The following is a 72089-nucleotide window of genomic DNA, read 5'->3' as shown; positions in this document are numbered from 1 at the left end:
ATTATCAGAAGATGAACTTTAAAAGATGCAAAGACAAAAATAATGCATGTCAACCAAGAATATTTGAGAAAGTATTGCATGATTTTCCAGTGATAGAAAGTACCATGTCACAGAAACCCCTGTCTATAGGGATTTAGAGGGGGTGATATAAACTGGCCAACCTATTTCTACAAATATAGCCACCTACACAAAAAAAGATATTCTTTTATTTATTTATTTATTTATTTATTTATTTATTTATTTATTTTAAAAAGGAGACATTAACAGAACCGTAGGATAGGAGGGGTACAACTCCACACAATTCCCACCACCAGAACTACCTTCCCCTCCCCTGATAGCTTTCCCATTCTTTATCCCAAGGTCATTGTGGGTTGCAGAAGGTGGAAGGTCTGGCTTCTGTAATTGCTTCCCTGCTGAACATGGGCGTTGACTGGTAGATCCATACTCCCAGACTGCCTCTCTCTTTCCCTAGTAGGGTGGGGCTTTGGGGAAGCAGAGCTCCAGGATATATTGGTGAGGTTGTCTGTCCAGGAGTCTGGTTGGCATCATGCTAGCATCTGAAACCTGGTGGCTGAGAAGAGAGTTAACATACAAAGCTGAACAAATTGTTGAACAATCATGGACCTAAAGGCTGGAATAGTGCAGATGAAGTGTTGTGGGGGTACTCACTGAAGACTGTTGTGTACTACAGAAAAGATATTCTATGCATGTTACTGCCTCATCAGTACTTATAACCTATGTATACTTAGGTCATAATTTTAGAAGTGATTTATTTTAATTTTAGTTATTTATTTAATATAAACTGCTTTTAGTACTGAAATGATATCACATTTAGTAAAGGGCCAAAAGATAAAACTATAAAGTATAGAATCGGGATTTTTTTCAGTAGATGAGCCACACTTGTATCCTATTATTTTATATGATTTGCCACTGGCTAAAACTAGTAACTTACCAACAAGACAGCTTGGAAACCAGAATTTGAAAATAATATTTATAGTGAGTAAATTCCTAACTTTCTCCACTTGAAACAACTCACACTGAATATATAGAATAGCATCCTTAACTGGTGTCACTTTATTCCTCATAAAGTACTTTCCCAAACTTTAACAAATATAACTATTTGTAAACATTAATATTTTAATCAAGCAAATATTTTAGTATTGACATTTTCCTGTTCAAAAATTATGTTTATTATTGGATAAAGAAATTAAGAGGGGAGAGACAGAGAGACACCTGCAGCTCTACTTTATCACTCATGAAGTTTTCCCCCTGCAGATGGGGACTAGGGACTTGATCCTGGGTCCTTGCACACTGCAGTGTGTGTGCTTAACCAGGAGTACCATCGCCTGTCCCCACAATTATTTTTTATTTCCTGTTGGCTTATAACACTGTAGCATTCCTGGAGTGTTGCTTCATACCATTATACCTGGTCAAGCCTCACCCACCCACTGCCAATGTTATAATGTCATTGAGCTATTAAAATGACTAGGATAGAACCCTTCCTTTCCTGGAAACTGCTCTACTGTGGGAAGATAGAAACAGGCTGTGATTATGGATCAACCTTGCAATGCCCATGTCCAGTGGAGAAACAATTACAGAATACTGACCTTCTACCTTCTGCTCCCCATAATGATCCTGGGTCCATGCTCCCAGAAGGATAAAGAATAGGAAAACTTCCAATGGAGGGAATGAGATATGGAACTCTGGTTGTAGAGACTGTGTGGAATTATACCTCTCTTACCCTATGGTCTTGTTGATCATTATTAAATCAGTTTTTAAAAATATGACCATCATACCTATACCTAATCCACTTAAATCTCCTCCATCTCTTTTCCTCAGATAACTATGACAGTTTTTAGGGTCTCATTGTTTGTTATGATACTTTTTACCAGTTGGTTTGACTCAATTATTCATATTCTACAAGAGCAAACCTATCCAGCAATTGTCTTCCTTTAAAAAAATAATTAGTATGAAGAAAGAGAGATATTGATAGAGGAAGAAAGAAAAGAATATGAGAGAGATTAGAGCACTGTCTAGCTATAGCATAAGAGAGTACAAATTGATGCTCTAATAGGTTGGGCTAGCTGGGGCCCATGTTCAGTAATCATCTTTAATTTCCTCACTTTTTTTTTTTTTTGCCTCCAGGGTTATCTCCCGGCTCGGTGCCTGCATTACAAATCCACTGCTCCAGGAGACTACTTTTTCCCTTTTGTTGCCCTTGTTGTTTATCTTTGTTACTATTATTGTTGTTATTGCTGTCATTGTTGTTGGGTAGGACAGAGAGAAATCTAAAGAGGAGGGAAAGAAAGAGAGGGGAGAGAAAGACACACCTACTGACCTGCTTTACTACTCATTAGGGACCTCCCTGCAGGTGGGGGGCCGGGTGCTCCAACCGGGATCCTTACACTGGTCCTTGGGCTTTGTGCCATGTATACTTAACCCGCTAAGCTACAGCCTGGCCCCCTAATTTCCTCACTTATTTTACTTAATATAACCACCTTACATTCCATCCATCTTGTTGCAAAAGACATGGAAAACTTAATCTTTTGTAGTTGCTGCTTAATATTACATTTTGAATATACATTACAGTTTTCTTTTTTATAAGTGATTTTTCAATTCTTGATGAAAACTGGGCTTTTTTTCCTCCAGTGTTATCACTGGGGCTCGGTGCCTGCACAATGAATCCACTGCTCCAGGAGGCTAAAACTAGCCTTTTGTTACCCTTGTTGCTTATTGTTGTTGTTATCGCTATCGCTGTTGTTGGATAGGACAGAATGAAATCCAGAGAGGAGGGGAAGACGGGAGAGAAAGACACCTGCTGACCTGCTTCATCTGTTCCAGACTCTTGGAAACAGAGTTGGCAGTCAGCTGAGGTAAAGAACAAACACCTCATCACAGACCCCTGCAAGCATCAACCTGGCTTTGACCTAGCACGTTATGATTGGGCCCTCCTCAATCACTATTGAACAGGCCACGGCCAGTGCGCCGCTATGTTCCATCGTTGGGGAGCCAGAGATGACCCGAACTGCCCCTGCGGCTACAGACAGACTATGACCCACATAGTGAACAACTGCCACCTCTCCAGATTCAAAGGAGGTCTCGAAACTTTACATCAGGCTCAACCTGACGCTGCTGACTGGCTATGGAAGAAGGGCAAACACTAGAAGAACCTGTGAAGTGACCCCTCCCCCCGCCCCCACCAGTGGGAAGCCGGATGCTTGAACTGGAATCCTTAGCTGGTCCTTGCTCTTTGAGCCGTGTATATGTGCGCTACCACCCAGCCCCCTACACCACAGTTTTCTTATCTACTCTTGTGATAAGTGGCATGGAGATTAAACAAAAAATAGGAAGATTGATTCTTAAACTTTCACATTATGTCTAATGTCGAGTTTACTGTGATTATTAGGTGTCTTTTGGCAATCTAGACCTCCAGGTTTTTCCTCCTACTGAAAGTATGTTCTCATTATTTTCCTAATATAGCAATTATGTTGCATTATGTTTTAGTTACCGTGCAGAATGTCACTATGAACATAGGGTACATACATGCTTTTCATTGCTGCTGTCATGGTTATTGCTAGGGTTCAGTGCTGGCACAATTCCACAGTTTCTAGTGAACATTTCTTTTTTTTTTTTTTTTTTTTTTTTTTTTATCTTTTATACCTTCACTTTCTTTTTTTTTTTTTTTTTTTTTTTTTTTTTTTTTTTTTTTTTTATTTATTTAAATTTTTAATTTAAGAAAGGATTAGTGAACAAAGGCATAAGGTAGGAGGGGTACAACTCCACACAATTCCCACCACCCAATCCCCATAACCCACCCTCTCCCATGATAGCCTTCCCATTCTCTAGCCCTCTGGGAGCATGGACCCAGGGTCGTTGAGGGTTGCAGAAGGTAGAAGGTCTGGCTTCTGTAATTGCTTCCCTGCTGAACATGGGTGTTGACTGGTCGGTCCATACTCCCAGTCTGCCTCTCTCTTTCCCTAGTCAGGTGTGTCTCTGGGGAAGCTGAGCTCCAGGACACATTGGTGGGGTCTTCAATCCAGGGAAGCCTAGCCAGCATCCTGGTGGCATCTGGAACCTGGTGATTGAAAAGAGAGTTAACATACAAAGCCAATCAATTTGTTGAGCAAACATGGATCCCAAGATTGGAATAGTGGAGAGGAAGTGTTGGGGAGGTACTCACTGCAAACTCTAGTGTAATGCTGCTTTCAGGTATATATTTTGCAGTAGTTTATGGATACGTGTGCACATACGCTCTCTCTCACAGAAACTGGTATATGTCTAGGTTATGGGACTTTGTTAGAAAGTGAACTACCTGAGATGAAATTAGAGTGTACTATAAAAGGAAAGGTCTCACCCGAGTAATGAAGCTGAAGGGTTGTCACTCCACACGTGAAGTCTCTGGATACACTCTGAGGTGAAGCATGTTGAGATGGCAATCGTTGCTTTGGTTAGGTTGTGATCGGCGGATGCAATATTATTTGGTATGGAATGGGAGAAGCATACGGGAAAGTGAGCCCTATCCAAGGGTGCCAGGACTGGGGGAAGTAGGGGCTCTATAGTGAAGATGTGAGGTTCCTGCTGTCTTAGGGTTCAAAAAGACAATCAATAGTTAATATTACCCACACATTATTTGTTAATTGGGTTAACTTTGAAAAGTCCCTTTGTTATGGTTTGCTGTACAGTACCCAGTATCTTGTATATAGCTGTGCTATTGGAAGCTTCTAATCTACTTGGTCTAGGCTTTTGAGAGAGTCCGCATATCAAATACGTAGCCTATCTATTAAAAAGATTCAGTTTGTCTTTTGAGAACCTTTGAGACATACAATTGATTTCCCCCTCTCATATTAATTAACTACTGATTTATATGACTACATTTTGCTAGGAGTGTACATAAACACCATTCCCATCACCAAAGGACCGTGACCCATCCCTCCCGCCCATTCCCACCCCCCACTGGCCCAGGAAGCTACATGTCTACTCCTCACCACTGGGTTTTTACTTTGGTGCCCTACTTACAATTTGATCAGGTCCTGCTTTTAGTTTCCCTTTCAAATCTTCTAAGTCAGCTTCTGTTGATGAGTGGGATCATCCCATACTCATCTTTAACTTTCTGACTTAGTCCACTTAACATAATTCCTTCTAGCTCTGTCCAAGATGGGTCAGAGAAGGTGAGTTCATTGTTCTTGATAGCTGCATAGTATTCCATTGTGTATATATACCACAGCTTTCTCAGCCATTCATCTGTTGTTGGGCACCTGGGTTGCTTCCAGGTTTTAGCTATTATGAATTGTGCTGCTATGAACATAGGAGTACACACCTCTTTTTGGTTGGGTGTTATGGAGTCCTTGGGGTATAACCCCAGGAGAGGAATTATTGGGTCATATGGAAGGTCCATGTCTAGCCTTCTGAGGGTTTTCCAGACTGCTCTCCACAGAGGCTGTACCAATTTACATTCCCACCAGCAATGTAAAAGGGTTCCTCTGTCCCCACATCCTCTCCAGCATTTGTTGCTGCTGTCCTTTTTGATGTATGCCATTCTTACAGGAGTGAGGTGGTATCTTAGTGTTGTCTTAATTTGCATTTCTCTGACAATCAGTGACCTAGAGCAGTTTTTCATATGTTTGTTAGCCTTTTGGATCTCCTCTGTGGTGAGTGTTTTGTTCATTTCCTCTGCCCATTTTTGGATGGGGTCATTTGCTTTTTTGTGGCTAAGTTTGCTGAGCTCTTTATATATTTTGGTGATTAGTTTCTTGTCTGATGTCTGGCATGTAAAGATCTTCTCCCATTCTGTGAGGGGTCTCTCTGTTTGTTTAATAGTTTCTTTGGATGTGCAGAAGCTTTTCAATTTGATGTAGTCCCATTGGTTTGTTTCTGCTTTGGTCTTCCTTGCAATTGGGTTTGATTCATCGAAGATATCCTTGAGGTGTAGATGGGAAAGTGTTTTACCAATGTTTTCCTCTAAGTATTTGATTGTTTCTGGTCTGACATCTAGGTCTTTGATCCATTTGGAGTTGATTTTTGTTTCTGGTGAGATAAAGTAGTTCAATTTCATTCTTCTGCATGTTTCAACCCAGTTTTCCCAGCACCATTTATTGAAGAGAGCCTCCTTCTTCCATTTAATCCTTTGGGCCCCCTTATCAAAGATTAGATGCCCATAGGTGTTGGGATTTACTTCTGGGCTTTCAATTCTGTTCCACTGGTCTGTGTGCCTATTTTTGTTCCAGTACCATGCTGTTTTGATGATGATGGCTTTATAATATAGTTTAAGGTCTGGGAGTGTGATGCCTCCATTTCTGTTTCTTTTCCTCAAGATGGTTTTGGCAATTCTAGGTGTTTTCAGGTTCCAGATAAATGATTGTAGTGTTTGTTCTATTCTCTTAAAGAAGCTTGGTGGAACTTTGATGGGTATTGCATTAAATTTGTATATGGCTCTGGGGAGAATGTTCATTTTGATGATATTTATTCTTCCAATCCATGAGCATGGGATATCTTTCCATTTCTTGGTATCAGTTTCTATCTCCTTGAGTAGCGACTCATAGTTTTCAGCATACAAGTCTTTCACTTCTTTGGTCAACTTTATTCCTAGGTATTTGATTGATTTTGCTGAAACAGTGAATGGGAGTGATTTCTGGATGTCTTCTTCTTCAGATTTAGTGTTTGCATAAAGAAATGCCACTGATTTTTGTACATTGATTTTGTAGCCTGATACCTTGCTATATTGCCTAACAACTTCCAGTAATTTTCTACTGGATTCTTTAGGTCTTTCTATGTATACTATCATATCATCTGCAAATAGTGAGAGCTTGACTTCTTCCCTTCCAATCTGTATCCCTTTGATTTCTTTCTCTTGCCTGATTGCTATGGCAAGAACTTCCAATACTATGTTGAAGAGTAACGGTGACAGTGGGCAGCCCTGTCTAGTCCCTGATCTGAGGGGGAATGCTTTCAGCTTCTCTCCATTGAGTATGATGTTGGCTGTAGGTTTGCTATATATAGACTCCACTATCTTGAGGAATTTCCCATCTATTCCCATTTTTTGTAGAGTTTTGAGCATGAATGGGTGTTGGATTTTGTCAAAGGCTTTCTCTGCATCTATTGAGATAATCATGTGGTTTTTGGCTTTGCTTTTATTGATGTGATGAATGACATTGATTGATTTACGGATGTTGAACCAGCCTTGCATTCCTGGAATGAATCCCACTTGGTCATGATGAACAATCTTTTTGATGTGTTGCTGTATCCGGTTGGCCAAGATCTTGTTTAATATTTTGGCATCTATGTTCATCAGAGATATTGGTCTGTAGTTTTCCTTTTTTGTTCTGTCCCTATCAGCTTTTGGTATCAGGGTGATGTTGGCTTCATAAAAGGTGGAAGGGAGTATTCCTGTTTCTTCAATCTTATGGAATAGCTTAAGAAGTATGGGTATTAACTGTTTCCTGAAAGTTTTGTAGAATTCGTTTGTGAAGCCATCAGGTCCAGGACTTTTGTTGTTGGGGAGATTCTTAATAACGGTTTCAATTTCTTTGTCTGTGATTGGTGCATTTAGATTTTGTAGTTCTTCTTGGTTCAGTTTTGGAAGTGCATAGGTTTCTAGGAATTGTTCCATTTCTTCCAGATTCTCTAGCTTGGTGGCATATAGTTCTTTATAGAAGTTTCGCAGAATTCTCTGGATTTCTGTGGTGTCAGTTGTGATATCTCCTGTATCGTTGACAATTCTATTAATTTGAGTCTTCTCTCTTTTTTGTTTGGTGAGTCTGGCTAGGGGTTTGTCAATTTTGTTTAATCTTTCAAAGAACCAACATTTGGCTTCATTGATCTTTTGTATGGTTCTTTTATTTTCGATGTTGTTTATTTCTGCTCTAACTTTAGTGATTTCTGTCCTTCTGGTTGCTTTAGGGTTCCTTTGTTCCTCTTCCTCTAAGTCCTTGAGGTGTGTAGTAAGTTCGTTCATTTGGGCTTCTTCTTGGTGTTTAATATGTGATTGTATAGCTATAAGTTTCCCTCTCAGTACTGCTTTCGCTGTGTCCCAAATATTTTGATAGGTTGTGTCTTCATTTTCATTAGTTTCCAGGAACATTTGAATTTCCTGTTTGAGTGAGTGTCTGACCCAGTGGTTCTTAAGGAGCGTGTTGTTTAGTTTCCAAATTCTATGTCTTTTAATAATTTTCCGTTTGTTGTTAAAAGTTAGTTTTACTCCACTGTGGTCTGAGAAGATACTTGGGATGATTTCAATGCTCTTGAATTTATTGATGCTGTCTTTGTGGCCTAACATGTGGTCTATCCTTGAGTATGTGTTATGTGGATTTGAAAAGAAGGTGTATTCCAGTTTTTTGGGGTGGAGGAGTCTGAAAATGTCCAAGAGGTCTAGTCTGTCAATCTCTTCATTCAATTCTCTTATATCTTTATTGGTTCTCTTCTTTGTTGATCTGTCTAAGTGTGAGAGTGGGGTATTGAAGTCTCCCACTATTATTGTATTACTATTGATGTATTTTTGAAATTGTTTCAATAGGTGTTTAATGTATTTAGATGGTCCCTCGTTGGGTGCATAGATGTTAATAATTGTTAAGTCTTCTTGGCTGATTGATCCTCTTATCATTATGTAATGTCCTTGCCTATCTTTTATTACTTTATTTAATTTAAAATCTATCGTGTCTGAGATGAGAATGGCTGTTCCTGCCCTTTTTTGTGGACCGTTAGCCTGTATGATAGTTTTCCATCCTTTCACTTTAAGTCTGTGTTTATCTTGTTGTGACAGATGTGATTCTTGCAAGCAGCATATGGTTGGGTTATGTTTTCTGATCCATCCCCCCACCCTGTGCCTTTTGATGGGTGAGTTTAAGCCATTGACATTTATTGATATTATGGATTTAATGTATTGTAGTGCCATTGTTCTAAGAAACAATTTGTTTGCTCTGATATATTACAAGTATTATAGTGATGTTCTTGTTTATAAGAGGTCTTTTAATACCTCTTTCAGGGCCGGCTTGGTGATAGTTGCCTCCTTTAACTGTTGTTTGTCTAAGAAGGTTTTGATCCCTCCATCTAGCTTGAATGAAAGTCTAGCAGGATATATAATCCTTGGTTGAAACCCTTTTTCATTCAGGGCTCGATAGATATCTTGCCACTCCCTTCTGGCTTTTAGAGTTTGAGTTGAAAAATCTGCAGAAAGTCTTATGGGTTTTCCCCTGTATGTGACTTTTTGTTTCTCTCTTGCAGCCTTTAGGATCCTTTCTTTATCCTTACTTCTTCTCATTGTGACTATGATGTGTCTTGGTGTTTTCAGGTCTGGGTTGATTCTGTTTGGTACTCTCTGGGCCTCTTGCACCTTGATATCCTTTCTGTTATTCAGGTCTGGGAAATTTTCTTGTATTATTTCCTCTAGGATGTTTGCTTCCCCTTCCTCTCTTTCTTCCTCTGGCAGGCCAATTATACGAATGTTACTTCTTTTGAGATCATCCCATATGTCTCTGTTGTTGTTTTCAGTGTCTCTCAATCTCTTTTTAAGCTCTTTCACCTCTTTCTTAGTTTTCTCTAACTCATCCTCTGTCTGACTAATTCTGTTTTCTGCTTCTGTTAGTCTGCTTTCCCTTGCCTCAGCTTCTTTCTTCATTACAGCTATTTCAGCTTTCAGTTCTCTAATTGTCTCAAGATAATCAGTATTTTCCTTGGGGGTCTCAACTGTTGTTTCCCTAATACTGCCATTTCTTTCCTCCAATGTTGTTTTCATTTCTGTGATTAATAAGTTTATTATTGCTTGCATACTTTTCTTATCTATGGTTACTTCTGACTGATTTGTGGTTTCTTCTGGGCTCTTGTCTTCATTCATTGGGGTAGCAGTTTTATTTGTTTTTAATCTACCCATTTTTTTTTTAATTTATGTGTTTCTCTCTTTTTTTTTTTTTTTAATGTTCTGTTGTTCCTCAGTTGTTGTGTTTTGAGCACAAGTAACACTGTACTAAATACCTTTATGACAATTGCACTCACCAACCTCCGGAATAACCGTAGCAACTGAAGTAAGTATTGAAGGAGTTTAATCGTTACCAGTTAGCCAAACAATTTCTCCAGTCCGTGAAAAAATAGTAACCAAATCCCAGTGAAGAAAGAGAAAAGGAAGAGAGGATAGCAAGAATAGACAGTTATGCAAATCTACTATCCAGTGTATATTCTAAGGGTAACAAGAGTGTAAAGGGAACTAGAGCAGAGATACACACATAGAGAGTCCACTCTGGGTCAGATTTCTTCCCCAAAGTAATTCAGAAATTCAGAAAGGCAAAGAAGAAAGAAGTGTATGACAAGATTAAAAAAAAAAAAAAAAAAGAAAAAAAAAGAGAGAGATTGAGAGAGATAAGAGAGAGAAAAGGGAGAAGATAGGAAGAAGAGTTGTAATTAAAGAGCAGTGCGAGGAACTTCCCAAATGTGTATCAGTGAATTAAAAAAAAAAAAAAGGAAAAAGGAAAAAAAAAAAAAAAAAAAAAAAAAAACCCTGTTTGGTGGTATGGGGTATCCTGCTAGTAGCTGGTCCCAGGCACTGCTTATGGGGGGAGGGGGGGCGGCGGGAAGGATGTATGCTTGAAAATTAAAAGGAAGAAAAAAGAATTTTTTCCCCTACTCTAATTCTTAACCCAAATTAAGTTATAGAAACATCCTTGGTATGACCGTTATGGCCCCTTATTGGATGGCCTGCTAAAGGCAGAAAATCCTATTGTTTACACGAGATGTGTCCGGAGCTCAAAGGCTAACCGCTTCTGCTTCTCCGGGCGCCATCTTCCGGGAAACCCCGCCCTCCAGACTTTTTTAAAGGATTTCTCAAAAATGAACACTAGCTCCAAGTCCTTTGATCCAATGAGAGCTATACTCAAGAAGTCTTTGGATCCACCCTCAGGGTCGCGGTGGACCCTGGCAACTCCCAAGAGGCAGCCCCCGAGCTAAAGTGCTCTCTCCGGGTCCTCTGCCCGCCGCGCTCTGCAACCGGCGGAGGAGCCGCCTTCCCGGGCGGGCGGAGGACAATGCCCGGCGCACTTGCCTTGCCTGGCGCCGCCTGGGAATTCTGGAGCCCCGCTAGTCCGTGTCACCTTTGCTCTAATTGTTAACCCAAATTAAACTGTAATAACTTCTTTGGTGCCCTCCCCCTTATTGACTGGCCTGCTAAAGGCAGAAAATCCTACCTTTGCCGGCGATGCTATCAGAGCACTCCATACCTTCCTCTAGTGAACATTTCTTATAGAAGGTGAGAGAAACAGAGATAGGAAGGGAGAGATAGAAAGGAGAGGAACCTGAAGCAATGTTCCACTGTTCATGAAGTTTATGGTAGGTAGGGACCAGGAGTCTGAGCCCTGGTCCTCATGCCAGTAACTTTGTGTGCTCTACCAATGAAGTCACTGCCTGGACCCCTATATATGCATTTGTAACAGTGGCAAAGCATTGTTTTCTTTCTTTCTTTCTTTCTTTCTTTCTTTCTTTCTTTCTTTCTTTCTTTCTTTTTTTTATTTATAAAAAGGAAACAGTGACAACAACCACAGGTTAAGAAGGGTACAAATCCACACAATTCCCACTGCCAGAACTCCCTATCTCATCCTCTCCCCTGTTAGTTTTCCTATTCTTTATCCCTATGGGAGTATAGACCCAGGGTCATTATGGGGTGCAGAAAGTGGAAGGTCTGGCTTCTGTAATTGCTTTGACAGGTTGATCCACACTCCCAGCCTGTTTCTCTCTTTCCCTAGTGGGGCAGGGCTCTGGGGAAGTGGGGCTCTAGGACACATTGGTGAGGTACTCTGCCCAGGGAAGTCTGGTTGCATCATGTTAGCATCTGGAACCTAGTGGCTGAAAAAATGGCCAGGCAGTAGTGCAGCAGGTTAAGCATTGCCTTTTATTTTCTCCTTCTGTCCTCAGTGTAAAATCCTTTAGTTAATCAATATAGATGTTAAGATTAGAAATTACAGGGTTTGGGGGTCGGGCGGTGGCGCAAGTGGGTTCGAGCCTCCGGCTCCCCACCTGCAGGGGAGTCGCTTCACAGACGGTGAAGCAGGTCTGCAGGTGTCTATCTTTCTCTCCCCCTCTCTCTGTCTTCCCCTCCTCTCTCCATTTCTCTCTGTTCTATCCAACAAAGCAACGTCAACAATGGCAATAATAACTGCAACGAGGCTGCAACAACTAGGGCAACAAAAAGGGGGAAAAAATGGCCTCCAGGAGCAGTGGATTCATGGTGCAGGCACCGAGCCCAGCAATAACCCTGGAGGAGAAAAAAAAAAAAAAAGAAATTACAGGGTTTATGAATAAACATGACCCTTAAGTCAGACTGATATGGTAAAAAGTTAATTGTATTTATGTATTTTCTTAAAGTTGGGGAGTTCCTCTCTGTCTTAATCCAGCTTTCTAGTTCTACTCTCATCTCTGACTACATCTTTCCAGATAGTGTTTTTAGCCCACCTCTATGTTCAAGCAAAAATTACTAAAGTCGTGGGCCCCTAAGATCAGACCTAAAATAGAATTCCTAATTTCTTTCCACCTTAAAATCCCCATGATTACCTGCTCTTTATCCCAACTTTCTGTTGCCTATTTATGGAATAGTTTGCCCTGCCTCATAACTTACTGCTTTTCAGACATCAAGCTGCAGATGCTAAAATGATTCCATCCTGAGCTCCATGGGCAGACAACTTCACCAATGTGTCAGGGAGTTTCACCTCTCCAGAGCCCTATAGAATGATAGAAATAGGTTGGGACTATGGATTGACATGTAGGCACAGAAGAAATTACAAAAGCCAGAGCTCCCACCTTTTGTATACTATAAAGAATTTTTGTTCTTACTCCCAGAGATAGAGAAATATCAGGGAAAAATGACCAGAGAGGACTCAGAACTCAAATTCCAAAAGATCCAGCAAAAAGGAAAAAAAAAAAAAAAGACACTAGGAAGTAGTAGGTGTGACTTAGGAAGAGAAGACAGAACCATAAAAAATAAATATTCAATAGCACAGCTATATACAAGATACTGGGTACTGTACAGCAAACCATAACAAAAGGACTTTTCAAAGTTAACCCAATTACCAAATAATGTGATGATGACATTAACTATCGATTGTCTTTTGGAACCCTAAGACAGCAGGAACCTCACATCTCCACTATAGAGCCTCTACTTCCCCCAGTCCTGGAACCCTTGGATAGGGCCCACTTTCCCATATGCCTCTCCCAATCCATATCAAATAATATTGCATCCGCCGATCACAACCTAACCAACGCAACGATTACCACCTCAACATGCTTCACTTCAGACTGTGTCCAGAGATTTCACGTGTGGAATGACAACTCTTCAGCTTCATTACTCAGGTGAGACCTTTCCTTTCATAGTATACTCTAATTCTATCTCAGGTGGTTCACTTTCTAACAAAGTCCCAAAACCTAGATATACACCAGTTTCTGTGAGAGACAGCATATGTTCACACGTATCTATAAACTACTGCAAAATATATACCTGAAAGCAGAAGCACACTAGAGTTTGCAGTGAGTAACTCCCTAATACTTCCTCTCCAGTATTCCAAGCTTTGGGTCCATGATTGCTCAACAATTTGGTTGGCTTTGTATGTTAAGTCTCTTTTCAGTCACCAGGTTCCAGATGCCATCAGGATGCTGGCCAGGCTTCCCTGGACTGAAGGCCCCACCAATGTGTCCTGGAGCTCCGCTTCCTCAGAGACACACCCTACTCGGGAAAGAGAGAGGCATACTGGGAGTATGGACCGACCAGTCAACGCCCATGTTCAGCGGGGAAGCAATTACAGAAGCCAGACCTTCTACCTTCTGCAACCCACAATGACCCTGGGTCCATGCTCCCAGAGGGATGGAGAATGGAAAAGCTATCAGGGGAGGGGGTGGGTAATGGAGATTGTGTGGTGGGAACTGTGTGGAGTTGTACCCCTCCTACCCTATGGTTTTGTTAATTAATCCTTTCTTAAATAAAAAAAAAATGAGCAACCACTAGGCATAGGTCATATAGGCTCCTAATCTGAATATGGGCCCCAGATCACATCAAATCGATGGGATATACAGTCAGCAAACAATATTTATACAGCTTTCCCATATTTGGGAGCTACTATCTTCCCTGATCCAGTTTTCTGGTCCTTTCACCAGCCATGACATCATCTCCCCAGACAATAACTTGGACCCACCTACATATCAGTTTTCAGGCTCAGGGGGAAAAAAAGAGAGAAAAAAAAAAAAACCAAAAACCAAAACAAACAACTATTATAGTCACAGACCCCTTGGAATATAACTAAAATATGCCTACTAGCTATCTACAAAACTGAGACCCCCCCCTCAACTTTTCATCTGCACTATTCCAGTCTTTAGGTTCATGATTAGTCAACAATTTGTTTGGCTTTATATGTTAATTCTCTTTTCAGCCTCCCGGTTCCAGATGCTAGCATGATGCCGACCAGACTTCTTTGGACAAACAACCCCACCAATGTGTCCTGGAGCTCTACTTCCTCAGAGACCTGCCCCATTAGGGAAAGAGAGAGACAGGCTGGGAGTATAGATGGACCTGTCAACACCCATGTTCAGTGGGGAAGCAATTACAGAAGCCAGACCTTCAACCTTCTGCATCCCACAATGATCTTGGGTCCACACTCCCAGAGGGTTAAAGAATAGGAAAGGTAGGAAAGGTATCAGGGGAGGGGATGGAGTTCTGGTGGTCGGAATTGTGTGGAGTTGTAACCCTCTTATCCTATGATTTTGTCAATTTTCCCTTTTTATAAAAAAGGGCAAGTAATATATATATACATATTTATAGTTATAGAAATAATAGTCAATATTTAGGATTTCCCATGTTTATGATTTTAATTTTTTAAATATTAATTTATTCCCTTTTGTTACCCTTGTTGTTTTATTGTTGTAGTTATTATTGTTGTCCTTGTTGGATAGGACAGAAAGAAATGTAGAGAAGAAGGGAAGACAGAGAGGGGGAGAGAAAGATAGACACCTGCAGACCTGCTTTACTACTTGTGAAACGACTTCCCTGCAAGTGGAGAGCCGGGGCTGGAAACTGGATCATTATGTTGGTCCTTTAGCTTTGTGCCAACTGCTCTTAACCTACTGTGCTACCAGCGTGCCCAACTCCCCAATCCATATTTCTGACCTTAGGAGAACGACTGCATTTTCCAATGGAAGGAATGGGAACACATAACTCTGGTGGTAGGAACTGTATGGAATTATACATCTGTTATCTCACAATTTTGTAAATAAATATTAAACCACTAATAAAACATATTTAAAAAATAAGAGAAAAAGTACCAGAGAATGAATTCCTTTTGACTTCTTAACTCTGTCTCTCCCACATCTTTATGGTGTTAAAATAACAGAAAGAAGGACCAGGGAATGGCAACAAGTGGTAATTGAGAGCTGTTTGGCTGTAGTTTACTACAAGCGGATGACTGGTTATATCTGACTTTAGCTGGAAAAAGAAAAAAAGCCTTGTGGTTGACTGATGATTATAATGTGTATTAATGTATGTTTTAAATTACTGAACTGAAGCTACATTTTCATTATAAAGTGAGAGTTGAACTTTCTATTATTTAATAGTGAACAAAGATAATGGAATCAATAAAGCCTTTTAAGTAGAGCTAAAGTGAGGGCTATCTACATTATGTAGGCTTAGAACTAATTAATTTTATGATTACATTTTATGAATATCACCTTTTCGGTAGCATGGTTCTTATGCCCATTTATTGAATGACAGTGCTGTATTTTCATTTTGTCTCTGTAAAAAAAATTGTATGACATGAATTGATTAATTAAATGTTTGAGGAATTTGTCTTCATTAGCAAAGGTAAACAATTCCTCCTGGACCACTCTGCTCACTTCCAGGGTCATTATGGGGTGCAGAAAGTGGAAGGTCTGTCCTTTAGTAATCCTATATGCCTAGAAATCATATTCTAGAAGGTTTAAAATTATTTAGATGGTTCCAAGAAATTTTATTTATTTTAAAATTATATTTTGAATTTTACTGTAGAACGGCTAGATGAACGGATACACATATGATTTGTAACTCAACATTTTGCTGAATAGACAGAAATAGACCATTGGAATGTATTTTATAGGAATCAGGTGGTAGGGCTCCTGGTTACTTGTACATATAACAGTGTACAAGGACCCGAGTTCAAGCCTCTAGTCTCCACCTGCAAGGGGGAAGCTTCATGTGTGGTGAAGCAGGATTGCAGGTGTCTCTGTCTCTTTCTCTACCTCCACTCCCTTCTCAATTTCTCCCTATCTCTGTCCAATAATACATAAGAGATTTAAAAGGGGATGTACTTTATAAATGTGATAATAATGCTTGGTATCTAAAAATATCATAAAAGACATATTTAGTCCATTAAATTGTTCTTAACTTGTTCTGTATGTAACCACAAATCAGAATTATATTCAGGATATTGAAAACCTTAACATCAGCCTAAATTTGAAAACAAATTAAATGCACATTATTAGAAACCTGGATGGTCCTTCTAATACAGATTTAATATAATTGAATTGTTTTTTTTTGTTTGTTTGTTTCATGAATCGTTTTGTTTGTGTGGATTATTCTAGTTTAATTACATGTTTTCCAAGCATCTTTGAATGCTTCATCAATTTAATCTCTAAGTACATAGAGTCAACACACCAAAGAACGGCATGGTATAGAATGCTAAATTGGATATATAGGGCAACATTTCACTAATAAATAAGAATTGATGTAAAGGTCTTATTTTGCCTTAATTTTAGAGAAAATGAAAAGTGGTGACCTCTTTGTTATTTCTAGATATGTAACTTGAAAAGGTATGATTCCCAGGGTCATTCTCACCACATTTTTATCAATGAGCCATGAGATTAATACCATATAATGTTAAGTATTAGAGTAAAGGCAAATTCATATGTAGTTTTACAACATGAATGAATTTTCCTAAAACATATATTTGAGAATAAAATTTAACAAGATTAAACTTCAAATATGCAACATAATTGCTATATTAGGAAAATAATAAGGACAGACTTTCAGTAGGAGGAAAAACCTGGAGGTCTAGATTGCCAAAAGACACCTAATAATCACAGTAAAATCAACATTAGACATAATGTGAAAGTTTAAAAAAATAATGACTTAAGCATTCATGTTTTAAGTTATCTATTCACGTATATTTGAAATATGTAAAATTTTAAATTTGACTGCTTGAACTTGTGTGGGAATAAAATCATTTTTAAAAAGTACAAATTTATAATTCACATAAGCCATTAATTTAAATACAGATATCATTCAGTTTGAGAAAACATATGGCATATTTCAGATAATGGTATACACATACACTGACTTACTTTTATAATTTGACACACAGAATTGCTTTTAAATTTATTTTATTTCCTCCAGGGTTATCGCTGGGGCTTCAAGCCTATACTACAAATCCATTGCTCCTGAAGGCCTTTTTGTTTGTTTGTTTTTTTGTTTTTTATAAGATAGAACAGAGAAATTGAGAGAGGAGGAGAAGATAGAGAAGACACCTTCATACCAGCTTCGCCATTTTTGAAGCGACCCCTTGCAGATCTGGAGCCAAGGGCGGGGGCTTGAACCTGGATCCTTGTGTGTGTTCTTGCCCTTATTACTACTATGTGTGCTTAAACCGGTCCTCTACCGCCCAGCCCTTCCAATTTTGTAGAAATAGAGAAATGTCCCCCACACAAGAAAGTCTAGGGAAGAGAGCATAAGACATGTTCAGATTAGGCTCTTCTTCAAAATGTAGAGAAGTCTCTGAGATCACATAAGGCAAGTCAGGCGCTGAATGAACAAACAGAATGACAAATGACTGCAGACATGAACTTCAAAGTGTGATTTATTATGTGAAAAAAATTAATGTTGTCTCATGTCTTCAATCTTCCTTTTTTTTTTTTTTTTTCATGACTTCAAGTGTTACCTGGTAAGCAGTGGTAACAACAGGGCCAGAAAGATAGCTCACCTGGGGAGGTGCCTGACTTGCTGTGCACATATTTAAGTAATCTCTCCACCACACTTAGGAAAACTTGGTGTATTGTGGTCTTTCTCTCTTACCTCTTTCATTCTTTCTAATTCAGTATGTTGGCCCAGTACAGTGAATGCCTGAAGACTAATAACAAACAAATAATAACAACAGGATTTATGTAAAATATGACATAAAAATCAACAAAGACCACAAATCAATAATAATATTAATGCATTTTAAAATAAGAAATGGGGGTTCGGGAGTAGTGCACTGGGTTAAGATCACATAGCCTGTAGCCCAAGGACCCCTGCAAGAGTATCAGATCTGGGAGTTGGGGGTCGTAGTGCTGTGGGTTAAGTGCACGTGGCACAAAGCACAAGGACCAGCATTAAGGATCCTAGTTGGAGCCATGGCGGCTCCCCACCTGCAGGGGAGTCCCTTCACAGACAGTGAAGCAGGTCTTCAGGTGTCTTTCTTTCCCCCTCTCTGCCTTCCCCTCCTCTCTCCATTTCTCTCTGTCCTATCCAACAACGAGGACAACAATAATAACTACAACAATGAAACAACAAGGGCAACAAAAGGGAATAAATAAATAAATATTTTAAAAAAGAGAATACCAGACCTGAGCTTTGGTTCCCCACCTGCAGGGGGTCGCATCACAAGCAGTGAAGCAGGACAGCAATTGTCTTATTTTTCTCTCCTCTGCTCTGTCTTCCCTTCCTCTTTCAATTTATCTCTGTCATATCCAACTACAACAGCAATAATAATAACAATGGGGAAAAAATGGCCACCAGAGCAATGGATTCGTACTGCAGTTACCAAGTTCCAGAGATAACCCTGGAGGAAAAAAAGAAAAAAAAAAAGTGATAACATTTTCCTATAGCTCAGTTCTGTGATTAAGAAAATGATGATTGAAAACTTTCCAGCAGAACTTGCTTCTGTTTCTATTGTCTAGAATTGAGCCATCTATCATTTCCCCTCAGAAACTTCCCTGTACTAAAGAATATGTAATTATATGCAATTATTTTAATTAATCAACTAAGACAGATACAGAAATGACCACCAGAGGGTGCAGTAAGAATGGTAAGTGACCTATATTTAAAGGATCAAGACACTAGACTGAAAGACCTGTAAAGTAGGTGAAGTGAGTTAAATAATCTCTCTTAAAAAAAATAATAAGGCAAATAAGATGTTCATGAAAAGGCAAGTGTAGGAATGTTGAAATATTTCTCTTCTAAGAGCTATGCTTTTATACTAGAAATATGTGACAATCTCAGCAAAGCTAATTTTCTAACTACATATTGCACATACCTTATGCTACCTTAATTAATAGAATTTAGAACTACGTTTATAAAACACAGTCACACTTATTTCTTGAGAATTAATTTTTATTACTTCTTTAATGAGAATACACTTGTGTTACTTTATGTTATTTCATAGGCAACTAAGATTCAAGATTAGATCTATGTTTATCAACCATGACATACTAGTCAAAATAAGAAGTGCAGTAATTTGGTTGCTCTTCAATGATCTTAACTTGATGGTTGTATTATCTCTGTAGAGAATTTCATGCCTCTTTTTCTTCCTCCATTTCCTTCCTATCTTCCTTTTTTAAATTATTTATTTATTTTTCCTTTTGTTGCCCTTGTTTTTTTATTGTTGTTGTAGTTATTATTGTTGTTGTTACTGATGTCGTCGTTGTTAGATAGGACAGAGAGAAATGGAGAGAGGAGGGGAAGACAGAGAGGGGGAGAGAATGATAGACACCTGCAGACCTGCTTCACTGCCTGTGAAGCAACTCCCCTGCAGGTGAGGAGCTGGGGGCTCAGACTGAGCTTAAGCTGGCCATTGTGCTTTGTGCCACCTGCACTTCACCCGCTATGCTACCACCAGATCCTTTTTTTTTTTCTTTTTAGCGTTCTTAAGGAGGAAGCTACCCTGAATTGTTTTGAGTTTCTGATATTCTTTATCTTCTTTGCCACATTAACAGTCAATCAATGCATGATATAACAAGGAAGAGAGTACTGAAAAAAAGTAAAGTTATGACCCAGATGGTACTTTCAAGATGGCCTTAGTGACCTCTGAAATAGAAACTTGCTAGTCATTATTTTCAAGAGTTAAACATGTGAAATGTACATTCTAGTATATAAAATATTTTGTTCATTATCATTACATATCTGACCACATTAACAATAACAAAATGGGAAAACATTTTCGGGGAGAAGCCTACTAACTTGAAATTAATATAAGTCATATCTTGAAATACATCAAATTGCATCAAATTTTATTATCACTATAATTTGGTACACTACAGAAAATAGTTTTTCTAACCCTTCCTTGCCAGGCATACCTACCTACATATATATATATATATATAATTTTTTTACAATCTAAATTAAGATGTATTTCTGATTGAACATATAAGAGACTGAGACGTGTTTTGTACTTCATAACAGATATGATGCTTCTTAACACAAAGCTATCACCTTACCTTATTATGTTTTTTTTTTTCTGTTCCATATTTCCCCTTTACTGCTATCCAAGCTATGGGATTCCTAGGGATATAAATATCACGTGAGGGAGGTAGAAGGGAGACACCAAAATTGTTCACATAGCCATTCAAATACCTAGACATTATTAAAATAGCTGCATGTCTTTGAAATAGACAATTACTGTTAGTGGCCAAGCCAAAACACTTTACTGCGAGTTAAAAATCAGAAACAAAAGTGCACATGGTGTGAAGCGCAAAAAACCAGCTTAAGCATCCTGGTTCGAGCCCCCAGCTCCCCACCTGCAGAGGAGTTGCTTCACAAGTGGTGAAGCAGGTCTGCAGTTGTCTATCTTTCTTTTTCCCTCTCTGTCTTCTCCTCCTGTCTCCATTTCTCTCTATCCTATATCTAGCAAGGTCGACATCAATAACATCAATAATAACTATAACAACAATAAAAAGGGCAACAAAAGGGAAAATAAAAATAAATAAACATTTAAAAAAATTAGAAACAAAACCAATAAACCACCTTTTTCCTTTTTTTCACTGTCCATAGTGGAGGAAGCTGTGATTTAGGGAGAAAAGAAATTTATTTATCCTGAGTTAAGAGAATTTTTATCTGTGAAAAGAGTTGCTTAGTGCACCAAGGGAAGGAAAACATAATTAAATTTATTTTTTTTTTGGTTTATGAAAGTAATTCATTAAGAAAGTAAAACATTAATACACTATCCTGAATTGTTGCTCTTTTCTTTCTCTCTCTTCTACTATCCTCCCCTGCCTTTTCCTTTCTTTTCTTTTGTCATCACCAGGTTTTCAATGCTCTGGTCTGCTATTTTGGAACTTGTTTTATTTTGTTTTTTTTCAGAGTGAAAGAGACTCAGATATGAGGGAGGAAGGGGGAGACACGACAGCACTGGAACTTTACTAGTGCAGTGGGGCTGGTGCTTGAACCCTAGTAGCATACATGGGAAAACAGTCACCTTCCCACATGACTTTTCCTCTATGCCCATCAATGGATTATCCTGCCATTTTGAGGTCACCTTAATCTTGTGGAAATGAAAGTCTCCTGGAGCCCTGGCTTCCCATCTGCAGGGGGCTCACTTCATTGGAGGTGAAGCAGTTCTGCAGGTGTCTATCTTTCTCTCACCCACTCTCTTCCCCTCCTCTCTCCATTTCTGTCTTATCCAACAACAACAACATCAATGACAATAATAACAACTACAAGGGCAACAAAATGGGAAAAATTTTTCTTTTTCTTTTTTTTTTTTCTTTTTAACCAGACCACTCCTAAACTCTGGCTTATGGTGGTGTGAAGATTGAATCTGGGACTTTGGAGCCTCAGGCACTCCAGTCTCTTTGCATAACCATTATGCTATCTATCCCCTGCCCTGAATGGAATAATTGAGAATCTAACTGGTGGAAAGCTAGGAGGTAAATTACACACAGATACAGGAGATTACAAAAAGGTATCATCACAAATAACTGTCCCTTCTTGTTTCACTTGGCATGAGTAATGAGTACTGGGCACTGCTGGAGGGAGAAAGATAGAAACTACTCCTAGGAAATTACTGTAAATCCTCGGAGGAAAAAAGAAATCACACTATATCTAGAAAGTATTCAGAATATTTTACTAAAGTATTCCACTCAAATTGAAGTTCTTTTTCCCCCACTTAAAATGAACATCAAACAATAATAATGACAACTAGATTATTATGTATATTTTATGAAGTGAAAATAAGCAGTTCGGTTCTTATTTTGTGGCTATTATTCATTTGATAACTTCATAATACTACTGCTACTTCCACAATTTTCTCTACCTCTGAAACTAAATTTCTGAAGTAGTGTGGGACAGAAGAATAGGAAGGCATAACTGGATTATGAGCTGTGGCCTGCACTGAAGGCTGGCAAGGGAATTCATTAATTCTTTCCAACTCTCACTTTCAACTTCTCATAAAGGAATGCTGAATATAATATTTATTATTATTTATAACACATCAAGTCCTTAAGTACTAAACAAAATTATAAAAATATGTTTAGCAATATGTAGCTTGTTCCAATATATGCAAAGACATATCATTCATAGATGCATAAAATTACTGGAAAAGATATGAAAATTTTGAAGCCATGTGCATTTTATTATCTGCAATTTTCCTCCCTTGAAAAGTTCCATTCAATTACCCATTTCTTTATTCTTAGCACATATGTTCTCAATTTTCACTGTATCAATTTGCATTTATTTGTAGATTGTTGTTGGTAAAACATTTCTTAATGTTGTGTGAATGTACATTTATTTTTCTATCTCTACAATTGCACTGAAATTTCATAAAGGAAAATACTTAATTTACTCTTTATGCCCCAAAGCTACAACAAATATCCAATAAAAAGTTTATTGAAAATTAAAACTCTTACCTCAAAGCTACTGTTTACCACCAAACACAGAAACAATCTAGGAAAAGGCTGACCGATTGTACCTTACAATCATTTTAACTCCCATTTATTAGCTACTGATGAATAAGCACACATATAAATTAAATAAAAATGAGCAAATATAATCAGCATTTACAGCATACAAAGCTTTAATCACTAACAAAGATGTTAAGTAAATATAAGAATAAAAATATGCAATGTATAAATGAGCAAGAGTATGATCATGGAATCTGCAATGAAAGTAAACATACTGAATCATGAAAAACAGACTGACAATATTACCAAAGAAAGTTACTGGGGTTGGCAGAAAGTTCAAGTGGTAGCATATGTGCCTTAAGAAGCACAGAGTCTCAGACTTTCATAACAATCTGCTTGTCAAATATTAGATGTCCATAGGTGTGAGAGCTTATATCTGAACCCTCTGTTCTATTCCACTCACAGTGTATTTATTTTGTCCAGTACCAGACAGTTTTGATTTCAAGAGTCCCATAATATAGTTTAAGTTCTGAGACTGTGATGCCTCCAGTTCTTTTTTTCCCCCTCAAAATTGTTTTCGTGATTCTAAGTGTTTTCTTGTTCCTGATGAAGTTTTGTAGCTTTTGTTAAATTGTTAGAGAGAATTGGTGAGATCTTGATGGGTATCACATTAAATTCGTATATAGAACTGGATAGTTTTCATTTTGATGACATTAATTCATCATATTCATGAACATGGTCTATCTTTCCATTTTTTGTAGCATTTTTTTATTTTGTTGAATAGTGACTTATAGTTTTTGTTATACAAATCTTTCACTTATTTTATTAGGTTTATTCCTAGATAATTATCTTTTCTAGCTGTAGTAAATAGGGCTGATTTCTAAATTTCCTCTTTTGACTTAGTGTTTGTATAGAGATATGCCACCAACTTTTATATATTAATTTTAAAGTCTGACATCTTAATATATTGTTTGAAAATTCTGGGAGATTCCTAATTCTTCAGGTTTTTTAATGAATATTATTATATTATCTGCAAATAGTGATAGTGACAGTTTAACTTCTCTTCCAAAGAGTATCCTTTTAATTCTCTTTTCTTACCTAATTGCTATGGCATGAACTTCAACACTACATTAAATAGTAACAGTGAGAATGAGTAGCCCTGTCTAGTATCTGATCTATATGAGAATGTTTTCGGTTTATCATCATTGAGTATGATATTGGCTATAGGCATGCCATTTATGGACAGCCAGGTTTAGGAATTTTCCACCTATTCTCATTTAAATTTTTTTTTTAATTTTCCCTTTTGTTCCCCTTGTTAATTTTTTAATGGTTGTTATAGTTATTACTATTGTTGTTATTTATGTCATCATTGGATAGGACAGAGAGAAATGGAGAGAAGAGGGTAAGACAGAAGGGGAGAGAAAGACACCTGCAGACCTGCTCCATCGCTTCTTACAGGTGGGGAGCGGGGGGCTTGAACCAGGATCCTTATGCCAGTCCTTGCACTTCGTGCCACTTGTGCTTAACCCACTGCACTACTACCCTACTCTCATCTATTCTCATTTTTTCAGTGTTTTAATCAAGAAGAGATGTTGGATTTTGTCAAAGGCTTTCTGTGTCATCTATTGAGATAATCCTTTGGTCTTTGATTTTTCTTTTTTTGAAGTGGTGGATTATATTTATTGTTTTACATATATTTAACAACCCTTGCATCCATGGGATAAATCCCACTTGGTTGTAACATACACTTTAAAAATATATACTGCTGTATCTGGTTGGATAGAATTTTTGTTCAATATCTTAGTATCTTTGTTCATCAGAGTTTTTGTTCTGTAATTTTTTTTTTATCATATCCTTGTCTGCTTTTGGTATCAGGGTGATGTTGGCTTCATAGAAAATGAAGAGAAGTATTGCTGTGTCTTTGATATTTTTCATAACTGTTTTTTCCAGCTATAGTAAATGGCAATAATTTGTGAATGCCTTCTTATTCTGACTTAGTGTTTGCATAAAGGAATACCACCAACTTTTGTATATTAGTTATGTGGTCTGACACATTAATATATTGCCTTATATATAAATGTTTTGAATCTGCCTTGAAAGTTCTGTATAATTAATTTGTAAGACCATATTGGCCTGGACTTTCCACTTTTGGGAAGGTTCTTGACAAATATTTCAATTTATTTGGCTGTAATTGGTCTGTTCATGTTTACGAGTTCCTCTTAGCTTAATTTTGGAAGGTCATATGTTTCTAAAGATGCTTTCATGTCTTCCAGGTTCTCTAGCTTGGTGGCATGTAGTTATTCATAGAAGCCTGGAATAGTTCTTTACATTCCACTGTACACAAAAGTAAGCTTCAATTGAATCAAGAACTTGGATATTAGACCAGAAACTATTAAATACTTAAAAGAAAACATTGATATGAGTCTTTTCCACCTAAGTTTTATAGGCATTTCAGTGACATCCTTGAGGAAACACTAAAGACATGTCTCTGATATCTGATTACTGTAAAAAATGGCGACTAATCCCTAGCACTGCAAAAACGGTATCATCTGTTTTCCATCTACACCATGCCTCAGTCTCGCGTGAGCTTAATGTGCAGCGTGGCGATATGAGAATCCGGCATGAAGCCCAGCCAGTCTATCTTGGCGTTACTCTCGATCACACTCTATCATTTCACAAACATCTCATAAAAACTTCAGCAAAGGTGGGCGCGAGGAATAACATCATTGCAAGACTGGCCAGCTCCTCATGGGGCGCGAGCGCTTCCACACTACGATCATCATCTTTGGCATTATGCTATTCCACTGCAGAATACTGTGCCCCAGTATGGTTCCGTAGCCCCCATGTCCACTTGGTCGATTCCAAATTATATTCCTCCATGAGGATAATTTCTGGAACCATCCATTCCACCCTGGTTCCATGGCTGCCAGTTCTTAGCAACATCGCCCTGCCAGATATTCGTCGGGATGCGGCATCATCTAAGTTCATTTCCCACGTCTACGCTCGACCGGACCTGCCAATATACGCGGATATCTTCGCCCACCCTGTCCAACGCTTGACATCTCGTCACCCAATCTGGTCCCCTATGCCTACACTGAACTTCTCTGTAACAGACTCTTGGAAACCGAGTTGGCAGTCAGCTGAGGTAAAGAACAAACACCTCATCATAGACCCCTGCAAGCGTCAACTCGGATTTGACCTAGCACGTTATGATTGGGCCCTCCTCAATTGCTATCGAACAGGCCATGGCCGGTGCGCCGCTATGTTCCATCGCTGTGGAGCCAGAGACGACCCGAACTGCCCCTGCGGCTACAGACAGACTATGACCCACATAGTGAACGACTGCCACCTCTCCAGATTCCAAGGAGGTCTCGAAACTTTACATCAGGCTCAACCTGACGCTGTTGACTGGCTATGGAAGAAGGGCAAACGCTAGAAGAAGAAGAAGTGACTCAAATCCAATAATAAGGAAGACAAAAACAAAAATCAATGAAACTATATCAAATTGAAAACTTCTGCACAGAAAAAGAAACTACCACCCAAACAGAGAGACTTATTATAGAATATGGGAATATATGTACATGTCATACATCAGACAAGAGGCTAATAACCAAAATACATAAAGAGCTCACCAAACTCAGTAACAAACAAACAAAAACCCAAAAAAATAAATGACCCCATATAAATGTGGAGAGAGGATATGGACATAATATTCATCAAAGAAGAGATCCAAAAGACCAACAGACATATGAAAAAAAAATACTCCAAGTCATTGATGGTAACAAAAATGCAAGTAAAGACAATGATGAGATGCCACTTCACTCCTGTGAGGATATTATACATCAGAAAAGATGTTAGCAACAAATATTGGAGAGTTTTCGAGGTTAGAGAAACACTCCTACAATATTGTTAGAAATGTAAATTGGTCCTACGCTTGTGGAGAGCCATCTGGACAATTTTCAGAAGGCTATAAATGGGCCTACACTATGACCTTGCATTTCTGTGTCTGGGGATATACCCTAAGGAATCAAGCATACCCATCCAAAAAGATTTGTGTACACCTATGTTCATATGAGCACAACTTATAGTAGTCAACACTCGAAAGCAACCTAAGTGTCCAACAACACATGAGTGGCTATGAAAATTGTTTTATATACACACAATGGAATACTAATCAACTATTAAGAATGATGAAGCCTCCTCATCTTGGATGGAGCCTGACAAAAGTCATGCTAAGATATATAAGCCAGAAAGAGAAGGATGAATCTGAGATGATCTCACTCATGGACAGAAGCTAAGAAATGACAGTACAGAAAAGAGAAATATAAAGTAGATCTTGAACTGAGTTTGGGATATTGCATAAAAATAAAGGGATGGAATGCAAGTTCTGGTACATGATGGTGGAGTAGGACCTAGGCTGGGAGTAAGAGTGCAGAAAACTGAGAAATTTTACACCAACAGCTATATTTACTGTAAACCATTACTCCTCCCCAAAAAAGAAAAGAAGAAGCACAGGGTCAAGGACTATTTGACAAAAGGGATATAATCATTCCAAGGTTATAGCCATGAGTTTTTTGGTAGGCTGTTTTCCAATAACTGGTATGGGTAGATATGAGGTGAGCATCTCTCAGTCTTAAAGAACATACGGGACAGTACACTTCAGTATTCACTATATTGTTAAAATATCTCAGAAGTAATATATATACATAGAAATGTGTGTATATATATATATATATATATATATCTTAGAATTGATTATGAGATGATATAGAACAATACTAGTTTATGAAAATGTCTTCTGTGAAAATCCACTTAATGAGAAAAAAGTAGAGACCCTTTATGTGTACATTAACAAAGACCTCATCTGGTACTATATAAGATTTATTTATTTATTTATTTATTTATTTATTTATTTATAAAATAAAAAATACTGAAAAGACCATAAGATAAGAGGGATACAATTCCACACAATTACCACCACCACAGTTCAGTATCCCATCCCTCTACTGGAAGCCTTCGTGTTCTTTATCCCTCTGGAAGTATGGACCCAAGATCAATATGAGATGCAGAAGGTGGAAGGTCTGGCTTCTGTAATTGCTTCTCCACTAGACATTGGAATTGTCAGGTCAATCCATACTCCCAGCCTGTTTCTCTCTTTCCCCAGTGGGGCAGGGCTCTGGAGATGTGGGGTTTCAGGGTACATAAGTGAGGCCATCTGTCCGGAGAAGTTAGGTTGGCATCATGGTAACAGCAGCATGGTGCCTGTAAAAGTGTTAAGATATGAAACAGAACAAATTGTTTAATAATCAAGAATTATGGGCTAAAACTATAGCAGATAAGATTTGGGATCTCCATTTTGGAGAAAGCTAGTAGGTCTATTTTAGGTATATTGCAAGGGCCCATGACTTTACTAATTTCTGCCTGAGCACAACAGCTAGATTTTTAAGGTTTGTAAAGCAAATTTACATACATCCAAACATTATTAAAAATGATTTTTTCTTGATAAATAATCTCCTGGAAGGAGAAAAAGAAAGTTAAGGAAAAGAAAAGAAAAGAAAAGAAAAGAATAGAATAGAATAGAATAGAATAGAATAGAATAGAATAGAATCATAGGGTCCTGTTTTTAAGTCCCATCAACTGACAACCCTTCCACAGATCTAAATGGTTTCCTAATTCCTCCACAAACTGTTATTCACCATTGTTATCTCTGGATACTATGCTGATTTAGGAGATAAGAACATTTTTCATTTTTAATGATAATTTTCATTTTTATACTCATTGATACTTCATGCACAATACTTTCATTTCATAGCCTTCCCAAACTCAATTTTCTAATTCATATATTTTAGAGAGAAAGAGGGAGTGACAGGGGAGGAAGAAATATCTAGTGGAGAGACACCACATAACTACTCTTACTTCAAAACTACTGTTTACCATCAAACACAGAAACAATCTAGGAAAAAAATATGACTTTTTAAAAATAAAATCTTCTTATTATTATCTTTTATTTATTTATTGGGTAGAAACAGCCAGACATTGAGAGAGATGGGGGTGATAAAGAGGAAGAGAGATAGACACCTATAACATCGCTTCACTTACGAAGCTTTCCTCTTGCAGTTGGGGAATAGGGGATTGAACCTGAGTCCTTGTGCATTGTAATATGTGAGCTCAACCAGGTATGCTGCCACCTGGTTCTGGAAAATATATGATTTTATAGTAAAGAGCATTAAATGTATTTAATAATATAAACTCTCAACAACTAAATCTATTATCTTGAACAGAACATGGTTTCATAACTTAGTGTTCAACATAAAAAGATAGCATAATTTTTCACAGATTGCTTGATGATGACACATTGTGTCAAAATATTCCGTATGATGGATCTGCATTTCATTTAAAGAATACAGTTTATGTTCTATCAAAATTGGCTAATTTTCATAGTTTCAACTTTTATTCAAATAATTACTTCATGTTATCTCTTTCATCAGTAATTTAGATTTTGCCCTGCTTAGACCTTAGACCTTGAGTGAAAACATGAAGTTATTGACAAAAATAGTCTAAGTGAGAAAGAGAGAAAAAAAAACTAATACACTAATACGATTAGAATTTTCAAAAGTATTTATATTATGTGGTGCTATTTCTCCTTTTTTTTTTTTTCCTTCCAGGGTTATCGCTGGGGTGCAGTGCCTGCACTACAAACCTATTGCTCCTGGAGACTATTTTTTTTCCTTTTGTTGCTGTTGTTATTATTGTTGCCATTGTTGTTGGATAGGATTGAGAGAAATTGAGAGAGGAGGGGAAGACAGAGAGGGGAGAGAAAGAAATACACCTACAGACCTGCCTCAAGCTTGTGAATTGACCCCTCTGCAGGTGGGGAGTCAGGGGCTCCAACAGGGTCCTTGAGCTTTGCGCCAAGTGAGCTTAACCCGCTGCTGCTACCTCCTGGCCCCTCCACATTTTTTTTAAAGAAAATGTAGAAATGGGATTTGTTTTTAACTTAGCTAATATCTGAATTTAAATAGTACCCATGAAAGTATATGGACTATTAAGATGAGAGAATAATATGTTACTGGTAAAACTTACAGTTCTGAATTGAATATTATTCCATATTAAGGTGTAGCAGAAACTCATACATTGATAGAAAGCTTATGCTCTTGAGGACTTCAGCATAACAAAAAAAAAAAAAAAAGAATTTTCTAGATGGTGAGTAATCAATGAACAACTGACTTAGAACATAGGAGCAGCATAAACAGGTTCCTTTAGGGTTAATCACTTTTGCCAGCTTGAAGAAAATGATGCTAATTGCATATTATGCTTATTGTTGCTTTTCTTGCTTTAGTATATTTCCAAAATGTTTTTGATATATAAATATATGTTTATTTTATTTATAGTAATAATACCAACTGAGAGAAGCTAGAGGTGTGCAATTTGTTTGGATGTAGTTTTCTAAATGCAAAGATTAAGTAATAATAACGACAGTGACTACATTTTAAAGTAACACAACAGATAAGTCCTTAAAAGGTTACACTTAGGGTGGGGGTAGATAGCATAACGGTTATGCAAACAGACTCTCATGCCTGAGGCTCCATCAAGTCCCAGCTTCAATCCCCTGCACCATCATAAACAAGAGCTGAACAGTGCTCTGGTTTAAATAAATAAATAAATAAATAAATAAATAAATAAATAGTAAACTTAGCTGAATTACTGTGCTAAATGCAGGTTTATGGTTACAAAATTCATATAGAAATGATTGAAACACCATATTTTTATAAAAATCACTGTGGTGATCATAGTATCTGACTAACATATTTATGGAAGGTGAACCTGAAAACATCATGAAGCCCTAATTTTCTTATTGCAGTGGGTTCACACTTAAGTTTTTTAAATTTTTTACTGAGAAAATGGAAACACTGACAATACCATAGAATAACTGGGGAACAATTCCACACAATTCCCACCACCAGAACTCCTGTATCCCATCCCCTCCCCTGATAGCTTTCCTATTTATAGATCCAGGGTCATTATGGGATGCAGAAGGTAGAAGGTCTGGCTTCTGTAATTGCTTCCCCACTGAAAATGGGCGTTGACAGGCCTATTCATCCTCCCACCTGTCTCTCTTTTTTCCTGGTGGGGCTGGGTTCTGGGAAATTGGTGCTCCAGGACACATTCATTGGTGATGTTTTCTGCCCAGGTAAGTCTGGTTGGCATCATGGTGGTGTCTGGAACCTGGTGGCTGAAAAAAGGGTCAGCAGATAAAGCCAAACAAATCGCTGATTAATTATGAACCTAAATCCTAGAATATTGCAGATGAAGATTTGGGGTTATGCCTAAATTTGGGGTTATGCCTAAAATTTAAATTTTGAGTAGATTGTGGTGGTGGTGGTGATGTCTGCGTGCTCTTTGGGACAAAAAGCTTAGATTGAAATGTAACTGAATATATATTTTGAAGGTAAATATAAGTATTGCACTGTAATAATTTACCACTGTTTTCAAAATACTAAATGGTTCTTTCTCCTCTTCCTCCTCCCCTTCCTCCTCTTCTCCAACCCCTCCCGCTCCTCCTACTCCTTTTTTTTCTAATTCTTTTTTGCCCCTGGGGCATCACCTGAAATTCATGCTTGCATAATTCCACCTATTATAAAATGCAACTTCCCCCAGATAGCAAGTAAAAGGAACAAAGGGAGCAGGATGAGATATAGCATAATGGTCATATAAAAAACATTTCATGTCTGAGGCCCCAGAAACCTTGGGTTTCTTGCAAAAAGATAAGCTAGAGCTGATATGTGTTCTGGTTAAAAAATAATAATAGAATGAAATAAAACTTAAAAAAATAAATTCAGGGAGGAGAGGAACCACAGTACTGCTTTAGTACTTGTGAAGCTTTCCTTTTGAGTATTGTTCTCAAGTTTGAGCCTGGGGCTTTTACATCGAAAAATATGAGCTTCACTGGATGAACTATCTCCTGGTCTCTTAAGTTTGTATCTATTAAATATGACTTATTAAGTCTAATGGAATTACCTGAATTCAGTTCATCTTCTTGAAAGAAGCACACGGTCATTATAGGAAAAAATCAAGGCAAAGATTTCATTGTAACAAGTGGAATACCCAGAGTATAGAAGTAAACACCTTTGTAAGGGATTTCAATACATCAGAGGACTATATAGCTATTACTTAAATTTAACCATTCTTTAGTAAGACACTATTAATATAAAAATAGTATTTGTAATTTGTCTTTGGAAGTCAAAGTTACTATTGTTGAAAATAGTAAAAGATTTGAGTATCTCTCCAAATCTTTTGCTCTCCATATAATGACAATCATTAAGATGAGAAATATAACCTTTGTATATTAATATAAATGTTAATGTATATGTGATGTTATTTCTTTTTAATGTTTTATTTTGATGTTCCTCCAATGTGCTATTACATTTTATATTTATAAATCATGTAAGTATCTCTAAGATTACGGATATAAATGACTTTCTAATGTGCAAACATCCACATACTGATTATTATGTATGGGATTTAGTCAGTGAGACAGTAGTAACCCTGAGTGAAAAAAACTAATTTTTCTCTAGGTGTGAACTCAAATGAGATCTTCTAAAGGATTTATATCAAAGATCTTTTGACTACCAATTATTTTCCCCATGTGATCTAATGCAATTGAAATTGACCCTCATAAATGACACTTCAGAAACAAAAAAGAGAAGAAATCCAGTCAACATGTGAGCTTTATAGCCAAACAGTTCTGTTGACTGGCTACAGAAGAAGGGCAAACCGTAGAAGAAGAAGAATAGTATTGCTAATGAACAATATTGTGTGATACCTTCCTAGAATAAAATAAAACTTGTTTTTTGGTTTAAATGAATCATAATGTAAGAAAATATGATTGAAGTTTAAGTTTTTTTAGACAAATAAGACTTCAGCTATTTATTTTTATATTTTATCCTATTATATTGTCATTTATGTACTTTTTAAAATACTACTGAATTCTTTGATATTTATCTTGTTGTGCTTTACAAATTTGAATTTGATGTCCTTTTTGCTATTTATTCCCTTGTATGGATAGCAGTGGTACAAATAGAAAGCTCTTAACTTAATCTTTGTTTTTCTATATTCTTCATTGAGATAAATATACAAATTGATAATCTCTATATTTTTCTAATATTAAATTATAAATCAGAAAAGCCAAATGATAGCTTAATTAAACTACGGAATATTTGGATTTAGTCACATTATATTTGAGATATTTTGTTTAAAGAGAATTTTTGTTTACTTTCTGACATCATTTGATCTATAAAAATATACATAAATAGACATTATGTCATTTCAGTATTCCAGAACTGTGATGATAATGGGTGCTTATTTGCTTCATTTAAAATTTTTCTACATGATTGAAAAGAAGCATATAGACTTGTGATATAATTGTATATAAAGTGAAGAAATGGAAGCTAACTTCAGCAGTAAATTGATTGTGAACAATGTTATATACGGAATCACTGCATGAAATAGCTAATAAATAACTTGTGGCAAAGCGTAAAAAATTTGGAGACTTAAAAAGTTTGTAACTTTGTACTATTATGAGTGTGATATACATATAAAATACATGTTCCACATATAGGCATATAAATATTGGAAAGATAAATATTTAGAACTAATATAAGTATGACAAGCATGCTATATTCTTTTTCTTTCTTTCTTTTTTCTTTAAAAAAGGATTAATTAACAAAACCATAGAGTAGGAGGGGTATAACTCTAACCATTGCCACCACCCAATCTCCATGTCCCACCCCCTCCCCTGATAACTTTCCCATTCTCTATCCCTCTGGGAGCATGGACCCAGGGTCATTGTGGGTTGCAGAAGGTAGAAGGTCTGGCTTCTGTAATTGCTTCCCCGCTGAACATGGGCGTTGATTGGTCGGTCCATAATCCCAGTCTGCCTCTCTCTTTCCCTAGTAGGGTGTGTCTCTGGGGAAGCTGAGCTCCAGGACAAATTGGTGGGGTGTTCAGTCCAGGGAAGCCTGGCCAGCATCCTCATGACATCTGGAACCTGGTGACTGAAAAGAGACTTAACATACAAAGCCAAACAAATTGTTGAGCAATCATGGACCCAAAGCTTGGAATAGTGGAGAGGAAGTGTTAGGGGGGTACTCACTGCAAACTCTAGTGTACTTCTGCTTTCAGGTATATATTTTGCAGTAGTTTACGGATACGTGTGAACATATGATCTCTCACAGAAACTGGTGTATATCTAGGTTTTGGGACTTTGTTAGAAAGTGAACCACCTAAGATAGAATTAGAGTATACTATGAAAGGAAAGGTCTCACCCGAGTAATGAAGCTGAAGGGTTGGCATTCCACACATGAAGTCTCTGGACACAGTCTGAAGTGAAGTATGTTGAGGTGGCAATCGTTGCGTTGGTTAGGTTGTGATCAGCAGATGCAATATTATTTGATATGGATTGGGAGAGGCATATAGGAGAGTGGGCCCTACCCAAGGGTTCCAGGACTGGGGGAAGTAGAGGCTCTATAGTGGAGATGTGAGGTTCCTGCTGTCTTAGGGTTCCAAAAGACAATCGATAGTTAATGTTATCATTATATTAATTGGTAATTGGGTTAACTTTGAAAAGTCCTTTTTTATGGTTTGCTGTACAGTACCCAGTATCTTGTATATAGCTGTGCTATTGGTTGCTTCTGATCTACTTGGTCTAGGCTTTTGAGAGAGTCTGCATATCAATTACACAGCCTATATATTAAAAAGACTCAGTCTGTGTTTTGAAAAACTTCGAGACATACAATTAATTTTCCCCCTCTCATATTAATTAACTAGTGATTTATATGATTACATTTTACTAGGAGTGTACATAAACACCATTTCCACCACCTGTGTGCCCATCCCTCCCACCCACTCCCACCCCCCACTGGTCCAGGAAGCTGCATGTCTACCCCTCACCACAGGGTTTTTACTTTGGTGCCCTACTTATAATTTGGTCAGGTCCTGCTTTTAGTTTCCCTTTCAGATCTTCTTACTCAACTTCTGTTGATGAGTGGGATCATCCCATACTCATCTTTATCTTTCTGACTTAGTTCACTTAACATAATTCCTTCTAGCTCTGTCCAAGATGGGTCAGAGAAGATGGGTTCATTGTTCTTGATAGCTGCATAGTATTCCATTGTGTATATATACCAGTTTTCTCAGCCACTTATCTGTTGTTGGGCAACTGGGTTGCTTCCAGGTTTTAGCTATTATGAATTGTGCTGCTATGAACATAGAAGTACACACCTCTTTTTGGTTGGGTGATATGGAGTCCTTGGGGTACAACCCCAGGAGAGGAGTTACTGGATCATATGGAAGGTCCATGTCTAGCCTTCTGAGAGTTTTCCAGACTGCTCTCCACAGAGGCTGTACCAATCTACATTCCCACCAGCAATGTAAAGGGGTTCTTCTGTCCCCACAACCTCTCTAGCATTTGTTGCTGCTGTCCTTTTTGATGTATGCCATTCTTACAGGAGTGAGGTGGTATCTTAGTGTTGTCTTAATTTGCATTTCTCTGACAATCAGTGATCTAGAGCAGTTTTTCATTTGTTTGTTAGCCTTTTGGATCTCCTCTGTAGTGAATGTTTTGTTCATATCCTCTGCCCATTTTTGGATAGGGTCATTTGCTTTTTTGGTGCTAAGTTTGCTGAGCTCTTTATATATTTTGGTGATTAGCTTCTCGTCTCATGTATGGCGTATGAAGAACTTCTCCCATTCTGTGAGGCGTCTCTTTGTTTGTTTAATAGTTTCTTTGGATGTGCAGAAGCTTTTCAATTTAATGTAGTCCCACTGGTTTGTTTCTGCTTTAGTCTTCCTTGCAACTGGGTTTGATTCATCAAAGATGTCCTTGAGGTATAGGTGGGAAAGTGTTCTACCAATGTTTTCCTCTAAGTATTTGATTGTTTCTGGTCTGACATCTAGGTCTTTGATCCATTTTTAGTTGATTTTTGTTTCTGATGAGATAAAGTGGTTCAATTTCATTCTTCATGTTACAACCCAGTGCTCCCAGCACCATTTATTGAAGAGAGTCTCCTTTCTCCATTTAATGCTTTGGGCCCCCTTATCAAAGATTAGATGTCCATAGGTGTGGGGATTTATTTCTGGGCTTTCGATTCTGTCCCCCTGGTCTGTGTTCCTATTTTTGTTCCAGTTCCATGATGTTTTGATGATGATGGCTTTATAATATAGTTTAAGGTCTGGGAGTGTGATGCCTCCATTTCTGTATCCTTTCCTCAAGATGTTTTTGGCAATTCTAGGTGTTTTCAGGTTCCAGATAAATGATTGTAGTGTTTGTTCTGTTCTCTTAAAGAAGCTTGGTGTAACTTTGATGGGTATTGCATTAAATTTGTATATGGCTCTGGGGAGAATATCCATTTTGATGATATTTATTCTTCCAATCCATGAGCATGGGATATCTTTCCATTTCTTGGTATCAGTTACTATTTCATTGAGTAGCGACTCATATTTTCAGCATACAAGTCTTTCACTTCATTGGTCAACTTTATTCCTAGGTATTTGATTTTGCTGAAACATTAAATGGGAGTGATTTCTGGACGTCTTATTCAGATTTAGTGTTTGCATAAAGAAATGCCACTGATTTTTGTTCATTGATTTTGTAGCCTGATACCTTGCTATATTGCCTAATAACTTCCAGTGGTTTTTTGCTGGATTCTTTAGGTTTTTCTATGTATAATATCATATCATCTGCAAATAGTGAGAGCTTGACTTCTTCCCTTCCAATCTGTATTCCTTTGATTTCTTTCGCTTGCCTGATTGCTATGGCAAGAATATCCAATAGTATCTTGAAGAGTAACGGTGACAGTGGACAGCCCTGTCTAGTCCCCGATCTGAGGGGGAATGCTTTCAGCTTCTGTCCATTGAGTATGATGTTGGCAGTAGGTCTGTTATATATAGACTCCACTATCTGAGAAATTTTCCATCTATTCCCATTTTCTGTAGAGTTTTGAGCATAAATGCGTGTTGGATTTTGTCAAAGGCTTTCTCTGAATCTATTGAGATAAATATGTGGTTTTTGGCTTTGCTTTTATTGATGTGGTAAATGACATTGATTGACTTATGGATGTTGAACCAGGCTTACATTCATGGGATGAATCCCAATTGGTCGTGATGAACAATCTTTTTGATATGTTGCTGTATCCGGTTGGCCAAGATCTTGTTTAATATTTTGGCATCTATGTTCATCAGCGATACTGGTCTGTAGTTTTCCTTTTTTTTTCTGTCCCTATCAGCTTTTGGTATCAGGGTGATGTTGGCTTCATAGAAGGTGGAAGGGAGTAATCCTGTTTCTTCACTCTTATGGAAAAGCTTAAGAAGTATGGGTACTAACTGTTTCCTGAAAGTTTGGTAGAATTCGTTTGTGAAGCCATCTGGTCCAGGACTTTTGTTGTTGGGGAGATTTTTAATAATGGTTTCAATTTCTTTGTCTGTGATTGGTGCATTTAGATTTTGTAGTTCTTCTTGGTTCAGTTTTGGAAGGGCATATGCTTCTAGGAATTGTTCCATTTCTTCCAGATTCTCTAGCTTGCTGGCGTATAGTTCTTTATAGAAATTTTACAGGATTCTTTGGATTTCTGTGGTGTCAGTTGTGATATCTCATCCATAGTTTACAATTCTATTAATTTGAGTCTTCTCTCTTTTTTGTTTGGTGAGTCTGGCTAGGGGTTTGTCAATTTTGTTTAATCTTTCAAAGAACCAACATTTGGCTTCATTGATCTTTTGTATGGTTCTTTTATTTTCAATGTGGTTTATTTCTGCTCTAACTTTATTGATTTCTGTACTTCTGGTTGCTTTAGGGTTCCTTTGTTCTTCTTCCTCTTAGTCCTTGAGGTGTGCAGTAAGGTCATTCATTTGAGCTTGTTCTTGGTGTTTAATATGTGATTGTATGGCTATAAGTTTCCCTCTCAGTACTCCTTTAGCTGTGTCCCAAATACTTTGATAGGTTGTGTCTTCATTTTTCATTTGTTTCCAGGAAAATTTGAATTTCCTGCTTGAGAAAGTCTCTGTCCCTGTGGTTCTTAAGGAGTATGTTGTTTAATTTCCAAATTTGTGACTTTTAATAATTTTCTGTTTGTTGTCACATGTTAGTTTTACTCCACTGTGGTCTGAGAAGATACTTGGGATGATTTCAATGCTCTTGAATTTATTGATGCTGTCTTTGTGGCCTAACATGTGGTCTATCCTTGAGTATGTCTTAAGTGGATTTGAAAAGAAGGTGTATTCCAGTATTTTGGGGTGAAGGACTCTGAAAATGTCCAAGAGGTCTAGTCTGTCAATCTCTTCATTCAATTCTCTTGTATCTTTGTTGGTTCTCTGCTTTGTTGATCTGTCTAAGTGTGAGAGTGGGGTATTGAAGTCTCCCACTATTATTGTATTACTATTGATGTATTTTTGAAATTCTTTCAGTAAGTGCTTGACGTGTTTAGATGGTCCCTCATTGGGTGCATAGATGTTAATAATTGTTAAGTCTTCTTGGCTGATTGATCCTCTAATCATTATGTAATGTCCTTGCCTATCTTTTATTACTTTATTTAATTTAAAATCTATTGTGTCTGAGATGAGAATGGCTGTTCCTGCCCTTTTTTGTGGTCCGTTAGCCTGTATGATAGTTTTCCATCCTTTCACTTTAAGTCTGTGTTTATCTTGTTGTGACATATGGGATTCTTGCAAACAGCATATGCTTGGGTTATGTTTTCTGATCCATCCCCCAACTCTGTGCCTTTTGATGGGCGAGTTTAAGTCATTGACGTTTATTGATATTATGGATTTAATGTATTGTAGTGCCATTGCCCAAAACAGCTTTTTGTTTGCTCTGATATATTGCAAGTATTATAGTGATGTTCTTGTTTATAAGAGGTCTTTTAGAACCTCTTTCAGGGCCAGTTTGGTGATGGTTGCCTCCTTTAACTGTTGTTTGTCTAAGAACTTTTTGATCCCTCCATCTAGTTTGAATGAAAGTGTAGTAGGATATACTATCCTTGGTTGAAAACCTTTTTCATACAGGGCTCGATAGATATCTTGCCATTCTCTTCTGGATTTTAGAGTTTCAGTGGAGAAGTCTGCAGATAATCTTATGGGTTTCCCCCTGTATGTGACTTTTTGTTTCTCTCTTGCAGCCTTTAGGATCCTTTCTTTATCCTGACTGCTTCTCCTTTTGACTATGATGTGTCTTGGTGTCTTCAGGTGTGGGTTGATTCTGTTTGGTACTCTCTGGCTCTCTTGAATCTTGATGTCCTTTGTGTCCTTTGGGAAGTTTTCTTCTATTATTTCCTCTAGAATGTTTGCTTCCCCTTCCTCTCTTTCTTCCTCTGGCAGGCCAATTATACAAATTTTACTTCTTTTTAGATCATCCCATATATCTCTGTTGTTGTTTTCAGTGTCTCTCAATCTTGTTTTGAGCTCTTTCACCTCTTTCTTAGTTTGCTCTAACTCATCCTCTGTCTTACTAATACTGTTTTCTGCTTCTGTTAGTCTGCTTTCCCTTGCCTCAGCTTCTTTCTTCCTTACAGCTATTTCAGCTTTCAGTTCTCTAATTGCCTCAAGATAATCAGTATTTTCCTTGGGGGTGTCAACTGCTGTTTCCTTAATACTGTCATTCCTTTCCTCCAATGTTGTTTTCATTTCTGTGATTAATAAGTTTATTATTGCTTGCATACTTTTCTTATCTATGGTTACTTCTGGCTGATTTTAGTTTCTTCTGAGCTCTTGTCTTCATTCATTGGAGTAGCAGTTTTATTTGTTTTTGATCTATCCATTTTTTTATTAATGTGTTTCTTATTTTTATGCTCTGTTGTTCCTCAGTTGTTGTGTCTTGAGTACAAGCAACACTATACTAAATACCTTTATGACAATTGCACTCACCAACCTCAGGAATTACAATAGCAACTGAAGCAAGTATTGAAGCAGTTTAATCACTACCAGGTAGCCAAACAATTTCTCCAGTCCGTGAAAAAGTAGCAGCCAAATCCAAGTGAAGAAGAAAGAGAAAAGAAAGAAGAGATAGCAATAATAGACATTTATGAAAATCTACTATCCACTGTATATTCTAGGGGTAACAAGAGGAAAAAGGGATCTAGAGCAGAGATACACACATAGAGAGTCCACTCTGAGTCAGATTTATTCCCCAAAATAATTCACAACTTCAAAAAGGCAAAGAAGAAGGAAGGAAGAAGTGTATGACAAGATAAAAAAAAAGAGAAAAAAACGAGAGAAAAGATAAAAGATAATAAAAAGAGCTATAATTAAAGAGCAGTGAAAGGAAAGTTGTTTTTATTGATTACTTCATTTTTAGTTTAATTTTTTTAATTAGCTAGGAGGAGGAGGGAGGGGAGAGTCTGTAGAGGAGGTAGGAGTAGCGAGACAAGTTCCTCCCACAATAGATAAGATGCCCACTACCCTAGCAATGAAAGATACCCTAAGAGTTAATTCTGATCAACCTAAAGGGGGGGAAGATATATGCCTTTATATAATATTAATAATAAAATAGAGCAGGGTAAAAAAAACCCTGTCCCAGATTACCTCAAACCTCGTGATCAGAGGCAGCTGATTGTTAAGAAAGAGAAAAAAAAAAAAACTTCAGGACTAGACAAGGATAGCTGAAATAGTCAGTTATGCAAATCTACTATCCACTGTATATTCTAGAGGTAGCTAAAGGAGGAAGGGAAGTTGAGCAGAGATACTCGCAGTGAGAGTCCACTCTTAGTCAGAATTCTTCCCCAAAATAATTCCCGAATGTGTATCAGTGAATTCAAAAAAGCACACTGTTTGGTGGTGTGAAGGATGGGGCCTGTGGCTTTGGATGCTGTAGGATTAAGGAAGAAAGGATGACAAGAATGAGAAAAAGAAAAAAAAAAGAGAGAGAGAGAGATAATGGAAAAATATAAGAAAAAGAACAGTCATAAAAGAGCGGTGAAAGGAAAGAGTTTATTTATTTATTTTTAATTATTTAATTAGCTATGCGGGGTCAGGTGGAGGGATTGGCTTCTTAGAATGAAAAGAGGCCAGAGGTTTCAGAAGGGTATAGACTTAAAATGAATGATACTTCCTGGTAGGACAGGAATCTTGGTAAAGAAAGAAGCTCAGTGGGGGAGCCTGCTAGGAACTGGTCCCCAGTGACTGGTTATGGGGGGGAGATGGTGGAGGAGGTGTGCTTAAGAATTTAAAAGCAAAAAATTTTTTTCCCATTTTTTCTACTCTATTTTTTAACCCAAATTAAGTTATAGTCACTTCCTTGGTGTCACCGCTAGGACCCCTTATTGACTGGCCTACTAAAGGCAGAAAATCCTACCATTTCCAGAAGATGTGGTCAGAGCTCAAGCCACTAGCAGCTTCTCAGTCCGCCATCTTCCGGGAACCTCAAGCATGCTATATTTTATGTAATATTACAGAGAGGGTATATCATTGAGACATAATTAGTTGAAATGAGACTAAATAAATATGATTTACTTACAAAAAGAAAAAAAAAGTAAAGAGGGGACTGAGAAGTGAAGACACCTAGGGAAAGATTGCCAAGTAACTGGAGTGACATATTTATGAGCAAAAATAAATCAATCAAGATTGCAATGAACCAAAGAGACAAGGAAGGATTCTCTCCTATAGTTGTCAGGGCTCTGTCTATACCATCATTTCAAGTTCCTTGTCATTAGAAATTTAAAGCAATAATATCCTACTCATCTGCTCTGCTCCTACTTTTTGGTTCCTGTTTACTGACCAATTTGTCTCACTTTATGTTACATCACCTTCCAGACACCAAGTTGCAGATGCTACTGTGATTCCACCCTGACTTGTCTGGGCAGACAACCTCATCTATGTGTCCTGGAACCTTGCCTCTCCAGAGATCTGTCCTCACTGGTAAAAGATAGAAACAGGCTGGGGATGTGGATCAACCTGCCAACACCCAAATCCAAAAGAGAAGCAATTACAAAAGCCAGAACTCCTACCTTCTGCATCCCAAAACAACTCTGATTCAATACTCCCAGTGGAGAAGTGATAGGAAGGAAGAGGATAAGAGGACTCTGAGCTCAAGCTTAATCAGGTCCCAGAAAGAGAGGATTCAAAGGGCAGAGATATTTGGATGAAATAATAAGGTCATGTTTAGCTTGTAAGAGAAGAGAAGACAGGACCTGAAAGAAAAAGGGAGAAATTATGTACAAATGTAGACCGGTAACTGTAGAGATGATGGTTAAAACATGCCTTCAACCTTGGGATAACCATGGTGGACTGCAATGGAGAGGATTGGGGATTCAGAACTCTGGTGGTGGGAACAGTGTGGACTTACGCCTCTAGTGACATGTAATTTTGTAAATTAATATTGAATCATTAATACAAAATTAGAAAAAAATAGAATAAAATCCTACTGTTTAGGCTAACAAATTTTAGGTATTTGAATGTACTTGCCCTAGAAAAATAAATTCATCTTCCTAGGCATTTCAATAAGTCACTATTGGTCAAGAAAAAAGACTGACTGGATTAAATTGTTGAGCCCTTAAAGTTTTGTTCTGTGTATCATTAAACAAAGATGTATTGCTACTTAATATCATAGATGTGAACATTAAGATTTAGAATTATCTCAAGACCCTGGAAATATAAGCAGAAATGAATAGCTATTATGTTAATGGGGATATGTGAAGTATAAAAATGTTCAAACTCCAAGTGATGCTAAAAGTTGTAACTGGCTTGCTAGTTAGAAGTATAAAAAAGTAAGACACAAATATATTTTTTAAAACACAGTTTTAGAAAAATACATGGGGAATATTTCAATAATAAGAAATATTATTTCAAGTTACATAGAAAAATATTTGAAAATCAAATATAATTAGAGATGCAACATTTTATTAGCTGGAGCGAAAGAGAGATAGAGGGAGAGAGAGAGAGAGAGAGAGAGAGAAGAAAGAAGAGAGAAGAGAGAGAAAAAGACCAGAGCATTGAAGCTTCCTTTAATGCAGTAGGGGCTTAGTTTGAACTTGAGTCACACACATGGCCAAACAGTGCACTACTAAAGTGAATTCTTTTGCTTGCCTGAAATGTAACATTTTAAGGCATGTTTTAAAACACACACACACACTAAATAAATAAAATTGATAGAGATCCACTACTCCAGCCCAACTTTTTCAATTAGAGGGATATAGAGACAGAGAAGAGAGAGAGGGACAGAAATAGAGATAGGAGGTAAAACATGCTAGCACTGAAAGAGTTTTCAAATGCAATAGGATGAGGGCTTGAATATGGATCCTGAGCATGGCAATGCAGGCACATTATCCACATAAATTCTTTTGCTGACCCAAGTACACATTATTGTTATAAGTCTTTATTTTTCATTAGTTATCTACTTACACTTTTTATTTACTTTTTCAAGAATTGAATCTAGCACCTCACTCAGACCAGAGATACTATTACTAGAGTAGTTATTAGCTGCTAGGAGTGGTAGATCTGTAGTTCTGGTAGCCTCAGTGATAACTCTGATGGCAATAAAAAAAATTCAAGTCAGTAGGAGTGTATTTCACTGTCAGAACCAAAGAAAGTCTCATAATTAGTACAAACATTTGTTTTGCCTAAAGGTGTTGGTGTTATTTGTGTGTGTGTGTGTGTGTGTGTGTGTTGTGTGCACAGAATGTGTTTGCTTCCTTTGAAGCTAAGTGTAATTCTTCAGTCAGATTTAGGGGGATAGTAACTGTGAAAGAATGGAAGTTAATTGGAGAAGAGAAGTCTAACTTCTTTCATAATGAAGATGTGATGAGCAGGGGACTTGGAAAGAGAGGATGCCTGAGGGACAAACAAGCAGAGTACAAGTCTATTAGTGTTTCACTGAAAGTAGATTCTCTTTTAATCCCTTCTCTTTGCTGTTCCAGGATGTTAATATATTCTCCCTTCAGTGATGTCAGGTTTAGCAATTTAAAGACATGGTAGAGAAAAAGATGGATTAAGAAATATAAGTAATAAGGGGCTGGGCGGTAGTCCAGTGGGTTAAACGCACATGGCGCAAGATGCAAAGACCTGCATAAGGATCCCTGTTTGAGCCCCCGCCTCCCCACCTGCAGGGGGGTCGCTTCACTAATAGTGAAGCAGGTCTGCAGGTGTCTATCTTTCTCTCCCCCTCTCTGTCTCCCCTCCTCTCTTGATTTCTTTCTGTCCTGCCCAACAACAATGACAGAAATAACAATAATAATAACAACAACAATAAACAACAATATCACCAAAAAAGAAAAAATCCACTGCTTCCAGGAGCAGTGGATTTGTTGTGCAGGCATATTGGTGTTCCTGCACTGAACATAGGCCCCAGATCAAATCGATGGAGTTTACAGTTAACAATATATATTTTCCCCATATCTGGAAGCTATTTTCTTCCCTGATCCAGCTTTCTAGTCCTTGTTCCAACTATGACACCATCTCTCCAGACAATAACTTGGGTCCACCTGGATATTAGATGTGAGGCTCAGGCAAAAACTAGTCAAGTCATGGGCCTTTTGAAATATACCTAAAATAGACCTACTACCTTTTTCCAAAATAAAGACCCTAAATCTTCATCTGCAATATTCCAGGCTTTAGATTGATGACTAGTCAACAATTTGTTCTGCTTTATATCTTAACTCTTTTTCAGCCACCAGGTTCCAGATGCTAGTATGATGCCAGCCTGACTTCCCTGGGCAGAATACCCCACCAATATGCCCTGGAGCCTCACCTCCCCAGACCCCTGGGCTGCTAGGGAAACAGAGAGACAGGCTGGGAGTATGGATCAACTTGCCAACATCCATGTTCAGTGGGGAAGCACTTACAGAAGCCAGACCTTCCACCTTATGCACTCAATAAAGACATTGAGTCCATACTCCCAGAGGGTTAAAGAATAAGAAATGAAGGGAGGGAATTGGATATGACATCCTGGTGCTTGGAACTGTGTGGAATTGTACCCCTCTTATCCTATGGTATTGTCAATATTTCCATTTAATAAATCTGTGTAAACCCCATAAGGAAGCATGAGAACTGTAAACTGTTAGGGGGAACTTGGTACCTTCAGGCAGTGGCATCTCCTGTCAGAATACAAATGTGTGACATTTTAATGCAAATAAATTAATTATCATTAAAATTTAAAAAGATAATTCTTTCCACATGTGAAGTCTCTGGACACAGTCTGAAGTGAAGCATATTGAGGTGGCAATCGTTGCGTTGGTTAGGTTGTGATCGGCAGATGCAATATTATTTATTATGGATTGGGAGAGGCATACGGGAAAGTGGGACCTATTCAAGGGTTCCAGGACTGGGGGAAGTAGAGGCTCTATAGTGGAGATGTGAGGTTCCTGCTGTCTTAGGGTTCAAAAAGACAATCTATAGTTAATGTTATCATCACATTATTTGGTAATTGGGTTAACTTTGAAAAGTCCTTTTGTTAGTGTTTGCTGTACAGTACCCAGTATCTTGTATATAGCTGTGCTATTGGTTGCTTCTGAATTACTTGGTCTAGGCTTTTGAGAGAGTCTGCATATCAAATACACAGCCTATATATTAAAAAGATTCAGTTTGTGTTTTGAAAAACTTTGAGACATACAATTGATTTTCCCCCTCTAATATTAATTAATTAATGATTTATATGACTACATTTTACTAGAAGTGTAGGGATGCATTGGATTGACCTTCTTGTGGTGCATCCCGTGAGTACCTATTCATTGGGGAAACTGACGATCCTTCCTAGCCGACTGAATCCACATGGATCCCAGTCACTTTCAAAGCCAGCAACAAGCAGCTCCTGACAGCTTTCAACCTGACGCTGTTGACTGGCTACGGAAGAAGGGCAAACGCTAGAAGAAGACTAGGAGTGTACATAAACACCATTCCCACCACCAAAAGACTTTGACCCATCCTTCTCACCCACACCCACCCCCTACTGACTCAGGAAGCTGCATGTCTACCCCTCACCACATTGTTTTTACTTTGGTGCTCTACTTACAACTTGGTCAGGTCCTGCTTTTAGTTTCCCTTTCAGATCTTCTTACTCAACTTCTGTTGATGAGTGGCATCATCCCATACTCATCTTTATCTTTCTGACTTAGTTCACTTAACATAATTCCTTCTATCTCTGTCCAAGATGGGTCAGAGAAGGTGGGTTCATTGTTCTTGATAGCTGCATAGTATTCTATTGTGTATATATACAACAGCTTTCTCAGCCACTTATCTGTTGTTGGGCACCTGGGTTGCTTCCAAGTTTTAGCTATTATGAATTGTGCTGCTATGAACATAGGAGTACACACATCTTTTTGGTTGGGTGTTATGGAGTCCTTGGGGTACAACCCCAGGAGAGGAGTTACTGGATCATATGGAAGGTCCATGTCTAGCCTTCTGAGAGTTTTCCAGACTGCTCTCCACAGAGGCTGTAGCAATTTACATTCCCACCAGCAATGTAAAAGGGTTCCTCTGTCCCCACAACCTCTCCAGCATTTGTTGCTGCTTTCCTTTTTGATGTATGCCATTCTTACAGGAGTGAGGTGGTATCTTAGTGTTGTCTTAATTTCCATTTCTCTGACAATCAGTGACCTAGAGCAGTTTTTCATATGTTTGTTAGCCTTTTGGATCTCCTCCTTTCATACTATACTCTAATTTCATCTCAGATGTTTCACTTTCTAACGAAGTCCCCAAACCTAGATATACACCAGTTTCTGTGAGAGAGAGCATATGTTCACGTATCCATAAACTACTGCAAAATATATACCTGAAAGCAGAAGTACACTAGAGTTTGCAGTGAGTACCTCCCTAACACTTCCTCTCCACTATTCTAAGCTTTGGGTCCATGATTGCTCAACAATTTGTTTGGCTTCATATGCTAACTCTCTTTTCAGTCACCAGGCTCCAGATGCCATCAGGATGCTAGCCAAGCTTCCCTAGATTGAAGACCCCACCAATGTGTCCTGGAGCTCAGCTTCCCCAGAGACACACCCTACTAGGGAAAGAGAGAGGCAGACTGGGAGTATGGACTGACCAGTCAATGCCCATGTTCAGTGGGGAAGCAATTACAGAAGCCAGACCTTCTACCTTATGCAACCCACAATGACCCTGGGTCCATGCTCCCAGAGGGATAGAGAATGGGAAAGCTATCAGGGGAGGGGGTGGGATACGGAGATTGGGTGGTGGGAATTGTGTGGAGTTGTACCCCTCCTACCCTATGGTTTGTTAATTAATCCTTTCTTAAATAAAATAAAATAAAATAAAAAGATAATTCTGTATCCCTTATAACATAGAACAGCAACTAATAATCTGCTAATATTTTCTTGGCGTACTTACATTATTATATTCTTTATACTTACCATTTGTAATTTTTAACTAAAAGAAAGAAAAGCAATACAACACAGAATGAAGATGTTGAATTAGTAATTTTTAAAAAATTTATGGGGGTGTGGTGGTAGAGCATCTGGTTGAGCACACATGTTATAAGACACAAAGATCTGGGTTCAAGCCCCTGCTCCCCACATGCAGGGAAAAGCTTCAAATCAGTGTTGCAGGTCTCCCCCTTCCCTCTTGATTTCTGGCTGTCTCTATCCAATAGATAAAGATAATAAAAATTAAAAGAGATTTCTTTCTCTAATTTTGTCAGACATTTTGAGGTAGTTTGGTTAACTTGTGGAAGACAAACCAGTTTTGTAGTACTTTTTTATTACAGAATGGGAGAAGATCTTTACATGCCAATCATCAGACAAGAGACTAATCACCAAAATATATAAAGAACTCAGCAAACTTATCACCAAAGAAGAAAATGATTCCATACAAAAATAGGCAAAGGATATGAACAAGACATTCACTTCAGAGAAGATCCAAAAGGCTAACAAACATATCAAAAAGTTTTCCAGGTCGCTTATTGTCAGAGAAATGCAAATAAAGACAACATTGAGATACAACCTCACTCCTGTGAGAATGACATACATCAAAAAGGACAGCAGCAACAAATGTTGGAGAGGCTGTGGGGATAGAGGAACCCTTCTACACTGCTGGTGGGAATGTAAATTGGTCCAGCCTCTGTGAAGAGCAGTCTGGAAAACTCTCACAAGTCTAGACATGGACCTTCCATATGACCCAGTAATTCCTCTCCTGGGGTTATACCCCAAGGACAACATAACACCCAACCAAAAAAAGGTGTGTACTCCTATGTTCGTAGCAGCACAATTCATAATAGCTATAACCTGGAAGCAACCCAGGTGTCCAACAGCAGATGAGTGGCTGAGAAAGCTGTGGTACATATACACAATGGAATACTATGCAGCTATTAAGAACAATGAGCCCACCTTCTCTGACCCATCTTGGACAGAGCTAGAAGGAATTATGTTAAGTCAGCTAAGTCAGAAAGATAAAGATGAGTATGGGATGTCCCCACTCATCAACAGAAGTTGAGAAAGAAGAACAGAAAGGGAAACTAAAAGCAGGATCTGATTAAATCGAGAGCAGGGCACCAATGTGAAAACACTGTGGTGAAGGGGAGGGTGGCCATTGGGCTTCCCGGCACGGCGGGGGTGGGGGGGGGCAGGGGGTGGCGGGGATGGGACACAGTCTTTTGGTGGTGGGAGTGGTGTTTATGTACAATCCTATTAAAGTGTAAACATATAAACCACTATTTAATTAATACGAGAGGGGAAAAATTGATCATATGTCTAGAACTTCTCAAAACACAGACTGAGTCTTTTTAATACATAGGCTGTCTTTGATATGTTGTCTCTCCCAAAAGCCTAGACCAGGGAGAACAGAAGCAACTGGTAGGACAGCTATATACAAGATGCTGGGTATTATACCCCAAACCCTAACAAAGGGACTTTCCAAAGTTAACCCTATCACCAAATAATGTGATGATAACAATAACTACCCATTGTCTTCTTGAACCCTAAGACAACAGGAACCTCACATTTCCACTATAGAGCCTATATTTCCCCCACTCCTGGAACCTTAGGGTGGGGCCCACTTTTCTGCATGCTGCTCTCAATTCAAATAAAATAATACTGCATCCGCGGATTGCAACCTAATCAAAGCAATGACTGCCACCCCAGCATGCTCCACTTCAGACTGTGACCAGAGACTTCAGGTGTGGAATGACAACCCTACAGCTTCATCATTCGGGTGAGACCTTTCCTTTCATAGTATTCTCTAATTCCATTCCAGGTGGTCCACTCCCCAATAAAATCACCAAACCTAGATACAGTCCAGGTCCCCTGAGATAGAGCATAGGTTCACACGTGCCCATAAACTAGGGGAAAATATATACCTGAAAGCAGAAGTACACCAAAGCATGCAGGGAATACCCCCCAACATTTCATCTGCACTATTCCAGTCTTTAGGTCCATTATTGTTCAACAATTTGTTTGGATTTATATGTTAACTCTCTTTTCAGCCACCAGATTCCGCATGCCAGCAAGATGCTGACCAGACTTCCCTGGACAGACAACCCCATCAGTGTGTACTGGAGCTCCTCTTCCTTAGAGTCCCACCCTACTAGGGAAAGAGAGAGGCAGACTGGGAGTATGGATCAACCAGTCAATGCCCCATGTTCAGCAGGGAAGCAATTACAGAAGCCAGACCTTCCATCCTCTGCAACCCACAAGGACACTGGATCCGCACTCCCAGACAGATAGAGAATGGGAAGGCTATCAGGGGAGGGGATGGGATATGGAGATCGGGTTATGGGAATTGTACCCCTCTTATTCTATGGTTTTGTTAATGTCTCCTTTCTTAAATAATAAAAAAAAAAATTCTTGGGGGCGTGGTGGTAGAGCATCTGGTTGAGCACACATGTTACAAGCCTCAAAGATCTGGGTTCAAGCCCCTGCTCCCCACATGTAGGGAAAAGCTTCAAGAGTAGTGAATCAGTGTTTCAGCTCTCTCTCCCTCTCTCTCTCTCTCTCTCTCTCTCTCTCTCTTTTTCCCTTCCCTCTCAATTTCTGGCTGTCTCTATCCAATAGATAAAGATAATAAAAATTAAAAGAAATTTCTTTCTCTAATTTTGTCAGACATTTTGAGTTAATTTGGTTAACTTATGAAAGACAAACCAGTTTTGTAGTACTTTTATATTATTCAGATTTGATTTTACAAAACCTGCCCCTACAACTCCACACACACTCAAGATGCCCAGCTGATGAACAAATCTCCATAAGTCTTCTGTCTCAAATTTCTATTTTAATGATGGATAGTTGTCTTTCTTGTTCAGTGGTTGATTTGTAGTATTTGGGGGGGGCTTTCTTTTCTGGCAGTACACTCTGCATCTTGACTTCTATTCATAGTGTATATTATCAGACCACCAAAAGATAGTTGGTAATGGCTGTAAGAGTTTTGGGAAACCATCTCATTTGATTTTTTGTTTGTTTAGTTCAGTATCACAATTGAAGCTGAATGAGGATTATTTTTTCTAGACTCACCCTGCAGTTCAGGTGTGGTTATTAAGAAATATTTATCAACCATGACAATACTTAGGTTTTTAAGTAAAGACTATATTATATCTAAAAAGGTCATGACCTTGCTGACCCTATATAATTTCAGAGATTATCTGCTTAGCCATGTCATTTGTGTACAGTATGTTTATACCCAAAACAATACATTTAGGAACAATGCATTTGTAGTATAAATAGAGCTAGTGCTGTTATCATAAGCTATATGGAGAACTTTAGGGAATATTCTCCCCTACATTCTTTGGTTCTTTAACTCATTCAGTAATAAATTTACATGAAGCATTGGCAAGAGAATATATATTTTTTGTGTACATGGAGGCTTATAAGATATGGAATCAGGTGAATGAAGAAAATCCCAGTTTTTACTATTGGCTATTCATAGAAGTCGTTTGTGTATGTGTGTGTGTGTGTGTGTGTGTGTGTGTGTGTGTGTGAGAGAGAGAGAGAGAGAGAAAAGGAGAGAGAGAAAGACAGAGACAGAGATACTGGCTTGTGTAGCCAATTTAGTGAGGAAACAAATCTTTAAAATTTCATCCTTGTCTTTGACAATCAGGGTATTTCTCAGTTATGTTTAGGGAGAATTCCTTCCTTCCTTCCCTTCCTTTTTCTTAACAAGCCATTTTTTAATTTATTAAAAAATTAATTAATAGATTAATAGTGGCTTACAAGATTGTTAGATTTCAGGGTATACTTCCACTCTATACTAAGCACCAAAGTTCTTTGTCCTAGGGAGAATATCTTTCAAAAAGAGCTGTATTTACTGCTTTCAGAGTGGAGGAAAGACAAGAATGGTCATATAAAATTCCTGTTTTTTATGTGAAATTGAACCTTATGGTATCTTGTATTCATTCATCAGTTGTTATTTTATTTCAAAATAATCCTTATATTGTTTGAAAAGTCTGGAATGGCTTGATCTACATATGGCATAGTAGAATCACTAATTTGTACTTTTTTTTCTTTTAAGTCTGGAAATAATCTGAGTGTAGCAACAGCCTGTACAAAAGTTGGTCTTATGAAATAATGTAGGATGGCAGCACTAGTAGCAATTTAGTTGAGGTCACCATAGGTGATATGGTGGTAAGGAATCAGAGAGAACCTTCAAGAAGTGCAAGCATAGTTCAGAAATTCCAGGACTAGGAGAACTGAGGATCTTAAAGGGAAGGGGTTTCTTGTAGTCTTAGAAAGAAATAGCTAGTTTTTTTTTCTTTTCTTTTTTCCCCTGAGCATTAAATCTGATAAGTAGGTGGATCCATGTTATTGTCTGGGAAGATAATGTCATGGCTGGAAAAGGGACCAGAAAGTTGGATCCAGGAAGAGAGTAGCTCCCTAATATGGGAGGCCCTTTGGAATATAACTAAAATAAGCCTACTAGATATCTCCAAAGTGGAGGACCTCCCCCCCAACTCTTCATCTGCACTATTCCAGCCTTTAGGTTCATCATTTGTCAACAATTTGTTTGGCTTTGTATGTTAACTCTCTTTTCAGCCACCAGGTTCCAGATGCTAGCATGATGCCAACCAGACTTCCCTGGACAGATGACCCCACCAATGTGTCCTTGAGCTCCACTTCCTCAGAGACCTTCCCCACTAGGTAAATAGAGAGGCAGGCTAGGAGTATAGATTGACTTGCCAAAGCCCATGTTCAGTGGGGAAGCAATTACAGAAGCCAGTCCTACCACATACTGAATTCTACAATGATCTTGGGTCCATACTCCCAGAGGGTTAAAGAATATGAAAGCTATGAAGGGAGGGAGGGGATAGGAAATGTAGTTCTAGTGGTGGGAATTGTATGGAGTTGTACCCCTCTTATCCTATGGTTTAGTCAGTGTTTCCCTTTTATAAATAAAAAAATTAAAAAATATATAAAAAAGAAAGAGCTTAGAATAGGAATGATTAATTGTTATTAAAATCAGATTAGTTGGAAGTTTGTTTTCTATGCTAATCCAATAGTTAGCATCACTAGTAATATACTAGACCTCATTTTGTTTTGTGCCCTTCATTGGTGTCTGAATTCTTATGGTGGGCTGCAACTACAGTTATAGAGCCTCAGAGGGCAACCTCATAACTCATCAAACATGGTGAGATCTTTCCTAACACGTGGGACTATCTACACTCACTTTAGATGGCACACCATCTACAAAGTCACAGGTACTAGGTATGGGGTAAATGTAGCCATAAGCTAGGGGCAATTATATAACTCAAAGTAATACTATTTAATAGTGCTTGATGACTAGACTTATACCTAATAAACATGGAATCTTAGTAGTAATACTTAAATAAGACATCATAAATTCTCTAATTGATTAGACTTAGACCAAATTACCTTAGCAATGTAACAGAAAGGCCCAAAGAAGACAGATCCCAGAAAAGTAATTCTGGCTTGGCTGAACAAAAGATATTCAATGCTTAAACAACTGGGAGAAAGACTAAGGTAATCAGATGAAGGGAAGACTACAAAAATTGGATAAGGCCAAGAGATAGGTATAATTGACAATTGCCCCTTTGGTCAATTTAACATCACTTCACTATCTGGAGCCTTAGTCAGAGAATCCTTGGATTCTCACAGAAATATGGTGGGTCTAGACTTCTTTTTTTTTTTAATTTAAATATTTATTTATTTCCTCTTGTCGCCCTTGTTGTTTTATCATTGTCATGGCTATTATTATTATTGTTGTTATTGATGTGTTTTTTGTTGGATAGGACAGAGAGAAATGTAGAGAGGAGGGGAAGACAGAGAGGGGGTGAGAAAGACACCTACAGACCTGCTTCACCGTTTGTGAAGTATTGGTCATTACGCCAGGTCTCCTGCATTGCTTGATGCTGTGGTCTATTTACATTATCATTGTTTTGCCTGAGACCCACCCTGCCTGCAGGGTATTGGTTTAATCCCAGCTGGTTAGATGGAAGCTTGCTACCTCCAAGCTCTTTTCTTCTCTCCACCCCCTCTCCTACCCATTTCCTTTTTTGACCTGCCACTTCTGTTTCAAAAGACATAAATGCGTTTTCTCTGGTCAATAAAGGCATTGCATTGCGTTCCTGCTCAGTCACAAGTTCCTGGTTCCTCTTCCACGTCACTGAGTAAGCAGCAGCCCAAGTTGGCTTCTGTCGAGTTCTCCCCTGAGATGCAATCTGACAGTGAAGTGACCCCCCTGCAGGTGGGGAGACGGGGGTCCTTGTGCTTTGCAACATGTGAGCTTAACCCACTGCACTACCGCCCAACTCCTTAGGCCTAGACTTATAATGGATTCTTCTCTGTACCACCACTGGCTGGCCACTTCTATCAGGAACATCATCACAAGTCCTCTTATGGGCCCTCTCAGGACCTTGCCCTTACCATAGTGGAGCTATGGTGGGGACTGCTCAGTGTCCAAAGGGAAGCTGGTGTATCCTGCCTTGTCATTTAAGGAAGATTGGTCCTGAAATGAGTTCAGCCAGCTCTGTTCCCAGCTGTGATCATAAGCTGTGAGATCAGACCAACAAAGACTTAGAGGTTACTCATGCTTTGATGTTACATATACACACACACATGCAGGCACAATAACACACACATGCACACTCACAGATATCTGCCCCAGATCAGGTGAATAGAGGTAAATAGTTTATTCTATCCACAGAATATTTTCAAGAATGGGAACTACTCTCTCCCTTATTCAACTCTCGAGTCCTTTTCTCTACTCTGACACCATTTTCTAAGATAATGTTTTTATTCAACTTCATGGTTGAAACTACCATAGTCTTGCAAAAACTACCATAGTCTTGCCTCCTTAGAAACATGCCTAAAATGGACTTTTGAGCTTTCTTCCAGTGTAAGATTCTTAATCTCATCTTTTCTGTTCTACTATTTAGTTGCAGTTCATTAATGATTTTGTCCTCACTTTATGTCCTGTCATTTTCCATTTAACAAGTTACAGATATGACCATAATTCTACCATGACTTCTCTGGGCATACAACCTCCCTATTGTGTCCTGAAACCTCACCTCTCCAGAGCTCTGCTCCACTAGGCAAAGACAGAAATAGGCTGGAGGTATGGGTTGACCTACCAATGCCCAAATCCAGAGGAGAAGCAGTTACAGAAGCCAAAATTCCTACCTTCTGCATCCCCAAAACAACTCTGATCCATACTCCTAGTAGGGGAGAAGTGGTAGGAGGGAGAGGATAAGAGGGCTTTGAACTTCAGCTCCTTGAGGTCCGAGAGAGAGAAGACAAAAGGGATATAGTAATTTAGTATTATATAGTAATTAGTATTATATAGTATAGTAATTTAGTATATATAGTAATTAGTATATAGTAATTAGTATATAGTAATTTAGTAATTAGTATATAGTAATTAGTAATTTAGTAATTAGTATATAGTAATTAGTATATAGTAATTTAGTATTATATAGTAATTTAGTATTATAGTATTTGGATATAGTAATAGGGAAATGTGTGGCTTGGAGGGGAAAAGAGGATTGGACATGTAAGAAAAAGGGAGCAATTACGTACAAATGTAGATGATAGTTGTAGAGATGACAGTTAACTCGTGTCTGCAACCTTGGGAGAAATGCTGTGGCTTGCAATGGAGGGACCTGGAATTCAAACCTCTGGTGGTGAGAATGGTGTGGAATTATACTCCTGTTGACATGTAATTTTGTAAGTCAATATTGAATTGCTAATATATTTTTTTTAAAGTTGGTCTATACAATTTAGAAGAATGTATTGAGGTGTGTGAAGAGATACTGTTTTTTCAGAGCTGATATCTTCTTTATTATTTTTAAACTACATGAAAACTTCTCTACCGAACTCAGTACCATAACAGAATGGGATCTCAAACAAAAAATAAAGAAAAAAAAATGAAGAGAGGAGAAGAGAAGAAAAGAGAGAGAAGAGAAAGAAGAGAAGAGAAGAGAAGAGAAGAGAAGAGAAGAGAAGAGAAGAGAAGAGGGGAGGGGAGACAAGGGGAGACAAGGGGAGGGAAGAGAAAAAAGGACCAGGCAGTGGTGCAGCTGGTTGAGTATACATGTTATTATGTAAAAAGTCCAGAGGTCAAGCCCCTCACCACCTGTAGGGGTGAAGCTTCATGCATGGTGAAGCACTGCCACACGTATCTCTTTTTTTTCTCTCACTCTTTCAACTTCCCTCTATCCTGTGGGAGTGGTGTGAAAAGAATCTTGTCTTAAAAAAAAGAAGAAAAAGGAATTAATATATCATAATAAATATCAATGAAAAGAGTTGTCTTCTAGCCATGATATGAATTTTTCCTAATTTTTGTTTTGTTTTGTTTGCTTAAAATACTCCTGAAATAAGATTTAATGTGTTCTTGACCCTGGTCTAATTTTTCTAAATATTTTCAAGTATTTTTCAAAATGCTTTAAAGGGAAAAATAATAAGTGCACTACAGCCTCTTTTTGTGTTAATGCTGTGAGTGTTTTAACTTGGAATTTAATGTGTAATTCTTTATTTTAATGAGCCAATATTATTTTTGAGGAGATCATTTTTGGAGCTCTCATTGGGACATTAATTTTCATAGAGTTATATATAATCATACTTGTTAGTAGGAAATTCAGTTCAATGTAACTTGGAAATAGTTATTTGCTTTCTGACTGGAAATGAGGGTGAATGCACTTAGAAATGATTCCTTTTCAATAGCTACATTTTATTTTAACAACCCACAATTATAGATTCTGAGTGTGGGTGCCTTGTCTTCAAAACAACACTATATGGCATTTTTACTTTGATATTTAATATAATTGAGTTCTTTTTTCTTTAGGGTAATATAGTTTCACCAAATGATTAGACTAGAAATAATTGTTTAAATTTATGTACAGATTTCTGCACATATCATGTAAACTTCTCTTTTCTGATAAATGAAAGAAATTAATTACTTAGGGATTTATTAAATACTTAAAGCTTCATAAATAGAGAAGCTTTGATTTCGTAGACATGTATTTTGTTTTCAATCTACCTTCCTAGCTAAATGATTGGCTCTTTGAGTTGAGAGAGCTCTGAAGTGATTTTACTTTCAGTTGGGTTCACTTGCACTGGGCACAATGCCATGTCTGATAAGATGAATTTTCAACAGTAGCATCATGACTGAAATTCCTGAGGTTGGTTAGTGAACACCACTCTTCTATGGATATTGCATGGTGCATATCAAATAGCTAGCTATACAGTGATCTATGCTATAATAGGGACCATTATAATTAATAACAATGAGCTGTATTTCTATCTTAAAAGTCTTGTTACTATTGCAACACACGGGGAAGGTTGAGGCTATTCCACAGAGATTCTAAATACGTGGTAGAGAACTGTATTTGAAGTAGACTGGGGTGCAAATTGTTTTTGGTATAATAGTTTACATAGTGCCTGAGTTTTGTGCAAAATGTGAGTTAATGTTATCAGAAGAATGCTATGTGTCATTGACGTATGTTTTGCATACATATTTTGCATTACTATGCTTATTAAAGTGTATCCATGTAGAACAATGATCAACAGTATGGTGTCATTCATTTTTTTTATCTTGTAGGCTTCTTGGATTTTTTTGTTTGTTTAATATGCTACAGATGTTAATAATGGAAGATATGCATTAAGTAGGATCACTTAGTAATTATATTTCACTAGAACTTGAATTTCAATAGAAACAAGCTGCTTACCTTCACCAAAACACATGCTGTCTCTAAGAATTCTTCAGAGAAAAATGTCTTAACCTATTACTTTTCCTAATCAAACTTTTGTAGGGGCTGAAACATAAGAGAAAAATCTTCTGTTTTTCAGGAAAAATGCTCCGTATGTTGTTTTACTTTTTGTAACTAATTTTATGACTCGACTATATTTTAAGTCCACAGGTAATTCCCGTTTTTGTCAATAACAATTTTAATACAGGAATAACTATACAACTACAATCATGACAAGTAGAAACATGAAAATAAGTAATAGCCTTGTTGGTGTATGATACTGCTTCCTTTAAACACCAACTCCGTTCACAAAAATTATCTCTTCTAGCCCATATTCATGCTTTATTAAAATTTCCCATTTAGTTTTACTTTTTCACTTTTCCTGCCAAACTCTGTAGGGAAAATATAAATTTGAATAAAGTTGTAAGTACTGTGCAATAAAGTTTCACACATTGTATGAATAATCTACAAATTCTGACAGATCTTTGAAATATCTTGAACATCAACCAAACTTATATGTAATATGTTAAGTGTTTTTTTTTCTTACAAGGCTATTGTTAAAAACCTAAAAGTGGGTGGGGTAACTTGACACTTATCTTGAGAAAATGTGAAACTCCCTTTGTGACAATAAAGCGCCTCAAAAATATACAAAAATCAGATAGATAACTGCTAACTAAACAGAGAAATCGCTTGAGTTTTCACACCAAACTAAATGTTAAGAGCCAGAGAATTTGCTCGCTCACAATATACAACATATACCTTGTTATATAAGATTTCAAAACTGGCACTACATAAGAGGTACTCTAGTGCTGTAAGAAGCTCTGAGATTGTGATATCTTTCCTTCTGTCTTTCTCTGTTCTCTGTGCTTTCCAACCTGAATGAAAAGGAGTTCATAGCAGTGAGATAGTGCATACATGAGACCCTGGCTATGAAAAGGGAAAAAATAATATTAATAAATCTTGTATTAAAAAATAAATGGTGTTGGGTGGTGGTGCACTTGGTTGAGTGCATATGTTACAATGCACAAGGAACCGAGTTCAAGACCCTGGTCCCCACCTGCAGGGTGAAACTAGTGGAGAAGCAGTGCTGCATGTGCCTTTCTCCCTCTCTACCTTTCCCTTCCTCTCAATTTCTGGCAATCTCTATCCAACAAATAAAAATAATAAAAAACATTACTAATACACACATGCTTCCTAATATAGATATGCACATACACATACATATACATTCAGAAAGCTCATATACCTTCAGGCACCAGGACCCTAACCCCCCTTCCAGCCCTCTGTCCACTTTCTCTAGAGTTTCCTGCTTTTGTACAATACACCAAACCCAGTCCAAGATTTACTTTAGTTTTTTTTCCCTTTCTATCCTTGTATCTTAAATTCCACCTGTGAGTGATTTAATTTGATATTCATCCTCTTTATGGCTTATCTCACTTGATATGATGCCTTCACATCCATTCAAGATGAGACAACGTATGTGACTTCATCATTCCTAACAGCTGAGTAGTATTCCAATACATACATATATATATAACACATCTTTCTTAGACACTGGTTTGCCTTTTGCTATTTGGGTAGTTTCCAATGTTGGGGTATTGCAAATTGTGCTGTTATGAACATAGGTGTATCTAGGTATCTTCAAATGAGTGTTTTTGTTTCTTTTAAATTTATCCCCAATAGAGAAATTACCTGTTCATAGGGTAGGTCCATTTCAAGCCTTCTGAAAATTCTCCTGAGTGTTCTACAGATGGGCAGGACGAATTGATATTCCCACCAATGAAGTATAGAAGCATTCCTTTAACCTCCTACAACATCTGCAACATTTGCTACTACTGATTTTTTTTTTTAATTTCTTTATTGGGGCACAAATGGTTTACAGTAGAAAATAAAATACAATAGTTTTTACATGTGCAACATTTCTAAGTTTTCCACATTAACAATTCAGTGCCCACTAGGTCCTCCTCTGCCATCATGGCCCAGGACCTGAGGCTTCCCTCCTCACCCCAGAGTCTTTTACTTTGGTGCAATACACCTACTCCAGTCCAAGTTCTGCTTTGTGTTTTCCCTTCTGTTCTTGTTGTTCAACTTCTGCCTATGAGGGAGAACATCCCATATTTATCCTTCTCTTTCTGATTTATCTCACTTAGCATGATTCCTTCAAGCTTTAACCAGATGAGATGAAGAAGGTGAATTCACCATTTTTTGAGTAGTAATCCATTGTGTGTGTGTGTATATATATATATGTGTGTGTGTGTGTGTGTGTGTGTATGTATGTATATATATGTATACATATATATATACATATATATATATATCATAACTTTCTCAGCCACTCATCTGTTGTTGGACAACTGGGTTCTTTCTAGAGTTTAACTCTTACAAATTGACCACTGCTCTTTTTAAATGTGTGAATTTTTCACACATTATCACATTATCTCATATAATTGCTTACTGTAAGAATTTTTTTTTCATATGTCTCTTGGCCCTTTGTCAATATCTTCTACCTCTTTTTGTATTGGGGCATATTCTGGTTTTGTTATTGTTGCTGCTGAGTTTTGTGAGCTCTTTATATTTTGATAATATCCTTTTGTCTCATGTATTGCTGGGAAATTGTGCAGTCACATCTGCCATGTTGTCCCCTCGGGCTATTGCTAGTTCCCGTGAGAGTTGGGACATCCTCAGAGCGCCTGTTCCACCATGTTGTGCCCTCAGGGCATTGTCTATTTCCCCGCCATAGTTGAAGTGCTTTGGTTACTCCTCCCCTCTCCCATTCTCATGAGAGTTATTATCCTATCCTGGAGTGCTATGGTTGCTCCACCTCCTTCCCATTCTCGCGAAAGCTGCTCCTATAAAAGCCCTTCTTCTTCCGCACTTCGTTCTCTTGCTAGTGCTCCACTTTGGTGTTCAGACGCAGGAAAGGTTACTGTGTGAGGCGGCCATTTTCGCTACCTCCACATGGCCCAACCTGCTTCTCTTGCACCCAACTCTGAGGTGCCAGTGCAAATAAAGATTTGTGTTCCCTCTTCGCTCTGCACCTCCTCTCTCTCTTCTCCATGGCGCAAAACAACATCTGGCACCCAACGTGTCCCTCACTCACGCCGGCCTGAGGTCCAGAAAAGCCGCCCAGACACAGGTAAATGGCAGCCGCCTGACTCTGCAGCCCCGCATTTCCCCCACCATGGGATTTTTTCCATTTTATGAGGAGGTGTCCCAGACATTATATCCTTCTCTCCTGGGACAGGCTCTCGATCTCAGAGATGATTTAATTTTCGCTACACCGTGGGTTCTCATAATTATATTTGCTACTTACAAGATATGTACAAGGTGTTTTGCAGAAATGTTAAGTGACCTTGAGGCTGAGATACAAGAGTTAAGAGATATCTGCTTACAACATAAACACCCTAAGTGATTTGCAGTCAGCACCCAAACTTCTGTCCCTGCAGACACGTGTTCAGTTCCTTCTGCGGCTTCCATGACCCCTTCCCCCGCTGATACCTCGCCATTAAGAGACCTTGTGGCTGAGATACAGGAGTTAAAGGATATGTTTTCAGCATTTAGAGACCTTAAACCTTTTGCAGTCTGTCCCAAGAGCTCCATCCCTGTAGATATGTGCTCAGTCCCATGTAGCCACTATGGCAGCTTCTACTTCTGTAACTCTTTCCCCCGCGTCATCAGACCAGTCCACACCTTCCCGGTAAATGTGGCGCCCAATAGACAAAACCCTCAGGTGTGGCACCCATACTCCTCTAAAGAGATCAGGGAACTCAGACAAGCTGTGAAGGAGGATGAAATTCGCGCTCCATGGACCAAGTCCATTTTAAGGAGTTTTTACCAGCACCTTAACAACCCCCAGGACTGGAAAGACCTGGCTTGTGCTGCACTCCCAGACTCCCTCTACCTACAATAGAAGGCATGCTTCCATGATGAATGCTCTAGACAATCGCAGGAAAATAGTAATAAACAGGTAGAATGGAATTTTGATGCTTTGTTTGGAGCAGGAGCATTTGAATCTGGAACTCAGCAGGCAGAAGCTAAGTTTCCTGGTTATTTTGAACAGGTACGCATCTGCACGACACAAGCATGGGAAAGGGTGACCCCAACCAATGTGGATTCTTCAGTTCCCATTAACTCCCTTCGCCAAGGCACTGATGAATCATTAGCGAACTTCATCTCAAGGGTGAGGCAAACCTTATAGAGAAAGGTTTATAATTCTGAAATACTCTCTTTCCTCCTGCGTTCTATTGCTGGGATGGCATGATACCACAATTCCGTCAGGCATGCCTTAGTCTTAAACACCTACACCCAGATAATTGGATTTTAGCGACACAGGAAGTTTCATCAGGCAATTATGGGGCACCAGCTATGACACAGGTTTATCCAGTTACCCCATGTAATCAAAACAGAGCCTGCTTTCAGTGCGGTCACCAAGGGCATTGGTGTAACCAATGTCCTGATAAGCTGCGACCACGCCTCCAGTTAGAGCAACCCCATCTCCAGTCAGGGCAACCTCGCCTCCAGTTAGAGCTACAATACCTCCAGTCAAGGCAACCCTACCTCCAATCAGGACAACCACACCTTCAGTCAGGGAGCCAGAAGCCACGTATGGTGTGTGCCAGATGCCGTAGAGGGTTTCATTGGAAGAGAGATTGTTGGTCCAAATTTCATAAAGATGGCACGCCCCTGAATGGTACAAATTCGGGGCCTGAGATTTTGTGGACCACCCCTGTTTTAGAACGAGGTCACCCTACTATGACAGTAAAGATTGACAATATTCCTTTTAAATTTTTGATTGACACGGGGGCAGAAAAGATGATTTTAAGGCAAGCAGAGGTTCCCCAAAATTGGGAACTCCTCTGGGACCCCATATACATGGGGTTGGAGAGGTGACTCAATCCTTTCTCACACGAGATTCGCTCATGTGGGAAGACCCGGAAGGTTCTAATGGACACTTCCACCCATAGCTGATATTAGCACCAACCTACTGGGCAGGGATCTTCTAAAATGTCTTGATGTTAGAATATCCACAGATGCCTCTGCAGAGCGTAACACCCGCTCCTGCGAGACCAGATCTAACCAACACCCCCAATACTGACTGCCACTGTTCGTATACAAACTCCCCGCTTAGACTAGCTTTCTAATGAGCCTGTTTGGGTGGAACAGTGGCCTTTACTTAGGGATAAGCTAGAAACTTTAATAGAGCTCGTCCGAGAGCAGTTGTCCTTGGGACACATTCGTCATTCTCGAAGCCCATCGAGTACTCCTGTCTTTGTGATTAAAAAGCGCTCAGGAAAATGGCACCAAGGAAGAATAGGTCTGTGCAGGTCTTAGTGAAAGAACCGGATTTAATTATTCTGCCCTTTTCTCTCACAGATACATAGTGGCTCATATGCCATCATTCCCACTTTGCCATAAGCTTCGTGGGGTTTCCAGGACAAATGGATAATCATTTTCCTTCTAATAAATTGATAGCTTCTTTACCTCTTTTGCCTCTACTAGCACCTAAAGTTCTCTCTCAAGATCCCATTCCTTCTGCTCCTACAGTCTTCACTGATGGTGGAAAAAAGGGAGCTGCTGCCCTTATATATTACCTGGACAAACAACCCCCTAAACCTCTCTTTACTGAGCTTCCTGAGAATTCCCCTCAGTACAAAGAACTTTATGCTGTTTTCCTTGTATTAAAAGCTGTACCAGAATCCTTCAACCTTTTTTCTGACAGTGTGTATACTGTTAACTTACTTCCATGGCTTGCTCCTTCCTATGTGAAAATTGATGACAACCCACTTTCCCCTTTCTTGATTCAAATCACCTCTATGTTCTCTTCTCGAACCCAACCACTATATTCAGCACCTTCGTTCCCACAGCCCTCTTCCTGGTTCCCTGTCCAAAGGGAATGTTGCAGCTGACCACCTTACATCCACAGGAGCTCTCCTAGTCTCTGTCTCTGATCCTGCTGATTTCCATTCTCTAACCCATGTTAATCTTAAAGGCCTTCAAGCTCGATTTCCTGATGTTCCTTTACCACAGTTAAAACATATCCTAGCTACATGCTCTTCCTGTGCAAGTCTCATAAAGGCACCTGCTATCCAGATCCTTGGGGTTAACCACCAAGGTTCAAAAGCTAATGCTATTTGACAAATTGATGTCACCCACATACAAAACTTTGGCAAACAAAAATATATGTTTGTCACATTGATACCTTTTCTAAATTTATGTAGGCAACAGCTCAGACAGGAGAAATCTCTAAAAAGCTTAAAAGCCATATGCTCTCCTGTTTTGCTGTGATGGGCTTACCTCTTCAACAGAAAACTGACAATGACACTGCATTTACCAGCAAACAATTTAAAGATATTTGTTCCCTCTGGAACATTACTCATACCACAGACATTCCATATAATCCACAGGGACAAGGCATTGTTGAGAGGGCCCATCAAACCCTTAAGGCTCAATTAAATAAAGATAAAGGAGGAATGTAACCCCCCCCAATATCCAGATAGAAAAAGCCTTATCTACATTAAATCTCTTTAATATTTACAATAACTCGGACTTACCTCCTATTATTCTTCTCTGGCAAACACCATCTACTCTCCCATCTATTAAGGTCAAATGGAAAGACCCACTTGATAAAATTTCAAAAGGGCCTGCCCCTCTATTGACCATGAAAAGAGGTTTTGCATGCATTTTCCCACATAATTACTCTAAACCTGTCTGGGTTCCTGCCTGCCATTTCAGACAATACCCTCATGATGGCACTGTTATCCCTGAAGAACAAGAAATACAAGAGGACTAGATGCAGAATACATCCCAGGATCCATAATATGACATGGCAGAATCTGGAAAATCTGGCTCACAGAGCCCTCTCTCCTACCCCTGCCCTGAATGTCTTATGTTATGACTGGCCCGTTGTGTTTTGTGAGTGAGTGTGTTGAATGACCAAAAATTTTTGTATGACCCATCTGCTCAGAGTACTCTAAATGTTAAAACCATTGTCACTAACAAGTGTTAACTCTCTAACTAACCTGAGTCTGTTTATACTCCAAAGTAAAAATGGTTAAAAATCAATATATATTTTAACTATAATTGGTCTAAAGATCCTGCTGTAGAGACTGCTACAGGAGGTTACATTAGATGACCTTTTAACAAAATCATAAACATATTCAAACCAATTATAATCATTGAGTTATAAATTGTAGTAAACCTCTAACTTGTTACAAGTTTTATTTTTTTTTCACAAGTAAGTGAGTACAGCTATCAAGCCTTCATATGAAGAATTATCTGTTCATATGGTAAGGTATTAAACTATAAAATGTTCCTCCATACACAACCTATGTAAATTAACAACATTCACATATTCTTGTAAACTTAACTGGGGTATCTTGTCTTGCCACCATAAGCCATGCCTTTGTCAGCCAACAATTTAAAGATGTTTCCCTTTATAACATCACCCATGCCACAGACAACCTTTACTACCCCCAAAGACAAATGGCTGTTCCCCTGAACATCACATCCACTGACTGCTTCCCTTAGACTTGAGATATGATCCCACCTCTTCATACCAATGGATACATTCCCCCTTCCTTACCTGTCTACCTTTAGTTGTGGGACCCTAGCTTGTTTTACTTCTGCTCAAAATAGATCCTATAATTTTTTTAAACATTTTAATTTATTGAGAAAGAGAGGAGGAGAGAGAAAGAACTAGATATCTTCCTGGTACACATGCTGCCAGGGATTGAACTTGGGACCTCACGCTTGAGAGTCTGACGCCTTATCCACTGTGACACCTCCCAGACCACAGTCCTATAATTTTTAATAAGCTCATGGCCTTTTTGCAACAACAGATTGATGCCATAAAGATGCAACCTACACAACTCACTATCATAGGCTGGACATGGCAGAATATGGAGTTGGTGCGAAGAATTTGCCCCCCTCCATCAGAATGTCCACCATGTAGATTACTGGCTAGCCAATGAATGGGTAAAAGGGAAACTAGCTCTATCCAATCAACCTAAGACAGAGCACCTGGTATTACTGGGCAAAAATGACCAGGTATTCTAATGAGGGGTAAGACTAAGGTTGATCCCCAACCTGAGACAGGCACAGTCTGCCCTGCCACAAAACAAAGTCTGCCATACATCAAAACATGTGCCCTTAAGGTTGCTATTGGCATGGCCATAGAGTTTATGTTAAAAGATAGTTCCTGGGAATCGGGTGGTGGCACAGCTGGTTTAGCACATGTGTAAGCACTTAGTAAGTGCAAGAACCGGCTTGAGGATCCCAGTTTGAGCCCCTGGCTCCTCACCTGCAGCAGAATCGCTTCACAGGTGGTGAAGCAGGTCTGCAGGTGTCTCTTTATCTCCTCTTCTCTGTCTTCCCCTCCTCTTTCCATTTCTCTCTGTTCTATCCAACAACCACAATATTAGTAACAACAACAATATAATTACAACTATAAAACAACTAGGGCAACAAAAGGCAAAATACAAAAAAAAAAAGATCCCGCTTCCCTACACCTTAGAGTCCTTGTTGAAAGATAAGTTCTTTTTCCCCATGAATCACCCAGGACCTTCCAGATAACGGCTGACTACCATGACAAATAATATAAAATAATAATAATAAATGAATAGGAAAGATACATCCCCCAATACTCAGTTGGCTAAGGCACCAAACCTCTTTTTCTATAAAGCATTCAAATCACATGCCCTGCTAACCATGAGAAGCAGATTGTTTGTGTTTCTTCCACAGGAATCCCGGAAAAAAAACATCTGGACCCCTGCACACCCTGACATCACCCACTAGATGGCACGACTACAGTGGCACACCCCCCTGAAACCCTAGATGTCACCTGACACGATCTGAAGAACCTGATCCACAGACTCCAAGGACAGAACTTTTTTTACTGCCTGTCTGCCTTTCCTGATTCTGCTTTGTCTGTCACTATTTGGCGGTTCCAGCTCACTCTCTATAGAAAAGCAGAATTCCAGAGGCTGACCTTCCTCATGCAGCATTTCATCCCCTGCCATTTCTCCCCCTAGTCGCCTACTTTGGACTGAGACTTCTATTGGACTTGCTGGTATACCTTTTGGACACTTTAGACAATTTTACAGCAGCTTCCTTCCCTTCATGTTGCTGGTTTTTCATAGACTGACCCTGAGTAGTTCATAGACTTTACAGACTGTTGCCCTGGGCATTAGATAAAAGGAAAGGGGGAGATGCTGGGTAATTGTGCAGTCACATCTGCCATGTTGTCCCCTCAGGCTATTGCTAGTTCCAGCAAGAGTTGGGACATTCTTGGAGCACCTGTTCCACCATGTTGTGCCCTCAGGGCATTGTCTATTTCCCCGCCATAGTTGAAGTGCTTTGGTTACTCCTCCCCCCTCCCATTCTTGCGAAAGCTGCTACTATAAAAGCCCTTCTTCTTCCGCACCTCATTCTCTTACAGCACTCCACTTCGGTGTTCAGACACAGGAAAGGTTACTGCATGAGGCGGCCATTTTCGCTACCTCCATGTGGCCCAACCTGCTTCTCTAGCACCCAACTCTGAGGTGCAAGTGCAAATAAAGATTTGTTTTCCCTCTTCACTCCAGACCCCCTCTCTCTCTTTTCCGTGGTGCAAAATGACAATGTATGGCATGTAAATATATCTTATTATGTAAGGAGTCTCTCTGTTTGGATGGTGGTTCCCTCTTCAATGCAAAAGCTTCTAATTTTGATGTAGTCCCAGTGGTTTATTTTGGCTTTTATGGTCCTTGTGATTGGACTTGAGTCAGTGAATGTGCCTTTAAAACTTAGATTAAAAAAAAAAAGTTCTGCCAATATTTTTCTCTAAGTATTAGATGGTATGATCTAGTATCTAAATTCATGAGTTATTTGGAGATTTTCTTTTGCCTCCAGTTTTATTGTTGGGGCTCAGTACCAGCATTATGAATCAGCTACTCTTGGTAGTCATTTTTTATTTGAATTGGGTAGGATGGAGATAAATTTAAAGAGGAGGTGAGGATCAATCTGCCCATATCCATGTACAGTGAAGAAGCAATTATATATGACAGATCTTCCATCTTCTGCATCCAATAACAAATTTGGTCTATATTCTCAGAGAGGGATAAAGAATAGGGAAGCTTCCAATGGAACGGATGGAACACAGAACTCTGGTGGGGGGAACTATATGAAATTTTATCCCTGTTACCTCACAGTCTTCTTAATTATTATTAAATCACTAAAAAAATTTCAAAAAATATGTATGGGTATTAACTCTTCCTTTAAGGAAGTAGTTGTTAAGTAGTGTTCTATTGGGTTTCCATATTTTGGGACTTTGACTAATTATCTGTTCTTAAGTGTTAGTTTAAGTTTATTGTTGTTTCAGAAGATGTTTGGGATTATGTCAATCCTCTTAAATTTGTTGATACTGCCATTGTGGTCCAACATATGGTCTATCTTATAGACTGTAAAAGAATGAGTATTGCAGTTTCTTGGGGTGAAGAATTCCTAAGATGTCAAATAAGTCTGGTCTACCCACTCCCTTATTTAATTTAATTTGGTTGACTAATCCCCTGAATTATGTCCATCTCTATCATTTATTACTTTATTTATTTTATAGTCTATTGTGTCAGATGTGAGTATGGCTATTTCTGCCCTTTCTGGTCATCCATTAGCTTATATGATGTTTTTCTATAATTTCACCTTGAGCCTACTTTTGCTTTTCTCAGATAGATAGGATGTCTGAAGACAATCCCTTGGATTATATTTTCTAATCCATATTCCTACTCACTTACTTTTAATGATTGAGTCCACACCACTGATTTTTGTTGATATTACAGATATAAGATATAAGATATTTCAAAGCCAATATCCTAAATTTATCTTGGGGTTTATTATTTACAACACTTTTTATAGTTAACTATTTATAAAAACCTTTTTTTATTTAAGAAAGGATAAATTAACAAAACCATAGGATAGGAGAGGTACAACTCCACACAATTCCCACCACACAATCTCCATACCCCACCCCCTCCCCTGATAGCTTTCCCACTCTCTATAACTCTGGGAGCATGTACCCAGGGTCATTGTGGGTTGCAGAAGGTAGAAGGTCTGGCTTCTGTAATTGCTTCCCCGCTGAACATGGGCATACTCCCAGTCTGCCTCTCTCTTTCTCTATTAGGGTGGATCGCTGGGGAAGCGGAGCTCCAGGACACATTGGTGGGGATTTCAGTCCAGGGAAGCCTGGCCGGCATCTTGATGACATCTGGAACCTGGTGACTAAAAAGAGAGTTAACATACAAAGCCAAACAAATTGTTGAGCAACCATGGACCCAAAGCTTGGAATAGTGGAGAGGAAGTGTTAGGGGGGTACTCATTGCAAACTCTAGTGTACTTCTGCTTTCAGGTATATATTTTGCAGTAGCTTATGTATATGTGTGAACATATGCTCTCTCTCACAGAAACTAGTGTATATCTAGGTTTTGGGACTTTTTTAGAAAGTTAACCACCTGGGATAGAATTAGAGTATACTATGAAAGGAAAGGTCTCACCCAAGTAATGAAGCTGAAGGGTTGGCATTCCACACATGAAGTCTCTGGACACAGTCTGAAGTGAAGCATGTTGAGGTGGCAATCATTGTGTTGATTAGGTTGCGATCGGCAGCTGCAATATTATTTGATATGGATTGGGAGAAGCATACGGGAAAGTGGGCCCTATCCAAGGGTTCCAGGACTGGGGGAAGTAGGGGCTCTATAGTAAAGATGTGAGGTTCCTGCTGTCTTAGGGTTCAAAAAGACAATCAATAGTTAATGTCATCATCACATTATTTGGTAATTGGGTTAACTTTGAAAAGTCCTTTTGTTATGGTTTGCTGTACAGTACCCAGTATCTTGTATATAGCTGTGCTATTGGTTGCTTCTGATCTACTTGGTCTAGGCTTTTGAGATAGTCCGCATATCAAATATACAGCTTATATGTTTAAAAAACTCAGTTTGTGTTTTGAAGAACTTTGGGACATACAATTAATTTTCCCCCTCTCATATTAATTAGCTAGTGATTTATATGATTACATTTTACTAGAAGTGTACATAAACACCATTCCCACCACCGAACGACTGTGATCCATCCCTCCCAACCACTCCCACCACCCACTGGCCAAGGAAGCTGCATGTCTACCCCTCACCACAGGGTTTTTACTTTGGTGCCCAACTTACAATTTGGTCAGGTCCTGCTTTTAGTTTCTCTTTCAGATCTTCTTCCTCAACTTCTGTTGATGAGTGGGATCATCCCATACTCATCTTTATCTTTCTGACTTAGTTCACTTAATATAATTCCTTCTAGCTCTGTCCAAGATGGGTCAGAGAAGGTGGGTTCATTGTTCTTGATAGCTGCATAGTATTCCATTGTGTATATATACCACAGCTTTATCAGCCACTCATCTTTTGTTGAGCACCTGGGTTGCTTCGAGGTTTTAGCTATTATGAATTGTGCTGCTATTAACATAGGAGTACAAACCTCTTTTTGGTTGGGTGTTTTGGAGGCCTTGAGGTATAATCCCAGGAGAGTAATTACTGGATCATAAAGAAGGTCCAAGTCTAGCCTTGTGAGAGTTTTCCAGACTGCTCTCCACAGAGGCTGTAGCAATTTACATTCCCATCAGCAAAGTAAAAGGGTTCCTCTGTCCCCACAACCTCTCCAGCATTTGTTGTTGCTTTCCTTTTTTATGTATGCCATTCTTACAGGAGTGAGGTGGTGTCTTAGTGTTGTCTTAATTTCCATTTCTCTGACAATCAGTAACCTAGAGCAGTTTTTCATATGTTTGTTAGCCTTTTGGATTTCCTCTGTAGTGAATGTTTTATTCATTTTCTCTGCCCATTTTTGGATGGGGTCATTTGCTTTTTTTGGTGCTATGTTTGCTGAGCTCTTTATGTAGTTTGGTGATTAGTTTCTTGTCTGATGTATGGCATGTGAAGATCTTCTCCCATTCTGTGAGGGGTCTCTTTGTTTCTTTAATAGTTTCTTTGGATATGCAGAAGATTTTCAATTTGATGTAGTCCCATTGGTTTGTTTCTGCTTTAGTCTTCCTTTCAATTGGGTATGATTCAACAAAGATGTCCTTGAGGTGTAGGTGGGAAACTTTTTTACCAATGTTTTCCTCTAAGTATTTGATTGTTTCTCATCTGACTTCCAGGATTTTGATCCATTTTGAGTTGATTTTTGTTTCTGGTGAGATAAAGTGCTTCAATTTCATTCTTCTGCATGTTACAACCCAGTTTTCCCAGCACCATTTATTGAAGAGAGCCTCCTTCTTCTATTTAATCCTTTGGGCCCCCTTATCAAAGATTAGATGTCCGTAGGTGAGGGGATTTATTTCTGGGCTTTTGATTCTGTTCCACTGGTCTGTGTTCCTATTTTTGTTCCAGTTCCATGCTGTTTTGATGATGATGGCTTTATAATATAGTTTAAGGTCTGGGATTTTGATGCCTCCATTTCTGTTTCTTTTCCTCAAGATGGTTTTGGCAATTCTAGGTGTTTTCAGTTTCCAGATAAATAATTGTAGTGTGTGTTCTATTCTCTTAAAGAAGCTTGGTGGAACTTTGATGAGTATTGCATTAAATTTGTATATGGCTCTGGGAAGAATATTCATTTTGATGATATTTATTCTTCCAATCCATGAGCATGGGATATCTTTCCATTTCTTGGTATCAGTTTCTATTTCCTTGAGTAGCGACTCATAGTTTTCAGTATACAAGTCTTTCACTTCATTGGTCAACTTTATTCCTAGGTATTTGATTTTGCTGAAACAGTAAATGGGAGTGATTTCTGGATGTCTTCTTCTTCAGATTTAGTGTTTGCATAAAGAAATGCCACTTATTTTTGTACATTGATTTTGTAGCCTGATACCTTGCTATATTGCCTAATAACTTCCAGTGGTTTTTTGCTGGATTATTTAGGTTTTTGTATGTATATTATCATATCATCTGCAAATAGTGAAAGCTTGACTTCTTCCCTTCCAATCTGTATTCCTTTGATTTCTTTCTCTTGCCTGACTGCTATGGCAAGAACTTCCAATACTATGTTGAAGAGTAATGGTGACAGTGGACAGCCCTGTCTAGTCCCCGATCTGAGGGGGAATGCTTTCAGCTTCTCTCCATTGAGTATGATGTTGGCTGTAGGTTTGCTATATATAGACTCCACTATCTTGAGGAATTTCCCATCTATTTCCATTTTCTGTAGAGTTTTGAGCATGAATGGGTGTTGGATTTTGTCAAAGGCTTTCTCTGCATCTATTGAGATAATCATGTGGTTTTTGGCTTTGCTTTTATTGATGTGGTGAATGACATTGATTGACTTATGGATGTTGTACCTGCCATGCATTCCTGGGATGAATCCTACTTGGTCATGATGAACAATCTTTTTGATATGTTGCTGTATCCGGTTGGCCAAGATCTTGTTTAATATTTTGGCATCTATGTTCATCACCGATACTGGTCTGTAGTTTTCCTTTTTTGTTCTGTCCCTGTCAGCTTTTGGTATCAGGGTGATGTTGGCTTCATAGAAGGTGGAAGGGAGTAATCCTGTTTCTTCACTCTTATGGAAAAGCTTAAGAAGTATGGGTACTAACTGTTTCCTGAAAGTTTTGTAGAATTTGTTTGTGAAGCCATCTGGTCCAGGACTTTTGTTGTTGGGGAGATTCTTAATAATGGTTTCAATTTCTTTGTCTGTGATTGGTGCATTTAGATTTTGTAGTTCTTCTTGGTTCAGTTTTGGAAGGGCATATGCTTCTAGGAATTATTCCATTTCTTCCAGATTCTCTAGCTTGGTGGCATATAATTCTTCATAGAAGTTTTGCTTGATTCTCTGGGTTTCTGTGGTGTCAGTTGTGATATCTCCTCTATAGTTTACAATTCTGTTAATTTGAGTCTTCTCTCTTTTTTGTTTGGTGAGTCTGTCTAGGGGTTTGTCAATTTTATTTACTTTTTAAAGAACCAGCATTTGGCTTCATTGATCTTTTGTATGGTTCTTTTATTTTCTATGTTTATTTCTGCTCTACCTTTAGTGATTTCTGTCCTTCTGGTTGCTTTAGGGTTCCTTTGTTCCTCTTCTTCTAAGTCCCTGAGGTGTGCAGTAAGGTCTTTCATTTGAGCTTTTT

Source organism: Erinaceus europaeus, chromosome 14, assembly GCF_950295315.1.
Source record: "Erinaceus europaeus chromosome 14, mEriEur2.1, whole genome shotgun sequence".
Classification (NCBI taxonomy): Eukaryota; Metazoa; Chordata; class Mammalia; order Eulipotyphla; family Erinaceidae; genus Erinaceus; species Erinaceus europaeus.
Note: the sequence above shows the minus strand (reverse complement) of the source record.